Source organism: Polyodon spathula, chromosome 22 (assembly GCF_017654505.1).
Source record: "Polyodon spathula isolate WHYD16114869_AA chromosome 22, ASM1765450v1, whole genome shotgun sequence".
Taxonomy (NCBI): domain Eukaryota; kingdom Metazoa; phylum Chordata; class Actinopteri; order Acipenseriformes; family Polyodontidae; genus Polyodon; species Polyodon spathula.
In genome coordinates, this window is record NC_054555.1 from 5501443 (window position 1) to 5554740 (window position 53298).

General features: G+C 36.5%; 2 protein-coding genes across 5 annotated transcripts; one reads left to right on the forward strand and one right to left on the reverse strand.

The window, feature by feature from the left end:
• Nucleotides 1-896: 896 nt before the first annotated feature.
• On the forward strand, nt 897-19665 carry LOC121297532 (serine/threonine-protein kinase 32A-like). Its single transcript, XM_041223884.1, has 11 exons — nt 897-947; nt 1673-1824; nt 6594-6767; nt 11959-11996; nt 13767-13856; nt 15247-15350; nt 15748-15862; nt 16564-16691; nt 17172-17300; nt 18738-18802; nt 19100-19665. Exons 2-11 carry the CDS (start codon nt 1706-1708, stop codon nt 19215-19217), a joined length of 1080 nt encoding a protein of 359 aa, XP_041079818.1. The 5' UTR covers nt 897-947; nt 1673-1705; the 3' UTR covers nt 19218-19665.
• A 1878-nt stretch (nt 19666-21543) lies between these two features.
• LOC121297136 (dihydropyrimidinase-related protein 3) lies at nt 21544-50127 on the reverse strand. Of its 4 annotated transcripts, none has more exons than XM_041223205.1 (14): nt 49725-50127; nt 35336-35424; nt 34772-34956; nt 33720-33884; nt 32480-32541; nt 32120-32200; nt 31873-31941; nt 31440-31560; nt 30128-30284; nt 29743-29884; nt 29280-29450; nt 27149-27328; nt 24474-24636; nt 21544-22655 (listed from the first exon to the last, which is right to left on the reverse strand). In XM_041223205.1, the coding sequence occupies exons 1-14, from the start codon at nt 50067-50069 to the stop codon at nt 22564-22566; spliced, it is 2022 nt and encodes a 673-aa protein (XP_041079139.1). In that variant the 5' UTR covers nt 50070-50127; the 3' UTR covers nt 21544-22563. The 4 variants fall into 4 exon arrangements, with proteins under 4 accessions (XP_041079139.1, XP_041079138.1, XP_041079142.1 ...); XM_041223204.1 differs by having other exon boundaries at nt 24456-24636; nt 49725-50126; XM_041223208.1 differs by lacking the exon at nt 49725-50127 and adding an exon at nt 43530-43774.
• Nucleotides 50128-53298: the final 3171 nt, after the last annotated feature.

Sequence of the window (53298 nt, forward strand, 5' to 3'; positions counted from 1 at the left end):
GATTTCCACAGTTTTGTCGAAGTTTTGACGACCTGTCTGTTTGGCTGCTAGATCATTGTCTTTGTATAAAAGTAAGTCTAGTGATCTGCCACTTTGTAATAAACTTGAAGTACAAACATCATATCAAGGTAAGGGGACAGCAATAAAGTAAGACATTGGAATTTGAATTGCTTCTTCTTAAATAATTATGCAGCATCTTTATTCTGTACATCTCATTAACAAATTTTTGTCAGGGGCCCACATGGTAGATTGTTGTAAGTTTTTTTTTCGACACCCTTCCAATTCAATGAACAGATACCAAAAAGAATAATCATGATTGTCACATACCCAAACACTTCATGAGATTCGATATGACCTTAAAATAAGGTTTCATGAAGCAATATATAAATAGCAGTGCTGGAGCGTGACTAGGATTGATGTGTAATAGTGCATATCATTGCCTGTCAGTTCCAATACTTAGGGTGGAAGGAAGGTTAGTGTCTGCTATCACTGGAGGTCATCTTCTCTATTTAAAATGAACCTTATGGAATGAAAAACAGCTAGGAGGTCTTCAAAGGGAAGATAAGGTTATTATGTAGTTTATCCTTTCATATATGAATGTGATTGTTACTGTGTCCAATTTACAGTCAATTAATTTGATATCCACACAAAGAGAAAACCTACGAGGGAAAGCCAGGAGGGATATGGACACAATTCTATCTCCGAGGTCTGACAGGGAGCAGGACTGAAATCTACAACACTCTCCAAAGACTTCTGGATTTCCGTTCTTCCAGTTTTCATAGCAGCATCACAAACTGCGATCGGTGGTTCAGTCTTGGTTACAGAGTGTTGTTCTTGTTGTCTAACAATTATAACCATGCTCTCCTTTTCTTTTTCTTTTTTATTTCACAGTCAGCTTTGACCATTTTCAAATATTAAGAGCAATTGGGAAAGGAAGCTTTGGAAAGGTGAGATTTCATACAGAATGTTAAAAAGTGTAAGATATCTTAAGTCTCAAAGAACACAATAAGTATCTCCCTCACTATATATATATATATATATATATATATATATATATATATATATATATATATATATATATATAATATATTGCCATTGCCCTTTTTTTTTTTTTTATATATTTTGTAATGCCTTTACTGAATATTGCCATTGCCCTTTTTAACAATATAGTCTGATGGCATTTGGGAAAAGCAAAGGATGCTTCAAGTTGTTCATCTATCTGTGTTTTGTTAGTAAAAGCAGTTTGTAAAAGTACATGTTGCATAGCAACCTGGAACCATATTGATTCAAGTAGCCTCATCTTTAACTTGGAATCAGTAATGCAGAAGCCGAATCCACTGAGAAAGTAATAAAGGCTAAGTGCTTGTAAGTTTTGAGCCACCACATATAAAAGCATTTTATTCTGTGCATTTCAAAACAAAACAAGCAGTACCGTAACACTGTGAAAAGTCTGGCTGCAAATTCAGAGGATTACATGACAACAGGATTCCCAAAGAAAGTGAATGGCAGAGTGATTCCACTTGCCATTAAGTAAAAAAAATAGCTTGCTTTTAAATGAGTGATACAAAACAAATAGCTTGCTATTAATTATAACAAGAAGAGTGGATATTGGATTTTTATAATGATTTGTAGCAGTGTGTTTTACATTGATATATTCATTTATTTTTGACAGGTCTGCATTGTACAAAAGAAAGACACAAAGAAAATGTATGCCATGAAATACATGAACAAACAGAAATGTGTGGAGCGCAATGAAGTAAGAAATGTATTTAAAGAGCTGCAGATCATGCAGAACCTTGAGCATCCCTTCCTGGTAAACGTATGGTAAGTATTTACAAGATCACATCTCCATTAAGAACATCTTGAGTTTGTAAAGGATATACACACTGATTAGGAGGTAAAAAATACATGTGGGGGTGGTTGCATTTAAATCTAATAGAATACAGCAAAAAAGTAGAAACCCCAGTTTTTGTCTGAAGGGTGACATTTTTTATGGGGTGTTTGCAAGCCACATCCTCACACTAAAGATGCCCTTAATTTAAAGCTCCTGTAATTTACAATCTGGTTACAATTTCTGAAGCCTTGCAAGAAACAAATTCCCATATTCAGTGTAATGCTAATATAATAGAAGGCAGCAGTAGGAAAGATGCAACAAGAAGGATTCTTTGAAAGGTAGTGATGAAGTGCTCCACCGTGTCTGCTTCCTCGATTGACTGCATGGGACCCTTGCTGTGCAGGGATCTATTCAGACTTGTTTACCTGCTGTGAGGCGGAGAGGAGAGGACTTGAGCCATACTCGCTGACATTAAAACACAAGCTGTAATTCACTTGCATTGACAGCAGCCTGAAGTTTTATTGAAGCTAATAAACAAAGGGTTCCCATGGTGTTTATAATACCCGAGGGAATCTTGTTTTATTCTTGTATCTGCATGGTAATTGCATGTGAAAAGCAGTGTTTTATTTGGATACGTAGTGGAGTTGAAAGGTCTAAACACTTCTCTTGTTCTCATTTTACTGGCACTGGTACTTAACAAAGTTTCTTCGAAGAGGGGCAACTCATGCTGGTGAAATAACTAACACTTTTTCTCACTTTAGTACTAAAGTTCTGTTTTCTGAAAATTAAATCGTATTGTAAAAAACACTTGTTTATGTTTACATGACTGGGAACAATTAACCTTATCACAATACTTTGATTGTTTCTGCAAACCATCTTTACATGACTTATCAGAATTATTTTTACATGCTCTGCTCACTTTAATATACCAGGTTTAAACAAGGTAGACAATTGAATAGACAAGGCAAGCTCTTTCAATCCTAAAGAAGAATGCCACAAGCGTGGTTCAATAAAGAAAAAAATCAGATAGAAGCGCTGAAGACAGAAGATATTGATAATGCTGTCGAGGAAAGTCCCTTGGAAAGCACAGTGGATGAAAGATGAGAGATTTGCGGTACATCCAGCTCCTTCTGGATTCTCACTTGTGGCTTGTAACTTTATAACTGGGCCTTCGTGGTATTGGTTCCCTGGAGATATTTCATTAAAATGTATGCCCTGTACTGGACTGACTGGCTAGGGGGAATATGATAAGACTACTGTTTAGAAGATTAAATCTTTAGCAGTCAGCCTGGCTTTCCCATCTATTGATAGTTTAATTTGTGTAGTTACTTGATGAAATTCAATGGCTTTCTTTTTTTTTAATAAGTATATATATGTTTAAGGAAGATGGCTATTTAGTTGAAACAAAGTTTTGTTATGAAAAATACACAGCAAAACATTTTAGTGGCTTACTCTCTAATGTGTTGTGACCCTGTTTTACTTTCAGTTCCATGCCTGACTGTGCAGCAAGAGTGGCCAAAATAAAACAGTAGTGACGAAGAAAAGCTATCAAATGAGAGGGCTATGCAATTTTGTTCAACAGGACCTACTGTATATCTGTAATAATGCAAGAATTGTAATGCTCAGTTGAAAGCTGGAGTTCGGAGCATTTAGAAGTAGAAGCTGCCGTCAGGGCAGATAGATGTATTTTTCTTGCCTTGTTTTTCTTACTTGAATGACTCAGAGGTAGACAATAATTACATGTAAACAGATGTGTCCAAGTTATTTTAGTCTATAGTAAACATTGCATATTATTGCATTCAATCTGGAAGCTGTGTAGGCTTTAGCTTTAAGAATTAAAAATCGAACAGTTAGGCTAAGATTACTTCCCACTTACATTATTGGTGTTGTTTTATTGTGCTTAGTGTATTGGGCTTTATAAACACAAACTATAGTAATTGCTCTACTACTATGTAGTTATTATTGATACTGTACAGAGCAAGACTTGGGTAATGATAGCTAGATAGATGGTAATTATAGATAAAATATGAATTTTAATCTTTATGAATAGTCAACCAACCAGGTTTTATTTGTACATTTGCTGTCTTTCTTTAAATCACTTGATTTATCTGTTATGCAACAAAAAAGATTTCATACTAGGTTAAGCTTTCTTCTGTTGATGTTCCAATCTCTTCCCTGTTGTAGCTAAACGTACTTCCCTAAAAACATAAATTGGTTTAACCAGATCATGCATATTTCATTGGAGGTGCAGGTTTACTGGCATTGGATTGGAATAAGAAAAGAAAAACGTTGTGTTGTCGATTCATAATTCATCCAACAGACAGAAGCTGTTTTCTTTCCTTGAGGGCCAGTACAATTAAAATCACTCCTCTTCCTATTTGCTTTTGATATATATATATATATATATATATATATATATATATATATAAATATATATATATATATATATAATTACGAAAAAAAGCCTATACAACCATCAACTTTAAAGACGCTACTGTACGTAGCAGAGGACACACAGTGTTGGCCTGAAGTATACAAGCAAACATCAAGAGGCTCAGAGGTTTGCATTTTCTGTCCAGTACTATAATGGAGATCTATTCTAACAAAAAGGCCAGGAGACCATAGGGGTAACACAAACAAGTCAGTAAAACAGTAAGTAATTTATATGAGGCCCACCACCATGCGTGAATGTGGTTCCTCCTGCACGGTGGGGATGGCACAACCACATAATAAAGTAGACGCACACTTGTCGTTAACATCCCTGTTGTGTTTGCATTATCCTCAGTCGAAAAAGCATGGTCCAATTAGTTCATTTTAAGAGTTAGTGCTTGTAGTTCATTAACTATTTGATATGCACTGCTGAGCTTCAATAGCCCCTCCAGGGCATTTTCTTTTTATTGCATCATTGTGTTTCCATTGGCTTGTCCTACACCGGTACCAAAATGCTGCTTGATTAGCCACAGCCTGTGTGGAAAAACCCCAAGAGAATGTATTTCTCTTTTGGATTGCATAGAGTGATCCAGAAGACACCTATTGATTTGCATTTGCATTTGTGAAGAGCCCAGTAAGTGTGGTATTTTAGCAGTTTTACAAGTATGGGTGAAATCAAGCTGGCAGGGGTTGGAAAGGTATTGCATTTCATTTGCATTAAGCATGGAAAAGCCTAAAGTGAAAACACTAATACAATAGCAAATAAAATAAATCAAATAGAAAAACACCAAAATCATGACAGATTGCACATATGATAAACAAGTTGTTCAAAAAAAAATAAAACATTCAAATTTCATTTTCACATGAAGGGTTTTTCAGAGCATCATTTCCCAAAGCGATTTTCATTTCTGCTTGGTCTTTTCCTCTTCAACTGCTCTTGTCCTCTGTGCCGGGGGTTGTAATATATAAGATGGGGTTGAAATATCAAAAGCACCATTTAAGATTTGATTTGATTCAACGGATTCCTCTTTTAATGTTTTTTTTCTTTTCTTCAAGCCATACTTATTTTTAACCCTGATTCAACTTGGGATTAGGAGCTGCATAAATCAATTACCTCTTGGAAACCTTAGCTGTATGGCTTGAAACTTCTTAGGTAACTAGGTACAGGTATAACACACATCTTGGGGGAAACGTTACCTTGAAATTAACCATCCACACCCAACATGGGAATTTACCATTGTAAAAAGGGCATATCGTTTATTAAAAAAAAAAAAAAAAAAACTGAACAATTTAAAAGAATACATACACTATTCAAAAACTGAAAGGTTTTTGAACCAGAAATAAGGCAAGGGATATGATGGGTTTGTGATTAGAATACTTTCATGTGTGCTGTATCAGGTTTGATAGTGTACAGTGTAGTGTATTTGTAGAGCAGAGTGTTCAGTAGAAATGTTGGGCCACGGAATTGTTACTCTGCTTTAACGAACTCCTGTGTTTTTAAAGGAGAATATTCTGTGTTAATGTTTCAAACTCAGAGTGCTTAAGTGGAACTGGATTATATTACAATTCAGCAAATATATGTGACTTTAACTGATGAGCAACGAACTGGCTTATCTAGCATTGTAAACATATACAACATAGTGGGTGAATTACAGTTTGTCTTAATTAGAGCCTTGTAATATCTCCAAAGTTATGTCCATACTTTATAATCGAGCCAACATAACATATCCAATGCTGAGTTCTTGGTATACAGTACACACAGGCAGCATGCATATACACACCATTTAATACAATTATTATACATTCTATTTATCTATTTAAATGAGGGAACACAATCACATGTAAATATTTGAAAATAATGTAGATTCCAGGAGCTTAAATCTGCATAATGTTTTAACGCATTGTTAAGGTCTGTAGCAACTTTAACAATGAACACAACTAATGGTTCTGAAAATGTATATATTTAAAGCACACATCAATAGCCTATTCAACACTTTCTTGCTTCACATTGTACTGTAGGCTATACCGCTATCAGTGTATATATTGAAAAATTGGAAAAAAAAGAACTTGAAATACAAATGTACCAGTTTTTGACAGTGTACCGTTTTCTGATTTGCATGGTTGATGCAATCCAGGTACTGTAAATTGTAAGAAAAATAAGTGCAACTGTTGCTTATGCTGGTGGGGTATAGACTGATCAAACCAACCCGTTAATTCTGTATTTTAAACTTGGTGCAGGATGGATGCACAAGGTTTTGCAGATTGAAGACATGCATGTTAAATGTCTGGTAGGATATACAATGGTTAACCCTTGTGTGTGTTCCCACAGGTTCTCGTTCCAGGATGAGGAGGACATGTTCATGGTGGTTGATCTGCTGCTGGGGGGAGATCTGCGTTACCACCTGCAGCAGAATGTCCAGTTCACAGAGACGACAGTGAGGCTGTACATCTGTGAGCTTGCGCTGGCACTCGGCTATCTACAGAGCAAGAGCATCATTCACAGGTGAGCCAGGAGGACTAGTTAGGTAAACTAGACAGAGCCGAGGATTCAAAAAACAAGAAATTGGGATATTTTACTAACGGTGTTTTCAACATATCTGAGTTTATAATTTTATTAACCCATTCAGTACCCAATTATTTTTTCTTTGAAATAAATTAGAACACAAGCCATATTTATGTAATTTGATTCATTACACTTCGACTTAAGTTTTGCTGCAAACAGAATTAGAGTAAGTTATCATAACAATATAGTTAAAGAGAACATTAAAATAACAGGTAGATGCCAGTTAAAAGTGCTCCAAAAATGACAAAGTAGCCTTAAAAAAAGCAGGTATCAATATAAGTTAAACCACAGTTTGGAGGTGTATATCTGCCTGGTTAATTGAAATCCAGGAGCAGATGATGTTTATTTGTAAATAGACAGTAAAGCATGCTATTACATCAGTAACAGTGGTAAAGCTGGAAAAAAAAAAAAAAAAAGAATAGCTTAACTCATTTTTAATATTTTACATAATCAGCACAATATCCCCAACTGGATACTGTCTAGACTTAGAAAAGCAACATTATGGCAACTAATAAGTACAGGGTCTAAATTTAACTTAATTGGTATGCAAATTGAAACTAATTAGCATTCCTACAAATGGAAACGGCACCGTAATTAAAATGGTATTATGACAGAGGTAATTATGAAAAATAAGACCATTGTTGACCCAGTGTGGAACACCATACAGTAATATGTTTAAGGTTACTCTTCCATTAATTCTGCTAATCACGCTTGGCAATATTAATTGCGCTAAGTATACCAGCTGTATATTCATTAGCTTGTGGCTATGAGGCCATTTGGGTGTCAACCAAGTGACCTGCAGGTTTAAAACTCCTTGAATACATTTTGTTGCCTTCTAGCTAAAACCTTCATTGTTATTGTCCAGTACATAGTGTATTAACTGTTTCACTGACACATTGTTTTAACCACTGGCCCTATCAAGAATACAGATGCTTTTCAAATCCGTTTAATGTCACTACTTGAATATAAACTATTCTATCATACCATTTCCCTAGCATTATGTGTCCGGTGGTGTTTTCTAAGATTGGGTTCTACTGTCAATTATTCTAATTTAATTTGGTCAGCAGTTCACGCTGACGATTTATATAAAATAAACAATTAATGCTTCAAAACATCTGGGTATGAAATCAGGCTTTGGTTGCCTGGTCTGAAAATGAATCATTAAAAAGGCCTCTTTCCATTAGTGTCTCAGCGTGACTGAGTGGAGCAATATTTCAGGGCTGTGGGGAGTTGAAAATACTGAATTGCTCGGAGGGATCATCTGTGACCTGATCATGGGGAAAACAATTGATTTCAATTCTAATTAGCAAGCTGTATTCTGAAGAATTACTATTCTGTATTTAAATTGGAAACCATTAAGTAGCCTGTGCCGCTAGTGCTTTACTGACCAACACCAATATAAACGTATTTATTCCGAATTACTGTTATATAACTTACCTGTTCTTGTTTTATGTTTGACTGCATTGTAATTCCAAGTGCTCTATATGTAGGACAATAGGCATATCTGGGTTAATTAATCTTAGACGCTCAATGTAAAAGCTGTTATGATATTGCATAATGCATTAGTTTTACAGTCAATTGCAATAGAGTAGAGCATATTGCAGAAGAATACTAAAAACACTGAAACCTTGTTTTGTGGCCTTTAATTTGGTTAACCATATTAGCAGCATCTCTGTCTTGCATGCATCACACAGTCTTCAGTGCCCACCACATCAGTATTATTTGGAGGTGTTTTATCTTAAGGACAGGTGTGCTGCAGCATTTGAATTTAATCTAACCTGTATTTGGCTATGCACAAAAAAGGCTATTGTATCTTTAGACCCATTGTCATTATCTGACTCCCCCCACCCTTTCCATAATGATCCTGTATGATTCGGTTACACAGAGCTCTTCTCAGTTACGTGGCTCCTTCTAATAAGTGATGTAATTAGGCCATTAGACCCAGGTAATAGCTTGTCAGACCAGTCAAGCATAACAAAAGCCAGTCAGATCAATTGCACCTTTTTTCTGTTTGCCCTGGAATAGATAATGAGTTTTGGCTGTTTCATATAAAAATTAGTATAATGATAAAAGCTGTGGATTACCAGTGATGCTTCTTCATTATCTGGCTTTCACATGGTACAGATGAGACTATATTGGATTGCCCCTTCTAGTTGCCCCTTTTAACAGAATGAAACTATCATTCTGTTCCCCTATCAAGTGAAATTACCATTTATAAAAAATTAAAAAAAATAAAACTATATTTATTTTTATACTTGTTTTTTATTGCACTTATATTTTCTTGAATAATTACTGGGTACATATTAGCAATAATGTTAATACAAAAAAGCAAAAAAGCAAAAAATAAACAGCACACTTTTATAAGCATACTCTGTAAACAGCCAATCTCAGAGCATTCAAAACAAAAGGACAAACCCTTATATTGTATGGCACATGCACATTTAATTATGTAATACATAATCCAAAAAGTAAGTAACAGAAACAAATATGGATCTAAAATAAGGAAACAAGCATTTGTTTAATTTATTCGTTTATTAATTTCTCCTCATTTTAAATGGAAATATACAGCATTGATCATTGAAAATATTGAACTCTTGAGTGAGCCATAATTACAGTACAATAATGGTTCCTAAATCAAGTGTTGCATATATGATTTCCAATTCCTGCATATTATATATTATATATTATAGGTTTGTGACTGAGCCAAGACACTAAACCAGGGTGTCTTGGTCGTAGTCCATTGCTTTAGCCAGCAGACCACACTGCTGTATCATTACATTATAAACATGATGAACTGTCTACTCATTAGATTATGAAGTTGAAATAACATCCAAATAGGCTATTGGATTCAACCCAAGCTTTTTGGGTGAAGCCTGTGGTAAAGGGTAATACACTAAAACCACAATCTTGCTACAACGCGGCAAACCTCAAGCAAAAATATTGAAATCTGCCCAAAAATTACTCCACGAGTCTGCGATCCACCATCTGTTTCATGTTAATTTGCTTGTTCTTCTCTAATGATGAACATGAAATGAATGATGCCTGCTGTGTTAGTAACATGGTGCAAAGAATACTTGAGTAGTTGTTATTGTCTGAACAAATTAAACATCATTATGACTGTGTGACACAGAGGTGCCGGATTGTCATTGTAATTGTTGGATGAATGTATGAAGACGATCTAGAACCGTTTCATTGCTCTGAAACTCTCAGGCTGTTTGAACAAGCTCATGCCCTTTAATGCAAACATGTTTTCCCTTATGCCCCTCTTGAAGGAAATGCCAGTTAATTAAACGCAACAATTGTGACCTTTTATGCCTCAATCTGGCCCCTGCTCTCTGAAGAAAATGCTCTGAGCTCAGCAAGGGACCCGGACTATTTAATCATTTCGCTTTGGATATATGAATTATAGATGCCCGCTCCAATAATATCATAACTAATAAGCACTTCATATTATCCTTTCAATAGAAGTTGCTAAGGTAGACAACTAAAGGACTCTGAAGTTCACTTTTAATGATCACTATCTTGCCTTTTCTTTTTTTCTTTGATTTCATGATGGCTGTTAATCTCAAAGGTCTCAGGTTAATTTGGGAATAACAAGTAATACTGTGCCTTATACCCTATTCACACTACCTAAATAATTCACAAAGGAAGTAAAGACAATCATGTTATTAGGTGATATAGGTTGGTTATTGCTGCTATAATGCTAATTTACGTGTTTAGGCATCTTTTTTTTGCAGCACTATTCTGACTGAGCCCAAAATCAACAGTTATTATAAAAACTTGCTTGGAACAAAAAACTCTTGCTCAGGGTGGGGCACTTGGTTAGACATTTTTGAGCTTTGAATACTGTTTGTCTGTTTACAGACCTGTCAGCTTGCTTTATTACCAATACCCCTGCCTGCAGAGGGAAGAGAGGACATACTAATTGTGCGGTACTACCCGACAGGGGAACTAAGAATTATGAATTGTTTTCTGCAGTAATGCAGCCTCTAATTCTAGTAATTATGGAGGCTGTTACTGCAATTATATAGATACAGAGATTGCACTGTCTTTTTTTTTTTTTAGCCAGTAATTGCATAAGCATCCTCCTGTCAGCTTCTGTTGGTTATCAGAGATTTCTCTCTGGCATTCAATCTCATTGGGATTCCAACACCTAAAATAATGTCGTAGCGTATGGTTTGGATAAACAAACAGAACTGACTTTTTAAATTGAAAAGCAGGACATTAAAACAAGGAAGGACCAAAGACGGTGCCACACAGCAGCTATAACCACTTCACACACGTTGTATCCACTCAGAAGACTGCTAGATGCAAAAAGTCTCATTATATCTAGCCTAGGAAACATCAAATCCCATTATTAAGATTGAAGTGGCGCTCTTGAACAAATGATATTAAGCCAAAGGCTCTGAACCAGAGCAGAATTAAGTGGATATCTCATTGTGCCCACAATGTGTCCTGTAATACAATCGGAGCCACTGCTGAGTACTGGGTGATCCAGACACATTCACAGCTTACCTAATGCAGGATCTTATAAACTCTGGCACCACACCCCTGCTTCATGGGTACTTGCTTATGCATTTCACAGCTTAAAGAAATGTTTAAAAGGCAGCCACTGCATACAATCTTCTGTCACTGATGTGGAACTTGGTTTAATGCACAGGCCAAATGTAAAATAACATGTTATATCATTTTTTGTATGAAAAACTTGAAATGTATAAAGCCCTATGGCTTAGCTGATTAATCCTTGTGAAGTAGCGACCACTTAAAAGTATCCTGCTTATCCTTTTGCACACATACACAGGTGCTATTTATCAATATACTGATTGATGATTCATTTAGCTAAACAGTTCTATGAGAGTCAATATAACATTGCTGAGACAGTTATTTGTAACCATTACTGTTAACCCAAGCAGATACTAAAGGTGTTCCTTTTACTAAACATTACAGCATTTAAAATTTTTTTACAGGTAGCGAAAAATTACAGTTTTGCTGGAAATTAGCCAAATAATCAATTTGATGTAACCGTGGGATACAATGCTAAGGTGCTGGAATCGCGGTATAGATTCAGGGACGATACTTCAATTTTAAATGTAAATAAGTTAATATAAGAAGTGTTTTGTTTTTCTTGTAGGGATATTAAACCGGACAACATTCTTCTTGATGAGCAAGGTAAGTGTGGAGACTTCTAACTTCAGGGAGCACTTTGAAATAAAAAAAAATGTGTGAAAGACGTTAGCCTTTTATTTTTTATGGTTTAGCAGGTTTAGTGGTGTATTGTAAACCTGTAAACTGGTTCTGCTAAAATGAACTCTCTACTACAAGAGATGCATATCTGTCTGCCGTGTGCCTCACATTACCATGGAGTTCAGCCTGCCAGATGAGTATGAATAACATTAATGCTCTGCCAGGGTCCTTCTGACGTTGTCAGGGTAACAGAGAAAGCCTCTCTGTGCATAATATAAAATCAGCAACCCTACCTGAACGTGCACTTCTTCCAACTATGAATGTTAATATGGCATGAATCCATTTCTTTAAATTGCAAATAATGGGTCTCGAGAAAGACCCTTTCTTGTGTACAGTGAACTGAATAATGGGTACGGAGAATAAATAGTGGTGATGGATAAGAAACCAAGAATTCATGAGGACTGGCATTACAGGTCACATCACTCCAGGTTTGCCTTTGTTGACTTCGGCATGAAGAGTAAAGCAAAGATATAGTAAACTTCTGTATGTCTAAAAAACGTCGACAGCTTGCAAGTTAATGACTAGAAAAGATAACAAGTTTGCATGAATATTAGGAGACATTTGACTTGTTTCTTTTGGTACTTCAGGAAGGAGCTAATTATAGAAACAGGTAGCTCTGGGTTCTTTACATACACAATACGTGCTGACATTTACTATAGCTGACAAGCCTGTGTTTAACACCAGTCCAGACTTCAACAGCCCAGGCACCATATCTGATGTTGATGTACTGTGGGTTCAAAAAGAACATAGTCACATTTCTAGGATGATCTATTGCAGAGATGGTTTCACTGCTATTTATTTGTAATAAAGAGACGTCAACAGTAACATCCAATACAGGAGATCACAATGACAATAAAAAGACCTCCTGTGTTTGCGATTGCAGTAGGTCTGGTAAGTTATACTTTAAACTAATCATTTGAGTGTAGTCGTTGTGTCTTTAAGCACACTACATTTTAAACGTGTAACGTACAGTATTTTGAACTGCGTTTTATCAGATGATTCCTCTGATTTTTCTTTTTTTTTATGTGCTTCAATGTGTTGGAAGAGTTGACAGTTAAAAAAATGTTATATGCTTAATGGTACATGAGACACATAGAGACTAATAACTCATTTAAAATATGTGAAGACATGATGTACGCTCACTATCACTGTATTGTGTGGTGTACATGGCTCAGCTGTCCTGTTGCTTGCTTGCGTATATATATATATATATATATATATATATATATATATATATATATATATATATATATATATGTGTGTGTGTGTGTGTGTGTGTGTGTGTGTGTGTGTGTGTGTGTGTGTGTGTGTGTGTGTGTGTGTGTTGAATTTAACATTTGGTATTTAAAGATCATTTGGCAATAGGGGATAATGGGATAATACTTCTTACTAATATTCCAGAGTGAAACAATGGACATACCTGTGAGAGACTGCACCTCTAAGAATATTGATAAGTTTATGTGCTGTTCTAATTGGAACATTAAATCAGATGCTATAGCTGTTCTCTTTCCATGATCTTTCTTGATCTGGGATTAAGAGACAGATTAGTAGCTTTTACCTGGGCCTCTATCAGAGCATATCATAGTTTTTTTTTTTTTTTTTTTTTTATGGAGTGCTAAACAAATGAATAACATTTCGCTGTGGTCAAGCAGAAATGTTAAACCCCTGCTGGCTTTTTCTTTTAATTTTCAACAGGCCATGTACACATTACAGACTTCAATATTGCTGCACAAGTGAAGGAAGAAATGCGAGCTACTTCTGTTGCTGGTACCAAGCCATATATGGGTATATCTTTATAGTTGTTTCTGAATTGAGTGTACTTATGGTTGTGATTTATTACATTTTCAAAATGTACAATTACAGCTGATGCTGTTGAAGTGAGGTGGTATTAAAGAAATCACTTGGCTTTTGCAACTGTAAATCCGGTCCCCTCTGCAGCAGTGGAAACAGAGTTAATTCATGGAAAATCTGTAGACAAAATATTGTTTTAGAGAGGGCAAAAATGATAGCAATACATGCTAATTATCATTTTAAAACCACCTCACTTCAGAAATTTAGCTTTTAGGTGTTTTGAAAACAACTTTTGCAAACTTATTGTTTTAACATGTTAAACATCTCAGAAAATGCAATAAGTTATGACAGTGACCATAACCATGTCCACATAACAGTGTTTTGTTTTGTTTTTTCTAATATAAAGGTTATGCAATTAGTAACAGTTTTAAATGAATTAGTGCAAAGCTGATAAATTAAAGGACACATTTAAAACAGCATAAATGAATCCCATAAAAGCTAACGTTTTTGTGAAGGTTTTCAGAAGTATTTTTAATCTGCACATTGTCAATATGATTATTTTCTCATTGAACATATTCTCTATATCACTTCATAAGCTTCTACAGCTGATTCATTTGCAATCTATGCAATACCAACCTTTAAACTCTTCAAGGCACAGTATTTTCTACAGACTTACCTTGGGTGCTGTTACCTGTCAGAGGGTCAAAACACTGTTACAGATTGTATGACCTCATTCTGCCTTCTTCAACTGCTAATTAGGACAGACACAATCCAATTGAAAGAGGTTTCTATGCAATCACAGAGTGGGCACTGCATGTGGAAATCAGTCTTTTTACAGTTCTTTGCAATCAAACACAACCCAACCAATGTATAAAATATATTATATACTGGAACCCCCCCCCAGTCGGTAATACGTCTAATTCAACATGACTGATATCTCTTTGAAGTGGAGCTGATTGAGGAGAAGCAGCAGTGAACAGAGAAAATAGCATTCTGTTAACATTTGCAGACTGCAGGGGGGTAAAACGACATGATGCTCAGCTTCAGAGCAGAAGCTCATTTAATTGACGCTATTGGTGTTAATAGCATAAGCTCTGTATTTGAATTCAACCAACGGAAGGGAAAAAAATTATGTGAGACTGACAGTAAAAGCATAATTACACATACACGTGTAACTGCTAAATGTATATATCTGGAAGTTTGGAGAGTTGCCCACAAGGACCTCATGACCTCAAAACCTCATCTGAGCACCTCAAAAAATGGGCTGTGTTACTAGTATTATTAGATTGGGTATCTTGAAATGTCATTAATGTGTAAAAGTTGTGATGACTGAATAATTACTGGATGCTGTCATGTTTTTTTTTTGTTTGTTTTTTTGTTTTAGCACCAGAAATGTTCCAGCCATTCGTTGGGGGTTGTGCCAGCTACTCCTTTGCAGTGGACTGGTGGTCTTTAGGAATCACTGCCTATGAGCTACTGAAGGGACAGGTGGGAGAGGGGTTTTATATTATTACTCTGAATCACACCACCGCTGTTTGGAAATATATCTTTAATGACAATCTCATTGTTGTCTGACTCTGTACACACTGGAAGTGGTAATAATGGTATAAATTCAAGCGAGGTCTGGGCATTGGTAAGCTCCCTCTCTATCGCCTGCAGTTTGAATGTTTGATATTCTGGTATCTCCCATTGGGCAAATTTATCAAGAATTGATGCACCGTGGATTAAGTGTCAATCACTGTCATCCAAGCATATCTCATCCAGATGGTGAGGAATGACAGTGATTCTTCTAAAACAGCACAATACATTTATTGAAAGTAAAATCTTTTTTAACCTTATCTATTCATATATATATATATTTTTTTTTTTTTTTTTTTTTTTACAGAGACCATATCACTTCCGATCAAGCACATCAGTCACTGACATCATTCAGTTGTTTTGCACTGTCAATGTCAACTACCCTTCTACTTGGTCTGGTGGCATGGTATCTCTTCTAAGGAAATATATATATATATATATATATATATATATATATATATATATATATATATATATATATATATATATATATATATATATATATATATATATATATCCCTCTCTCTCTCTCTCTCTCTCTCTCTCTCTCTCTCTCTCTCTCTCTCTCTCTCTCTCTCTCTCTCTCTCTATATATATATATATATATATATATATATATATATATATATATATATTATATATATATATATATATATATATATACTGAACTATTAAATCAAAGCAACACCATAGCTATACATAGCTAAAGACTACGGCTCTGCCGTCATTTAGTTTTAATCCAGGACTGTGTACACCATATACAGTTTATGGAAGATTAACTACCACAGAATGCCATGAAAGAGAGGGAGTTACCATGGAAACAGTAATCTTCCATTGTACTAAATGGGAGCAGTTTCTTAAGGTGGAGCCTTATTTAGTTTCATCTTGAAGATGACCAGTACAGTACAGTTATCATATATGGATGTACCACGGAGCTCCTTTACTTGATAGAAAAGGCAATGCAGTGTGTTTCTTGGTTTGCTTTTTTTTGATGAATTAAAAAATGTTTTGTAACAGACTAGAATAGAGTACTGTATATTGGCTTGGGTTGTCTGATGGTTCTGTCCTAACACATTCTATTGTTAGTTCACATCCTGTAAATAATGTATTCCTTGCCGTGCTCAGCTGCTTTCAGTAAAGGCTGAGAATCGTCTCTCGTGCCTCTTGGACCTCCAGGGATTGTACTACTTGTCTGATGTGAACTGGGAGGCAGTGCTGGCGAAAAATCTACCTCCTGGATTCACTCCCAATGCAAGTTGACCCATTTTTTTATTTACACAGTTGGCACAATTGATGATAACACCGTGTAACAATATTTTTTTTTTTTTTTTGTTCCTGGGTAGTAAGTGTTATTTCTTAATTGCTTATGCCTCAAAAGTATAGAAAATGGCTATTATTCCCCACAGACTTTGCTTTTGTGACCAGGACAGTGATATTTCAAAATATCACTATTTCCAATGGGAAAATGGGCAAATGTGTGTCTTTTCGTTCACATAAAGTCAGAAAAAAACAACATATGAATCCAAATTAACATGTATTTATACTAAAGTAATACAAAAATGACTACAAAAGATTTAGAAGTGAGTAGTTTTTCGAGATTTACGATTATACTTGTTCAAGTACTGGTCACCTATACGTTTTCCATATTGGGGATATATATATATATATATATATATATATATATATATATAGTTTGTGTTCTTTTACTTGTGCTTGTTTGCTGTACCGCAGAAAGGCCGGTTGAACTGCGACCCGACCTTTGAACTGGAGGAAATGATTCTGGAATCCAAGCCTCTCCACAAGAAAAAGAAACGACTGGCTAAAAGATTAAAAGAAAACGGAACCGACAACTCCCCTCAGGTGCGAACAAGAAACCAAGCATTGCTTCCAGTGGCTGTTTATCAACTTGCCTGCATGAAATTGCAACGCTTAATTCAATTACTTTGCATTTTGTAGAATAGTAATGAATACATATGGAATCTTTACACCCAGAATCCTATATTCTGTTTTTTTTTTTTTTTTAAAGACAAGACAAATGACGAGGATAATGTAACCTTCCTAATATCAATGTTGGTGTTGGTGAGACACTAAAAGGTAAAAGGCACACAGTGAAGCTCTGATTAAAAAAAAAAAAAAAAGAAAAAGCATATTCAACAATTACATTAATGAGGCGCTGGAGCGAGCACAAGTGGTTTAATTAAAGCAATTTTTAGTCTTGGAAATTTGTCACATTAAGACTCTTCAGCCTGTCATTTACTAGTCCCTGGCAGACTAGCATAGAAACACAGAATACCCATTTCAAATGGACATAATGTAGAGTATTATAGCTCATATGTCCACAAGCAAAAAACTATTAAAAACCAGTATATGTTTTTATACTATGCATGCTTTTATATTCTGTTAATCTTGTTAAGAAAACTTTACTTTTTTATCAGTTGTATTGCTTTAACTCCATTGAACATTGAAAACAAAACTGTCAAAACGTAACATGTTAGTTTTGCATATTTTCTAGTGAGAAAATTCTATGGCTGAAATTGTGACCACTGATACAGGTCAAACTGTGTGCTGCAGTGTTCCCTAGTGGAGGAAAGCTCTGTCACAGGAGCCCTGTAAATTATTCTTATTAAAATGTATGCAATAAAACACTGTTTTAATGTTTTTTACAGCATTTAAATGTTAATTCTTGAAACTATGGAAAGTGACAGTGAAAGAGAAACACAGTATCTATTGCAAAATAATGAAACTTCCTGCAGCATCCAAGTAACGGCGCCCACATGAACCACATCCCAGACTGGAAGCATATAGAACAAAAAGTACAGTGCTTCACATATGTACAGAACACATACCTGTCCCTTTGAAAAATTCAGAACCCACAGCAGCCAATGAACAGCATGCAGGCGAGCAGTGCTTTGGAGCTCTTTTATGGACAACTTGAGATAAACTTTCTTTATGCCCCTAATAATATTGACAATTTCTGGTTGAGACGATGCTGCAGGCTATCAATGGGTCACAATAGGATCTTGTATAAGAAGGACAGACACTGGCAGGCAGTGCAGCGCCCGTTTTATAATCGGTGTCTGTCTTTAACACATCTTAGAAAATGAGAATAATTGTTAGTTGTTTTACTAGTTAAATATTGAAAGTTTAAGAATCCTACAGTTTCTCATTCTGTAATAATTCTGCCCAATGCCTTCCTGATAACCTTGTATGTATTATAGGTTAATCTGATTGCCTCTCTGCATATTTCTGTGTTTTTTTTGTTTTTGTTTTTTGTATATATTGGTTTGGAAACTGAAGACTGGGCAGTTGCAGAAGCGTCTGGAGTGTGTTCAAAGGGAATTTACTGTCTTCAACCGAGAAAAGTAAGTAATTCCTCTACCAAATGACCGCATTATCGTATTCTGGATCAGCTGGTTTGTTGTGTTTGGAGATGGGAGGTTTGTTTCCGGTTTTACTTCGCTGCATGCTTTCTAAATATCTTAAGACACTAAGTAGACAATTATCTCATACCCCTTCTACTGAATATCATGGTACATTGTGCCCCTACTTGAAAAATGATATTGACTGAGTGGCACAATTTGAGAAGTGTACCTAAGTACTGAGTTGTAGCTATTTTTAAGAAAGGTAAATGTATTTCTTTCTTGTGTGTGTTTCAAAAGGGTTAGGAAAGTACAAGAAGAAGCACAAAAAAACATCACCACTGAAAAAGACAAGCGTGAAGAAATTGAAGATGGACAAAATAATAATACAGCTCAGTGCACCTACGTACCCGGGTAATATCATTCCAACACCCTTTATGTCTACAGCTTTTAATAGTAAACTCCTCCTTGGGTAAAGGAACATTCTTACCCCATATGAAACAAAGGCATAGAGCCGGCATGTCTTTGTCTGTCAGTTATGTGCATTATCAGCTGCCGATATCTTTGTATGTGAAGTAATCATGCTGGCAGGCATGGACTAAATGTTCCTTGTATTCACTGAAGAGCAATAATAGCTGTGAACCAGATCATAAAAAAATCCATGTGTTTCATCTTGTCTACATCAAATTTGAAAGCAATATCTGGTTCCTAGGGCCTGATATGACATGAGAATTTAAAAAATGTGCTTTTTGTTTAATTACTGTTAGGTTTGCAGGGTTTGTATATAGATATGTGTACCTCTGAAATGCGGTTTTCATTATTAGTAACCATGTTAAGCTGCTTTGTTTTGTATTTATTGAGCTAGGAATTTGTAATAATACTGGAAACAGTCAAATAATGTAGCAGTCTACTGTGAGCACTATTTAATAAATAATTACAAAAAATGGAAATCATGATCTCTAACATATCTTTTCTGTGAGGGTTAAATTGACTGCTGCATTGAAGATTAATAAACACATGGTAGTAAATTATTAATTTGTACAAACAGAGCCAGAGCAGCCTTGGGTTCGGTCTTTATTCATTTAGTAAAAGTGTGTATTGTTCCATTTTTCCATTTGCTAACATTTTCCTAAGTTACAGATTGTCTATAGGAATAAACAATAGAAATGTTATAGGGGGTCACATTTCTAACTGAAATCATACATCTGGCATTCATCTAGGCAGCATGTTGCCAACTTCTGGCAGATGGAAAACTCCATCTTTTGACAACTGAATTAGTGAAATATGATATAATAAGATGGTAGAGCGATATCAGGGGGTAAGTGTCTAGATTCTTTGCATTCGCTTTGAAATATAGAACCCAGTCTCTACAAGATGTGATCTCTCTTTTAGTGAAACAGTCCTGCAGTTCAGAATCCCTTCATTGGAGTTTCTTTGCTTTGTGGAGTCAAGTCAGTATGGACTTGTCAAACTAGGTCAAACTAATGTCTATATGAAGTTAACACACGCCAGTAATACCATGCATGAGACATCAATCATCATTGCACCCTGTGGGAATATGACCTCGTTTGTGTCCAGGAATCAATCCCTACCCATTTGCTTGACTTCATTAAGACTAAAGAGCTCAGGCTTTATAGATTATTTGTCCTTGTGAACTGGAATGATCTTTATATAGTATTAGTGGACCAGATGTAGAAATTATCTCTAACGTGCTGCTAATACCAAATAAAGGAGTACATTTTCAAGTCATTAACATCAGTTTTTTTTAATGGAGGCAAAACCGTAAATGTTTTTAAAATATGCCCCAAAGTTTTTAGGATAATATGATGCTCAAAAGGATACTGTTTTACAGGTTATTCAATGAAGCAGTTGATACACTAAATTTAAAGTCAGTATTACTGGTCAGTGGAATTACATCACTGATATCGCACCAAGCAAGGGTTCAATTTTTAGATCAGTGCATGAATTGAACATTGGGATAAGAATATGTATAAGGAAGGGCTTAACTACCTTTGAATGCTGAAGCCAAGATCCTATTTTTATATCTCAATACCCCTTTTTTGTAACATTGGCTTGTATTCTTTGTGGGACTGACTGCACAATAGTATGTAAGATGGCAAGTCGTCCAACTCTCCTGTCATTGTCTCATGCTGATGCATACCAGTTTCAAATCATAATCAGTGTCTTCCGTCATTTTGACGATTGCTTCGAGGCATAGTCTTCCTGCCAAAGGCAAACTTCCCAGTTTTTTTCAATGCATATAACTCTAGTTTTCCTGCAAATCCGTCAGTTTCTGCTGACGATGCACTAACTACTAAAGCTTCCGCTATCTTTCAGGATAATCTTCTAAGTTTGAAAACAGTTACGCTGCCGATCCAAGGTTCAGGGAGTAAACAGGGTGAAATCATTGTTGATCTAAATCAGTAATGTTTGAACTAATATACTGTACAGTACAGTGAAGGGTTAATTTGGGTTTCAATTTCATAACGCTCTAATTATACATTGGTGCTACATTCAGCCTCATTCAATGTATGTACATGCATTTGTGTCCCAGTTCACAATGGGTTTAAAATCCTGCAGTAATTGAATGCATTATAATGAGGTTCTTATAGTATATGATATAGTTTCTTCCATCATCCAGGCAGTTTGCTATATATTGAGATCTCTTCAACCCTACTTTAAAATATCAATTTGCAGTAAGTGAACCAGGTGAATACAAGTCATTTCAGAAATGACAACAGCTGTTAAGATTGCAACCAATGTTTATTCAGGAAAATTCGTACAACCACTTACATTTCATTTGTTTACGATCTGTTAGCTTCGGGTGCTTGAAACATAACAATGAGAAAAAACAATAACAAACGATGCAGGTACGGTTAACAGAAATGTATTCAGCACTTTTACAGGTATGGAATGCAGCACTGATATAACCTATTAGGTCTGTTCGGTTAAGAACCTTTGAAACAGGTTATTTTATTGTTTTTAGTGTGTGTTGTGTGTGTGTGTGTGTGTGTGTGGGGGGGGGGGGGGGGGGGGGGGCTTGCATGTTTACAAACTGTGTACCACGTACATTTTTTGTTTTTAATTCGTTAAGCTATCAAACAGTCCTGGTTCAATAACCCAAGGACATGCAACCACAGGATTTACAAGGCTACATTACAACTAACATACTTACAGCTCCACCTACTGATGGTATGGCATGTTAACAATGCTATTGACTACTGCAAACTAGTAACTTAAATTGGGACACTGAAAGCTTAATATAAAAAAAAGATTGAAAGCAACATTCTTAAATATGCAGTATTCCTTTTCTTAAGAAACCAGTGTTCAGAGATTACGAAAGCAACCAGAAACAGCCTGTGATTTCTGTTGCATTTCTTTATCACAGTATGATTTGCAAATGGTAAAATCTTCTACATTTTTTTTTATAAAAATGTTGTCTCCAAGGTAAATCCAAGACAGAAATTGCTAGACAGCTGATGTTCACTTTAATTGGAAACACTTCCCTAAAGTGGCATCACTTAAGCTGTACAGTTACAGAGCTGTTACTGTGTAAGCACATATTTAAAATGATTATTCTTGAACAGGCTTTAAACAGGTTGTTTGCATTACTGACCTGTACTTTCCTAACAAAGGGAATACTGCATTCTTAAAGCTATAGCAGGTGGCATTCGTGACTGATAAGGCATGAGGCTTCTGTTTTTCTGTCAACTTCAACTTAAACCAATCATGTTTTTCTTTCCTGGGGGGTATGTGTTCATGCTTTAGCTAAGGGATGTGATATTGGAGCGGCCGCCGGGAGGAATCACGATGCGTCGGCCTGCTGGGCGAATGGGGGTCTCTTCAGATGGGACACCTGCAGAAAACAATGCAGATTAACAATGCGGCGACTGGCAGGGGCTCAAAAAATAAAAAAAATAAAGGTGAGAAGTGGGGGGACCCCTTAAGCAGTTTAGCCATCCCTTCTGTAAGGATTCAATGCGAGGTTCGTTCAGAGTGCAGATTACTTTCAGACATTTTCTAAATTAATCGGTTGTACAACAGAGTCTCACCTAAGGATTGTTCTTGCAAGAGGATTTCTAAATGGCTGTATCCAAGGCACCATATATAATTCTAGTGGATATATATATATATAAAATATATATATATATTATATATATCGAGACGACACTTTCTTCACATTACTGTATGTGTGAAATGCAGACAATACATATATTGAGAGCTGCATTTAGCTTGAATATTTTGCATTTGGATTTTGTATTTTGCTCCCCAAATATACCAGTTTTTTTTTCCTTTAATTAATTTGGTTTTAGTGCACACTAGGAAGGTGGACTGTTCAGATTAATGACATTTTGTATTGGTGGGTTTGTTGGTTACAGACAGCAGCTGATGGAATACACTGGGAGTGTCAGTTATACTAATTAGTGCTAATTGGGTTTTATGAAACCAGCTGTGATAGTATATTTTTTCTTTTACATTAAAGGTGACATTTGTCTCTTGGAGTAAAACAGTTTCATAAATAGGGGCCATTGGGCTTGATTGTAAAGTGAATAACTCCACCGCACCGGAGAGGCTAATGGCTATAATGTGCTTGTGCCAGCATTAAAGGATTTATTCAGAGTCCATTCCTAAAATAGACAGGACAATGCTACTGACCCATAGTTCAAACAGAAGAGGCAATGGACAGAAATGTAGTTAAACCTGCCAATAATGGCACTTTCACTGCCCTTTTTAATCAGGATATGTGTACTGCATATGCAGGGTATATATGAAGGGTGATTCAAAAGTCACTAGACAAGTGGACTAGTTTAAATCGTGTGAGCAACTTCTGTCTTTCACCATTAATTAATAATTTTTTGTTCAATAACATTCTTGAGAATATCTCTCTACTATGAGAGATTTGTTTAACACCCTAATCAATCTCCACAACTAAATGTTGTAACTTTTCAATTAAATTTTTTTAACACACACACAATTGCATCTCTCTCTCTCTCTCTCTCTCTCTCTCTCTCTCTCTCTCTCTCTCTCTCTCTCTCTCTCTCTCTCTCTCTCTCTCTCTCTCTTCAGCTTTCTTTAATATATTTTTTATATAATGTCACAGTTATTGCAAGCTTCTGTGGTAGCTTCAAGTGAAAAAAAAAAGTCAAATTTCCAACCTTGCTTGTCAATTTGCAAAACCAGTCTGGGATTGAGATCATAATGTAAAGTTACAATGCAGCTAGTGGAGTCAGGTGTGCTGTACCGTATGCTGTACATCATCTGCATGACCTATACAAAATATATCTGGTACTAACCTGTAAAAGACTTCTTCACCATAAAAAAATTAAATAAAATATAAATCATAAGTTATGTCATATGTGACATATAAAAGGATTAATACCCATCACATTAGAAATCACCAGACACTTCACTAGATATAATGGACTCCGACATGAACATGCAGCTTTGGCTTTTGAACCAGATTTTGTTTTAGCTGTTTATTGTACACTGCCTAAAGGTACATTGCACTTTGGAAACTGATTATTGCATTGTGTCCCAGTGGCTGCTGACTTTGCTTTGGGATCCTACGTTTATATCTAAGTAAGTAAATTCTGGTAATGTCCTTATGTTTGGGTCAGGAACATCCAAACGGTTGAAAATAAAGAGATATGCTCACCCCGGTGTGCAGGGTTACCTGCTAGACTGAATCCAGAATGATGAAGGTTCCTGATTGGTGGAGCCTGCTTGGTGGGGGAGGTCCTAGCTGAGGCAGCAGGAGTTCCTCCTCTCGACATGGGCGTGAACTCAGAAACTGGGCCATCGTACATCCCCCTGGGGACAGCCCTCAGTACAGCCAGCTGGAAATTAAACACGGTCCCTTAGTACCAGTCACTGCAGGCTTGAATGCTACATGGAAGTGGACAAATAAAACCCACATTTGGAGGACGCGCTGGTTGAATCTGGTTCACTGAAATCCTGGGGTTGATTCGAGGACTGATCAGTTAGGAGGTTTAGCATGCATCAGCTGTTAAACTTTATAAATCTTGATTGCTGGCATGTCACAGTGTCACGGTTAAACTACCACTACCACTGCAGAAAAGCAGCATTCCTATTTTTACAAAGACGCAGTATAGCAGCCCTTAGCTGTACAAGAAGGCCGGTACTAGAAAGGTTGAGACTACAATTTGACGGGAGTTTAATTTCTCAACTTGCAAGTAGTGTCTGCTCTGCACCACTAGGTGGCAGGCAGACTAGGGGAATGGAATTTCTCATTTTGAGGTTATGGGTTTCATCTGGTCCCCATGCAGATATTATACTGGTCTGTGGAGGGTGATCCAGAGTTTAAACTGGCATCGACGGGCACAGTCACACTGCTGGTTAGTAAGGGTCAGCCGCTAGAGATTCACATATGGTGTGTCTTCACACTGCCACGCAGCAAGCACTGATTTGTTTCCCAGATTAAACCGATTTTACAGGAAAAGGAAATTCACATCTGCACAAGAAGCTTTGGTAATGTTATTGGCGGAACTCCCTTAACATGAATCAATTTAAAAAAGAGCTTTCTTTGGACCGCAATTGGATTGGCTCTCACTGCTGAAGCGATATACTGTGAAACAGTGACATTAATTCATTCTGCATGAAGAATGCCAGCCAATTCTGAAGTGTGCATTTTTAAAAATATGTATCTGTTTATCTATCTAATAAACATCATCTTGCTCTTTGAAATATCTCTGCAAAAACAAACCTTAATTCAGACTTGACAAGTTAATCTATTTAGATTAAGGAGAACCACAACCACATGATGTTATATAAGAGTTCAAAAAGTTGTCATGGAGTCTGTTTTATGCACTGTACATAAAATGCTGTTTTTAATTATGTCTCTGTACATTTTTGTTTAATGTATGTTTGGCTGTGTGTATGCAAATAAAAGGATTAAATTTATGCTGATATCCATCCAAGATCTTCGAGACAGAATCTCTCCCCAGTGACACGGACATAAATCTGCACTCTAACTATTCAAACTTAGCAATGCAAATGCAAATTACAGCAACTTTGCTGCCAAAGGAACCGTTATTGGTTTCCAAAAGCAACGAATCCCATTTGTAAGTATCCTGAACTCTGAAACTGTAAGCCTAATTCTCTAAAAAGCTGCAGGGGTTCTCTGTAATTACCTATCCAGCTGAGGGAGAATCTCCCCGTCTCAGCATCCATTAATACAGTGTATAGAACCTAATGAGGAGAACTGACTTAGGAGATGTGATCCCTAGACCACATTGCCTAGCAAACCACATAATGTCTTTGAGCTCTTTGCTATCTGTTTAATAATATTAAACTTGAAGAGATAAATAATCTGAATGCCCTGATATATATATATATATATATATATATATATATATATATATATATATATATATATAGATTTGAACAGAATTTATCCAGTAATATCACCATTAACCCTTTGTTGTATTAAGTGTTGTCCATATTGCAACTATTTCTTTTTTTACTTTTTCCTGATTGTTTCTGATATATTGTTTTTATTCAAACATTACACATATATAAAACTAGGGAATTACATTTATTTCAACTTGTATTTGGGAACGTTAGCCAGGAGAAAAACTATTGTTTCTTCTAAACATCGAAGTGTATCCAGTTCATGCTCCCTCCTTCAACAGTGCTGGTGCTCTGATTAAAATGGGTGGCCTTTTGTGGGAAGAGAAAACCAGCATTGTTGCAGGAGGGAGCGTAATCTGGATACACTGCAATCCTTAATACATTTTTTTTTTTTTTTCTCCTCGTGGACACTTCTAAGTTGAGAAATGTTTTGCCCAGTGTATTTGTACATGACACATGATTAACAATCTAAAATGAGCCAGCAACATGTTTAAAAATGTAATGCTGAGATAAGGACAACACAAGGTAAAGCACATGTATTGGGAATGCTTTATATTGCGTGGAAAAAATTAATATTAAATAGGTATGCGACTGCATATTAATGTTAAATTCATATTTAACAAATATAAAACAGCTGGTTTCTTGCTAAATGTTAACCAAATGTTGATAGAAAACGTAATTGCATATCACGTCAATTTATATTATGTTTTGTTACCCTTGAAAACATGTAATAATTTCCCATTGTTTACATGTCCTTATTGAAAATGCAGTTAATCTGACTTCAATGTTATTCGAAAGCAGCAAGGAATAATTGAACGTAAAATTAATATGCAATTGCATATCTTACATATTAATTTAACATTAATATGCAATTGCATATCTATTTAATATTAATTTATGCCACAGAATATAAAGCATTACCAGTGTTTCTTCTAAACTTTGCAGTGTTCTGTAACCCTTTAATGAGACACGTCTTACCTGTTTCCTGGCTTTAACACGCTTGTAGGCGTAGTCTGGGAATGGAGTGCAGGCAATGAAGCGCCCACTTCCCTGAGTGGCGTGCAAGGTGCCATCTTCCAGCACGATCTTCCCCTGGCAGATCACCACCAGAGGAGCCCCGCGCAGCTCCATCCCTTCAAACACATTGTATTCAGTAGCCTGGAAGAGAGGGGGCGGGAACAGTGAAACTCACTTTACACCTGTGACCCGCCATCCACACAACATAAAATTAGGATTCTGTGGCCATTTTTGTTTTTTGAACTAGTAGGCCCGGACCCTGTTCTTATTAGCCTTTTTTTTTATTCTCAGTGCATGATATTCCTGGCAATTTACCACCATTGTAAATGCACTACACTGCACTATTATATAAGCTGGCTTTTATAAACTGTTCAAAGGGTCATATTTTAATGATATTTAAACTGGCTTCACATATCTGCCACAGATTAGTACAACTGAACCCAAAGCAGTTCTATTCAAGGACTTATTGTACTCTATGGGTCGATTTCAACCATCTAAACAGCGGCCCATCTCAATACCACCACCTTATCATTTATCAACCCTGCTTTTTCAACACACTGCAGTTCACTGTATTTGTTAAGAAGTGGGTCAATGAATTAATCCAACTGGATTTATATAGGAGTTAAAGTGGTATTTTGGTCCACAGCTGTTTAGATTATTAAAATAGACCCCTCAGGTATTATTATGTACCCAGTTTCAGTAGGATGGCCCAGCTTGTGTACAGTGTGAGTGTTTTTGCATACCAAGTGGAGCCTTGCAACATGGTAACATCAACAGCCCTGGCTTTGTTTTTAGCAACACAAGATGTAAACTGTTCCTTTCAATCCTGTTTTTCTATTCCTCTCTTGGCATAATACAAACGCGTTTGGAAAACACGTCAGTGCTCAAGATAGCTGTCCTGCAATTGTTGTGTCCACTGCTCCACACAGCCAAGTTTGTTCTAGAGTCTCAATCCAGGAAGTACATGCACTGAAGGATAAATTGCCAAATATGATTTCATTATCAGCCCTCGTTTTGCCTCTTGCCATATAATGACTGTGGCATGATGTAAGAGCTATCCCTGGTGGCTTTCTTTCTTTCTTTCTTTTTTTTTTTTTGGCAACTGTACAGCCTTTTGGAACGATATCAAACCTTAAAGATACTTCACTCATGCGGATTACTGTTCCAAAACTTACAAATTATAGATATATATGCACATCCCTAGGAAGTACATGTATATTGCCATTATTATTATTATCAACCAATGTTTGTATTTTCACTTAAATAAAAGTGAGCCCCTGAAAAGGAAGTAAAGCTTATAGAAAATCTGATTTCTCTGCATACGGGGAAGCCTTTGTCCACCCTACCCAGTTCTCCGTCAACATATCCAGGAAATGCTGTAAGCCAGACAGGCACCAGTTAACTGTGTCAAGGTAAGACTGTTTTTTTCTCTCCATTCTAATCTCACTACTGGTAGAGAAAGTCTTTCTTTTTGGCAGAGTGCTCAGAAATAATTGCTTCTACAGACAGGTGAATTCCCCTCAGTGCTGGTACTGATGTTTGTGATTTCCTGCAAGGCTTCCCAAGACCACTTACTGTTTGGTATATGCTGCAAATGTTACAAAAAAGGCTAAACAACACCGACAAGATTAACTGTACTTTTGTAAATACAATTTGGCGTAAACAGTAAAACAACTTGTCTCTGTACAGACACTGACATTAAGGAGATGTGTTATACTTTATGTATATAAATGTTGTTTTCTCTTTGATAGGGTAATAAAGAATATATGAAACATTTTATTCTTGTTCAGATTCCCTAAACATTGCTAAGTTTACTCTTTTATTTCAGCTATCTTGATAACAATGCCTGGGTTACACTGTATAATGCACTTAATAAAAGACAGTACTTATTTTTAAATAAAATCTCTTTAACTTAGCTATATCTTTTTTTTTTTTTTTTTAAATCACTTGTTGTCATTTTTACAGCTGGCTAGATGCTTTGGTCTCTTATCTTGAAATCCCCAAATCTTCATTATTAATGTGTCAGCATTAACACAAATGATCGTAGAGTTTAACACATTGCAATACCTTATCTATAAACAGCTTTTCTTACCGAATGGTGTGTTTTAGCCGAGACGGTCCTCACCGCATCCGAATCCCAGATAACCAGATCACTGTCCGAGCCCACGGCTATTTTACCTTTCCTGGGGTACAGGTTCAGGATTTTGGCAGCATTGGTGCTGGTAACTGCCACAAACATGTTCTCATCCATTTTACCAGTGACCTGAAAAAAGAATATGTAATGATCAACAGTGATCCCATATCAAACCATTTACTTTTTCTAATACCTTGCACTGGTTGCCTGTAATGCTGAAGCAATATTAAGCTGCCTTGAACTGTACCAGTAAGTGATGCCAAACTGATCTCATTAAAGTGTTGATATTATAATCTGATTTTTAACATCATACGCTGGAATATAATAGTAGAAATAAACAAATCTGATTATCTTTCTTTTTATTCAACAAAATGCTGCAATAGCAAACCCCATGACAAGGTTGTCAAAAGCTTGAACTTACCACTGCCTTATCCCAGATGACTGCCATTCTTTCCTCAATGCCATTGACTCCCTCTGGAATCTGAGTGAAGTCATCCTTCCCAATGGCCTTCTGTGCTGTGCTGAAGGTACAGTGGGCACTCCCTGATACATTCAGGTCCCCACTACAACACCACATGAATGGATTTGACAGTATTAGAAAGTGATATGCAATTAAAGAACAACACAGCAACACTTTGAAAAACGATAAAATAAATGGTTTGAAAACTTGAAAGTGATGTTACAAAAAAGTCTTCTGTGCTGTACAACAAATGCTATGAAACATTGTCTTATGATGCTACTTGTGGTTCTATAATTGATGAAGTGTGACCTACACTGTTCTGGTTCTATCATTGGTGAAGTGTTACCTTGCCAGTAGAGAGTTCAGGTAGTCCGGTGTGGTGGGATCAGGACTCAGAGGTGGGGATGTCACAAAGGCAGCTGCCTTGGCCCAGTTTTTACTCCAATAGTGCGTCCCGTCTGTGCCAAGGCTGGCTGTGATTGGCTCTCCAAAGACCACATTGCCTTGGAAAACAGACCAATAGTCATGAAAACCTCAGATAAATACAAACTTAACCGCTGAGAATCAGAAAGACTACTGGAGTTGCTGGCAACAGCAGCATTACAAAACGCAAAACAAACATACAATACAAATTTGTAAACCCAAGCCAAGCCAAGCCAAGTAAAATTCAGGTACCAGCATATTACAGTGTGATTTATTGAAATTAATGTCCATCACAGCTTTAAGGAAGAAAGCCATGTAGATTATATGTCAATAAATAGATAAACATATGTCTTTAAACTGACATATGTAGCCATTAAAAGCTTTCTTCTATTTCATTTACGCAAAAAAAACAAAAGAAAAAAAACATTCAAATTAAAACCTAAAAGCAGCCCAAGGACCAGCACCATTAAGATGCCTATGTCATGATGTTTCAATCATTACATTAGTATCTCCTCCCGCGATCTGTAAATAGAAGCCTACTCTCCTGAGGGCCAACAGGAAAGACTCTTTTCTCATCACGACATGCACAGTGGAATGTCAGGAAATGGAGCACTAAGTGGTGCTGAAACCTGTTCTGTTTCTGAACTATTCCAACCTTGGAAGGGTTCCATTTCTAGAATCTTTCCCTTTGCTCTCATTCGTAAAGCTACACCCCTTTCTCAAACCAAAAATACAGTACAATCAAGAAACAGACTAAAGCAGGGTGCAAGCAGTCTGGTGAAATGATTTGCAATGGTTGTACTGCAAGCCCGAAAACTACTGCAAGTGTCAAGCCTTGCCTGCTTTAAAGGCACAGTGCTGCCAGTTAGGAGCATTTGAAGCCTGAAAACCCCAAATGCCCAACACATTTTGGGACCAAGTGGTAGTCTGTTATTTGACTTTTGGATATTCAACTCTGTATAGATCTACAGTAAATTTAAGCTCATTAAAATCAAGAACCAAAAGTACTAAAGTAGTAACCAAATGCTTCAGCACTATATGAAAACACAAATACACATCAATATTTAGTCAAAACAGTTATAATATATATATCAAAAAGTATAATATATATATATTATATATATAATATATATTATATATATATATATATATATATACATATATGTGTGTGTGTTTATCAGTGTATGTATGTATTACTTTTACATGTATCTTCTTCAATTAAACACAAAACAAACCTTTTTTCCTGGCCTGTGAAATGATGTCCGCTGCACTTTTGCTCATGACTTTGGACACGTACAGAGGACAGTTGGTTTGGCTTGCGATGGTGATGGCTCGGAATACAGCCTCAGCCTCAAGCTGAAGAAAAACGAAAAAAAAAGTGTGTTTTAAGCAGTCACATATCTTCTGAGCCACACAAAGTATCACAGGGACTCAGGAACCTTACTTCAAGGGCCTGCTAGCTCTATACAAACCTTCCTTGATAAGAAGGTATGAATTGAATTACTAGATTGGAAAGAAGCTTTAATATGACTTCTATCAATAAAACAAAGGATACGTTTCATAAATACAGTGCCTACTGAAGCTTAAAAATGACATCATGAAAATGCTGTATTTATCAACATATGCAGTAACATTTTTAGCCAAGTATTAAAAGCAATAAAAATTTACCTCCTCTGGTCGACTCAGTACGTGACCCTCTGGACCTGTAATCCCCATTTCTAACATGCGGACTTGCTCCTATAAAATAATTGACGTATAATATTAAGCTTGGTTTCAATTTTAATGTAGTTCATATCAATGTATCTTGACAGAAAATGAAACATTTGGAAGCAGAACCATACATATCTAATATGCATCTTGTGTTGCAATGCTGGAAGCAACACACAGTAGTTTAAACACATGTATTAACTGATACCTGTGCAATGATCTCTCCGTTTTCAGCATGCACTTGCACTACAGCCCCCAGTTCTCCCAGGAAGGTGAAGATTTCATAAAGCTGAAAGAGAGCCAGTATTCTGTGTGAGCTGATACCAGTGCAATCAATGACATCACAATCTTTCGGTTAATGACAGGGGTGCCGTGGGTTAACACACACTAGAAAGAGAATTTCATCCATTTCATTTATTTTGAATGGCTCTTTGCAGTACAAAACAATTGACATTTTATGGAAACCGTAAAACAAATCATTGGAACATCTAAAGCACCACAAATGTCTTTGGGAATGAAGATTCACAGTTAAACCATTTTTAAAACCAGTCTTGGAATTGCACTGTACCTCGCTGTTGGTCATCTGATACAAATCCTTGTATGCCATGTAGACCAGGAAAGAGTTAACTCCTACAGAAAGAGAGGAGACATACAGGCAGCTGTATGAGGAGGAGCTACAACGTCATCAAGCAAAGTGCACGCACACGGCTAATGGAATGAGAAGATGTTCCAGCAGAAATCTGCTTTCACTCCCCAGTTCATAACCATGAAACCACAGTCATCCTGAGCTACTCTGGGCTCAGATACAATTCGGGTGTAGCTTCTACTGGACACTTACGGTTTTAAACTGTTAAGCGCATCTTTTCTCCCCATAATTGTACAAATTCCTCATAAAACTGATCCCAAGAACACCACACCCTCCTACAAAAGTTTGTTTATTTTTGTTTAACCACAAATGTCCAATAAGTCTAGCGCTCTTTAACCCCTACATTTGTACTAATGCAGTCCCTAAGGGAGAACATTCTTTCTCATTCTGCAGATCAGTTCAATGCATTGTTTAAACCACTTTTAAAGTTCTCTGCTTGCTGCTGAGAAACACACTGTGATTGCTCCCTCAACCACCTGCTTCCTTCTGCGAGCCATTAATGGCAATGCCACTCCCAAACAGGGCTTTCTTACGGGTGTCCGACCTGAAATAGTGCCTGGGTGCCAGTGCTGAATATGAAGGATAAGGAAAAGCCCTTCTCTATAGTGGGCTACAGCAAAAATCAGCCCAGTGGTGGTTACATTGAATAGAAGTAAGAACGGCTTTGTTTGTGTTTCTGGCTTTGTATAAGTTGCGAAGGCCATACACAACAGCACAGAGACGCGGCTCGGCTGGCTTTGTTGTTTTGGAACTCTAAATAGCTGCTGCTTCTGAAGCTAAGCCTCTTTGCTCCTTGGATTATTCTGCAGAGGGCAGGGCTGCTCAGGGAAAGTCTTTAAAGGCAAAAGCCACTTAATAAGCAGACATTACTGCAGGCTGTGGAGACAAACACATGTATACCATGCTTATACTTCAGTCTTTCCTTAACGAATGCCAAGCAGAGTATTTTGTCCTAACTTTCTACAATGCGATTTGTGTCAATTAATAATTAATACAGTATTACATACATTAATAAATTAAACTGTCCCTATATGTAATCAATCCCTATATAAAACAGATAAAACTTAACTTCTCATTCGATACTGTTTGGTGTTAAAATAAGATAATTGGGCATCCAGTGCATTTTAGGTATTTCAGTTGGAAGTATCTAAAATAGAAAGACCTTTTTCCTTGATAAGGGTCTCCACTTCCTGCTTGGTGCTGTCACTCCAGTGAGTGATGTCGACATGCAGGGAGTAATCGCAACAAGTCTTCTCGTCAGCCCATTCTCTCCATCGCTCAAAGGCTTCAATGAGGCTGGCTCCAGGCTCTGGGATAACATGGTCAACTGCAAGAAAAGAAAAAAAGAACAGTATTACAACGCAGGTCCACGGCTGATGAAATACATATGGTAGCACTGTGAAAAGGACTCATTAAGAATTAGCTACCATAGAATGATGTGGGTTTCTGTATCTAGGCCTTTGGTTTTAGTCAGACTGAATGTTCATCAAGAATGTGCTGCATTACGTTTCACTGGATTTAAGGAACAGTTTACCCCTTGTATCTTTTATCAACCAGGACAACTGGACTCCGGGCATTCAGTAATTATTACCCAGGAGTTTGAACCAAAAAATTAAGATGCTGACCAGGAGTTACAATAGCGATCAGGGATTGCCCGCTGCAGAAGGATACACTTAACCCAACAGGTATCCAAGCTGTTTAGTTAGTCCAGGCCCTGCCTGAAAAAGGCATGGGATGATTTGATCTGATTATATTTGGCAATGCCATTCAAACAGCTGTGGTTGTCAGCTTTGGAAGAATCAGCAGCACCGGGTGCTGTGTGAGTTAGGTCAGCTCGGAGTTAAGCAAAATTTTCCTGTTGGGTTTGGCTTCTCTTTACACTTTACACTTCTTTCGCATTTATGAAAGAAAGCTGATTGTAGCTTTTAATACGTGTCAACTGCTTATTTGAACATGCCCATCTTAGTGTTACGAACAGCTACATAGTTGGTCTGATTGGATCGCCATGCTCATGTTTATATGGCTGTAATTTAACTGAGATAGGACGACTGGACCAGCTAAGAAAGGGTATAGTCTCCGCTCTACTATCCAGCCACTAGGCCCTCTGGATTATGGACTGCAAGTCTGTTGTACAGACAATCATGTTTTACATGCTGCCCAGTTCACCTGCATTTTGGCAAAGCCCTCTGACCGCTGGTAGTGTGTTTTTCTTACCGATCATAGTTGTGCCACCAGCCAGTGCTGCCTTTGAACCCTGGAAGAAATCATCCACAGTGGTAGTTCCCCGGTATGGCATCTGTAGGTGAGTGTGGATATCAATCCCTCCAGGTATGACCATTTTCCCATTGGCTTCAATGGTTTTAACACCTCCTGGAACAATTAAGTTATCTCCAAGTTGCCTGTGGAGGAAACAGATTTGTTAGTTACAGCATTCGGTTAATTGACATCTACATACATATACTGCATGCTTGTAAAATCTGTGATTCATGTTGTAAGCAATCAGGCGCACAGTAATAGGGTTGTCCGACATGTGGTAGCCGTATGGTAAACGGCTGTATTTTCCACAGCTGCTGTTGTCCATCAGCATTTCTTCAGTGTAATACAGAGTACATAAAATAATGGATGTAATTGACAAATCTAGTACAGAGCAGACAGCAATCCAATGGAGAAAATAAGCCTTAAGTTTTAAGTGCTCCTTAACCCTGCTTAGGCATTACGCTTTTTGTAACTTTGTAAGTAGAGTATTTAACTGTTAAGCATTCTGTGAATAATGCATACTTAATGTGCCCATCTTCAATGTAAATATCCGCGTAGAATGACTGGTCGTCATTTACAATCCTTCCTCCTTTGATCAGAAGCCTGTCGCTCTGTAAAAACAGAAAGACATCCAGTCAGCATTGGAAATATGCAACATATCTTATTTATAAAGCATTTTCATCTGTATGTAGCTCACAGCCCAACAGTTTTATTCCTAACTAAACTACAACAGTCACTGTACACTAAACTTAGCAGAACGGAGAGAGGCAACTACAAAGCAGAACACTGGTACAGTAGTAGTTAATTTAATTTAGTTTAAGAAACTGTTATACACAACCAAGTGTGCATCTATAAATGTTTATAAAGGAACTTTCAATATTAGACTGTTATTGCTAGTAATAAATGTTAAAAGCACATTTGTCAAAACACTAACCACGAATCGCACACAGAAAGGGGAAAAAATCTAAACACTAAACAAAACTTTTTTTTAAAAAAAGCACGGCTATGCTTGGTGCATTTAGTTTTCAAATAAATTCCTATCAGCTTAATTGCAATGTTAGCATGCAGTACAAACTGCTGTGGTAACAGTGTGCAGAAAGAACCTTAAACTCAGAATCTTAAATCTGTGAATGTGTTGCGTTATGTTAGATGGCGAAAAATCATGACAACTTGGAAACTTAGTAAATAAAAGATCTGCGAATGCATTTGTGAATATTTAATAGATTCAAATCTCATTTGCCCGCATAGTAACTACCGAAAGGGGTTTTAATACTCGGATCACGCATTTGTAGTAAAAATACGCCTACAGAAAACCTACAAGACTAAAATAAAAACTGCGTCCCGGCAGAGCGTGCAATGCAGATGGAAATCTGCCACAATCTACAAATGTGTCATGATTCTTTCTACAGATTCAACCTTTGGAATTATAGTTTATTTAAACAGAGTACAGCAGGCTTATCCTGACAATGTTAGCAATAAATATACAATATACGATTTTAGGCATTCTGAAACAAGTCAAATTTCAAATGATATCTGATATGGGTTCAATACCGGGATGGAAGTAAGACTCCCATTGCATAGCAGTTTGATCCATTCCTGGCTTTACTAGGAGTTTAATAAGATGCACCTGAGCATGTTACCTATACACTGTGGCTAATCAAGCTTGTAGTAAAACCTGGAATGGGAGAAACTGTTATGCAATAGGAGTCTTATTTCCATCTCTTGAGTCCAATATATACTTGGGGTACATGGAAACACAAGCGTACGCACTTTTCAAGATTGTTTTGCCATGTTAACAATATATAAGTGTATGCTCATGATGAATCCATCTTGGGAAGGATTTAATAATAAGTGTTAGCATGAGTTCCGAGGTCCCCGCAGCATGCAAGCAATATTGGAAAATTGCTGTGGAAGTTCAACAAAGCTTGAGCTGCCACAGGAAAAGCAGTCTGAAACTCTACTCATCCATACGACAACAAGAGCCAATTAAAATTAAAACAAATGCTGCTCAAAAGCATTCTACAGGCTCACTCGTTATGCCAATATCGAATGACTAGGTCATTTAAAAAAAAAAAAAAAAAAAAAAGAGTAACGGAGTATGAGCACCACATACTGCTGTGCGGGAACCAATGGTTAAAGTGGCCCAGTGCACCTGTTTCAATCTCGGGAATCACTGTTTCAGTGTTCAGAGGGAACATAATATCACATCTTAATCCAACATAGTGATGTGAGGGTGACTCAGCTCGATACCTTTGTGTGCAGAGAGTGTGCAGAGATTGCAAGCAGTGCACAACTAAGGGGGTTCATTTCCATCATGTTTTGTGACCGGCTGCTGCACAGTCGTTGCATCGAGATGAGCCTATCCCTTGCTCCTTTCCACTGCTGTTTCTTAAGCATTTCATTTCCACTCCGGTACCTTTACACTCGGCAGGAAACATGTCTGGTGTCTTTCAATGCAATTTACTGTTGATTCAGCAGCACAAACCCAGACATTCAAATGCGTCTACATAAGGGCTAGCTGGTGCTGATATTATTATTTTTTTAATTACAAAGCGTCCAGCTGCAGACTAGGAAAAACCGATGCATTTAAGAGGAACTATAAATGTAACAGAAGGTCTTTCTCTTTCATATTCTCTTTCCAGCACTTACTGAGGACGACTGGGTTATAATGAATGTTCTGTTGGAGCTGTCTAATGCTACCACAAAATGTCATTTCTTGATGGGATTTTTTTTTTTTTTGTCCCCCCTCTGTTTTTACCCACTGCTGGTTCTTTACATTAGGAAACATGGCTTTCAAATTAAGTTAGAAAAATCAATATGCTGCCAGTTAAACTTGATATATGCAGTTCAGTAAAAAAAAAAAAAAACATGTTAACCATTTAATTTAATCAATGTCAGGCAACCATTTTAGAATTTGAAATATCTGACAAACCAGCTATTGAGTATTGTAAAAGGACAGGGTCCTTCAACATTAAAATATGTGTTTCGGTGGCGGGCAGCCATCTTGGCTCAAGAGTGGTGAATCAGCCTGGGTCTAAGATGGCCACCGTTTGCACAGCCACATGGTCTTAATTAGTTTGGTGTGGTCTTTCTGGGGAGGTTATTGTCTGATTAATCAGCCAGAGAATGCAAGGCATGCAGTTACTGGCTGGCTGATCAATCAGTCACTTATCTCCTTATAAGTTTAGCTTAGTTCCCCCAGAGGGAGATTGTGTTTTGATTGGTGTGTTCGTTTAAACCTTTTTTTCGTTCGTTATTAAATAAAAGCGCGCAAATATTGCTGAACTGTAATATACTTTTTCTACTGAACGTGACTTAAACTTTATAGCCATATTAACGGTTTGTTTATTAACACGAGTGGGAAGTATATAAACCACTTCACTTTATGGCTTACCATGGCACACACTGCTGCTCTATATCCCAAACTGCAACAGACTGCTCTCTGCACAGTTTATGAGACCAGACTCATCCAATCTTTATCAAGCCACACACTTAGAACAATGTTACAACAATCAGAAAAATATAGGCTATGCACACTGAACCAGACAATTAAGTGATATTAGGAGATGTGTATTGTGTTATAAATTAAAATCCCTGTATAGAATCAATCCAGTCATTTTCAAGGTCTCTACAGAGGCGTTTGTCATTATGTCAATACAATATTTATAATGTACTCTGAATATTCCTTCCTTGTTTCAAGCAGTAGGACCCTTGTGTTTACCTTTCCACTACTGTTTTGGAATTTCTATACTGAAAAGGTGCAGAACAAACATTATTCACAGAGTGAAAATACCAATATTTAAATAAAAAATAAATACCTGAATCAAATAAGCCACGACAGTTCTAACTTCCCTCTGCTGTTTTAACATGCCATTAGGATGTATCTCCAACAGGGAAAAAAACAACTATATAAAACACACTAGGTGTCAGTAAAAGTAGGCCACTGCACATCTGGAGCATTTAAAACCCCTTGTACTGCTTCAGTAAATGAGGACAAGCTTTCCCAAAGACATTGCAAAGTCACTGAGCAGGACACCCTCACCTGCAGTTACAGCAAGTGTTATAAACGTCCAGACTGTAAGGTTCCTGAAGTCAAACTAACTTCGATTCTCCTATCCTCAAGACTTTGACAGCCCATGTCAACCACAATTCTTCATATGTGAGGGAAAAAATTGAAGTGTCAGCTCAAGCTTTAATAAGACTTTAACATGCGCTACATTTTTTACTAGAAGGAGAAACATCATGGCCAATCTTCTAATGCAGAGAGCTTGGTTTAATGAATCAGATTTATTGACTGTTTTTCTCATTACATTAGGCCATATTGTTCCAAACCACCAGAAGAAGAACAAAAAATTGGAAATGTGTCCACTTGTGTAAAATGGATTTGCTATTTATCTGCCCAGTGTATTTTAAACAATCTCACTTTAGATATTTATCAAATGACTGTTATCAGTGCAGCAGATTTCCTTTACAAAGGAAAGCAACAATGCACATGTATTTATTTATTTGAAAGTATTTACCTTATATGAATAATCTAACAGATAAACATACACACAAGTTTCCAATTCACCCTAATTATCAATTTGGTCCGATAAAGGTAGCTTAGTAACTCACTGGTATTATTTGTGCCAATTGCTAACAATTCACTTTTACTCTTAGTAGAATTAGGCTAGACACTCAGATACCCAGGACTGTTATTCCATGTTTTTGAAACTAAGACTAGCTCTGAGATCTGTTGTTTTTAATTGACATTTTCCCATTTAATTAAATAATGGAAATAACCATTGAATTACACACTCCTCTACTGGTGTCCTAACTTAACACACAAACAGAAAGTCACGCGAGCACTTAGGCAACAACTGACAAGCTATAAAAAAAAATAATAAAATCTAAAATGAATACAATCATTATAAGTGGAAAAATATGGCAAACTAGCAATTTGAAAGTACTGAGGGATCTGAAAACATTTTTGTAAACCCTAATCTTTAAAGTCTCACAAGCCCACTACCTCTGCTGTAGAGCGGTGGGATTTCATTACCTGGTTTATATTGGTTTTGGTCTGTCGAATGACCGCCATTCACGCAGGTTTAATACATTACACAAGTCCTGTTTTAAAGTGCAATGGTGCATGCTTGTGAAAGCTCAGACATGCCAGCGAGAGCAGTGCGTGCCACTAGGAGCTTCTGTTTGGTTCAATTGTGAGTTAGGCTTAAACACATACCAATAGAGAGTACTGACACATACCAGCCCTTGAGTAGGCATACCAGTCTGAGCTGTGGCACATGCCTGACATTGCTACAGTCCCCGGTGCATTGACAATACATACTCACTTCACCTGCTCTGTTAAGGGCTTTTTCTCTTCATATGTACTTAAAGAATGGTGGTTTTTAGATCCCTCATCTGTCTATAAAGACTATGTTAGGAGTCAGGTTTGAATGCATGTATAATGTCAATTTTAATTATATTAGTTCACTTATTTACCTTTATACATTGTATTATGATGATGATGATGATGATGATTATTATTATTATTATTATTATTAGTAATTATATTATTCACATTAGTATTCTAAGAAACATTCCCATATACAGTATCATATGCAACATATATAATAACAGAACATTATTTAAGCATTATTCTATTCAGAAATAGATTGCAATGTGAAAGGAGAAACACACAGGGCTTTTACTTTATGTGTGGGAAAATAATGTACAGTTAGTTGTAAACAGAGGTTATAGAAACACGCACACATGTTAGCTGGGTACAGCACAGCACTCTGAAAGTTCAGCTCTGTAGGCTGAATGGCCTCAGTGTTGTCCTGTATTGTTCTGCACACGGAACATTGACAGCCAAAAAACACTGACCTCATTGCCAGGATATTACAAAAGAGAGCAATACGGCAGGGGTCCTCTGTGTATACTCTGCAGATAGCTGTGCAGCTAGAAATGCTTCAGCAAGCCATGGCTTTGGCTTAACAATGTTGCTTAGCAACAAAACACTACATGTTTTTACTGTACCAGTAGACTTTTTTTCTTGACAAAAAGTCAAAACAATAAAACACACCGGTTAGCAGATTTAGGAAAATACATTCTGTTCTAGCTAAAAAAAAAAAAAAAAAAAAAAGTATATGCATTACATTACAGCCTACATTTTGTCATCCATTTTAGAGTAACTTGGGTGATTTTTAATATCCACAGTGCTGTAGAAGCAGCAAATTACATTATCCCATTTTTATTTGGCATTATATGTGAATCGTCCTATTGTGCTCTTGTTTTGCAGTTGTTAAGGAGAAAAGATTAACCCATTTACATTAGACACTGCCAATCAAAATGCCGAATGAGCATCCAGACTCTTCTGAGCCTTGTTATGTTAGTGGAAAAATGTATTCCCTTTTCAGCTGTCGGCAGAATTTTCATGTGTCACTAGTTGTAGATGATTATTAAAGACATCTACTGTACAGCACTGAGCTGCTATGAATAAATGGAAAAGGAAGACCACACCTTGAAATCACAAGGTTTTTCTTTTACTACCTCGTACACCACAAGGAAACCTCTGCATAGTCTCTTAATTAATCATTTATTTCAATGGTCCCCTTAAAGTATTAGGACTTTAAATAATGACAGGTCACTTATGTACTATATAAACACTGACATTTGGAGTATTAGAGTTTTGATTATACTGTGTCCCGGATGCAATGAATGCTCTGGGTCTAGAAAGAGTTTTTAAAGTGGTTCTTCATCAATATTTAATAACCCTAAATGCATCAATTCACAGTCTCCTATTCTTGTGCCTGGCATTGTCAGCTTCAGAGATTTACAAAACTAATCAACCGTTACGGTCTTCAGTAATGGGGTGTAGCTAGCACCAGCAGGTGTCCTCCTAAATATTCTCAACAAATAAATATAAAACACAGCCATCAAGATTTGAACTGTGCTATTTTTCTCTACTGGTCCTAGTGCTTCTTTGTGCTATTTTGCATTTGGGCAGTGTGTGTGTGCCACATTCTACCAAGCTCACTGTCTTACTCAATTCACTGGAGACAAAGGGCAGCTGTACCTTCCTACATCCAACACCCAAAGCAGAGACAATAAATCTACAGCCTGCTCAGAAACTGGAGCTCTGCAGCAGAATATCATGGGTACCACCTTTTCATCAGCAGCCATACACTGCCCTGCATTAAATCACTGTGCGTAAATGGAGTTCTACTGCACTGGTGTAATGCAGAATTTAGAACGCTTAATGCATTACAGATCAACCAGCTGCAGCTACACTATGAATGGGTGGGCGTGGGGTCTCTTTTGTGTCTCCTGGTTTTCCTGCAGAATCGTAGACTATGCTGTTGTCTGATTTGAACTATACAAAAAGATGACGTTTTGTGTACCATATAGATATAATATATATAAATATATTAATATTTCTATAATATCTTGATGCTAGAATCGTAACTTATATGTTTTACCGTGTTAAGAAGACGTATACATGTGATACGGGCACCATCATTCTAATTTATACATATATATATATATATATATATATATATATATATATATATATATATATATATATATATATATATATATATATATATATATATATATATATATATATATATTATATACATTAGTATATATATATTCATATATATATATATATATATATATATAGTCGGTTCAGTGCAACACGTGTAATCATACAGATTTTAAAACTTTCTACATTGATGTCGTAATTATATTAAAATATAAATATACTATATATATATATATATATATATATATATATATATATATATATATATATCATATATATATATATCACATGATGTAACACATTGTGTAGTAAATCATAAATATGCATTTTTAGTATACGCCCGGCAACAATATAAAACGCGGTGAAGATTATTATTATTATTATTATTATTATATTATTATTATATAATAATATATTAGTTGTATAGAAATAATCATGCTTATACGAATTTTAAAAGTCAGTATTTGTTTTTTCGATACAATGTTACAACCCTGAATATGCCTGTTAATGTGTAACACTGACGGTGCGAGGTTTTGCTCTGGGCCCGGGGCTTGTTCTATTTCTCATCTGCTCAGCTCTGGTAGTAGCGAGTACAGTAAAAGCAGCGTATATTTTCAGTTAAATGACCCTAGGCGAGCACCAGCTAAAATATAATTCCCTCCGTGCTTTCATTTTCTTAAACATTATGCACTGAAATGTGTCAATTTCCAAATCTGAAAATAAAATTGACCATTTTGTTCTTCCTAATCGAAAGAAGCCTGCATTAAACAACATGAAATTATCTAAATGAAAAGAACTACAGATAAATACAATGAAAAAAAAAATAACATAAACCACTAAGAATAAAATTAAATACATGGCTACACTCCCCACAACAACAAAGGCGCAGATCACACTTGGAAAACGCCTTCTTTCTTCTCTGCACAGAAACCAACGGCATAAACAGCGATCAATATAAACATGCTAAAATGCATTTCGAATATATTCTATCAGCTACATTAAATTGGTCCATTGCGGCACTATATCAAATATACGGATGCCTCTGGGCTGAGCACAGTAGATACGGTTTGCTTTGTGGTTTGCTTATCAGTTACCCAATTTCAATAACAACAGAAATTACATTGACAGCACACACTGATAATAACAAAAAATAAAAAAAAATAAAAATAAAAACTCAGCAAGACTTACAGTGATCCTTGGGATGTTCTTTTTACCTTGGTAGGACATGGCTGACATAGCTGATGAGGTTTGGTGTTACTGACCCAGACAGAATTCTGTGTATTTTCTGTATTTTTTGTTTCTGCTGGTGCTTGGTTGGAGTATAATGAGGGAATGGTCGTCTTCCTTTTCTGTGCAATGGTAAATCCCCCTTCGCTGTTTGCCTGCTGCGCTCCTCAGCAGCACAGAACTCTTGATCTTTCGGGCTCCTCCCTTCACTGCTCTCGATCAATTTTATCCAGACAGTATTGCAGCACTTTAAAACAACACAAGAGGGCGCCAAAATGACAGCAATCAGGACACCAGACAAAAGACCAGCAGTTCCGCCCTTTATTTTCGCCAAAGGCGTTTAGATTTTGTCTTGGTTTGTTTTCAATATCAGTATTATTCTTGACTCATTCGACATAGCTAGATGAAAATACCACGTTTATATATTTATTGGCCAATTACAGGCAGCACTTTGTGTTTTGTGTACGTTGTGTGTTTTTGTATTTCGAAATCAGTCAGAATACATCTGAAAGACAGTGAACCACTGCTCAACTGACCTAGTCAGCGACAGTGTCAATGCGTGCGTGTTAATTCTGTACCCTAATCTCACACAACTAGACATACGATGATCATATGCTGAATATGCGGCTCCATCCTATATAGGTGTGGTCTAAGAAGACCTACAGAGAATCATGATTGAATTCAGAAATAATATTGCGGGTGCATTTGTGATAAGCACGGGGGTTAATGCTCCCGCTTAGCTAGCAGTTTCACTGCAGCAACACAATCAACATAATGCAAGATGAAGAACGTATTTTGGATGCACAATGGTGACAAAGTCACGCACATCGTTACTGTAGAAATTGCAGTAGACGAGTTTCACCCACCCATAAGAGTCCTAACTACAGGATTGGATTGGTTTTGACTTGATTTGAAAAAAAAAAAAAAACAATCTACTGCAACAAATCTTTTTAGTTTCTACACTGTCACAGTCATTGTGCAGTTTACTGTGTCTTTTTCGTTTATGTTACACACCAAGGGCTTTGCAATGCTGACTCATAGTTAAAGTCTAGCATTGATTGAATCACTATGTTTTACAATACTGTCATGCCTTTACAATACTACACATTTACTTTTATTATGGATAAATTCATGTTATAACTATTGTAGAAATTACATTTTAAACAAGCTATTGAATCTGATTTTTTTTTTTTTTTTTTTTTTTTTTTTTTTTTAACAAATGTACTTGAATATTCCTGGCAGCAAATAAATAAATAAATAAATATTATGATAAATAATATGTAATGTGTGCCTATTGTCTCAGTGATGTCCCCCTGTTTGAACAAATAATGAATACCTTGGATATAGAGAGTGCCACTCCCATGGTTTGCATTGCATCCAAAATAGCTAATGCAGAGAAAACCAAATACAAATAGCATAATCAACACATAATTAAAATAAAATGAAAAATAACTAATATGCATTTTGATGTGAGGGAGCCAATTTAAATTATTTCAATTAACAGATCATTTATTCAATGCTTTCATTTTTGTATCGAGATGTCAAAAGGATTATTGTCAATTTCAAAATTGCAAGCCATGATAGCAAAATGAGACCTTTACCTTAAATGCTTATTAAATTAATTTAAGTTCAGACATATTTATCAATGCCAGCTTAATGGAACAGACATGAACGCCTTCTGTTTAAACTTTTAAAAGGAATCCATAATTGTTTAAAATTTATTGAAAAAATAAAATCTAAAACAGAATATGAAGTTATTGGTGCCATTTTGAAGGTTCAGGGCTATTTCTTTTTGAAGCAGAAATTATAACTCTCTTGGCTTTTAGCAGACCATGCCAGGGACTTCACTTCACCAATGCTTACACAAAATGATGTTAACTTTTCCAGCCTCATGAACTGGTATCATTCATTTGCCTTCGTAGGCTGGAGAAAAAACAGATGTGTGGAACAGTCTAAATACAATATTCCATTGCAGAGGAATGCAGCAACAATAAAGCTTAACAACTGGGTAAAGTCCCTACTGCCTATTAAAGCTGGTAAATAAGTCTATCACTATTATTAACATTAGACGTAGTACTGCTGTAATAGAACTAGTAACCCTCGTATTAATATTAGCAGTATTATGTCCACTAAACAATATTAATCGTGCCAAAACATCTCAAGGAGCTTTTCAAACAAATATATAAACAGATTCAATTACACAGCCAGTAAAGACATGAGATATAGTTCCTTACTATTTGAGCTTAAGCAGAATGGAGAGGCTGCAATATTCATATATATATTTAAAATGTACAGTATGCACACTAAGTCAGCTCCAAAAGAGGCAACTGGACCTCATTTACTTGAATGTCCCAGGAGCCAGAAAGGCTGCAAACGATTGAATTCGATACACCCAACAACTACTTGCTCGAATGGACTGAGTTCCACTTAGTGGATTAGTCTGCAGCCTGCCATCCCATCTCAAGAGAGTCCAAGAGGATGGGAAGTATGAAGGCTGCTTGCACACGACTGAAGCAGCCAGCTGGGTTTGAGACTCACTGTTGGCAGGACAAAGGGACAGTTCCTCCCTGTACAGAGGACAGGCTCTCATCACTGTACTTGGTGTCCAGAACCATCACAGTCTAACCACTGAATGAGCACTGAAGCACAACAGTACAGGAAATGGACAAAGGCACCTTCTCCTACATGTTAACTCTTTATTTACAGGTCTTGTAGACCCTCCTGCCAAACTCAAGAATGAGTAATAATAATAATAATTTATTGTTATAATTAGTATTGTTTATTTAGCAGAATCTAGTAGAGATTGCATGTGATTGCCAAGAAGAATATTATCTATACACACCCATAAAGTACTCAGATCTAACTAATTTGGGGTCTTTTACTTAACTATTAACAATGTAACATAACATGTTAAGAAATGTTTCTTTTGCATCAATAGTTAGTATATTTTAACCCATTTCTAAACTAATACATGATTTCCATTACATGAGAGTAGATGTTGAACTTCAAAGGTATAATAATATAAAACCTGGTCTAATTATCTCAATATTACTATATTATTATCTTTAAATGTGTCTTTAAACAAATGTAGACAAATTTCAATGATCGACTTGGAATGGAAAAACCAAAGGAGATTTTTGCAATACATTTATAAATAGTTTACTGTAAATTGACAGAATTAACAAAAAAACTAAACAAAACAAAAAAAGTCATATGTTAGTAGCGCTTGTTGAAAGTTAATAAAATAAAACGTGGCCCTAATTTGTACTATGTGTGTGTGTGTGTGTGTGTGTGTGTGTGTGTGTGTGTGTGTGTGTGTGTGTGTGTGTGTGTGTATGTGTTTATAAGTGCTGCATTTAGCCAATCAGCATTCAGAAATTCAACAGGCCTGATGTAATCACTGCAACAGCCAATCAAAAACAACTTAGACTATTATATCCCTTGTATATACCAACCTGCAATAAATCTAAACATTTCTAATTCTAACTAATACAGGGCATCAAGAAGCAATCTGATGTCTTTTAACATTCACATATAAAAAATGTAGATTATTGCTTATACATTATACATTGGAAACTAAATGGACAATCAGTTTGCATCTTGACTCACCAGTCCAGTCATTGCTTTAGTGAGTGACTACCTTTTATTGAACAGCAATGTCAGGCTTTTAAAGCTGTTTAATTATAAGCTAATGGAGGTTTGGCGGTCAATCAGATTGATTCACCCACAAACAGCTATATTCAGAAGAGATAACCCTTGAGTGTTAGTGCTCTTTTAAGAGTGCTACTCAATTGCAGCAACTCACTTGGCACACTTAAGTGAGCACTCAGGGTTGATATTCATGAACCCTTCCTCCCCTCTGTCTGGAGCGTTTGGAGTTCTTTCTCTTGTTTCAGAAACTCTCTAACCTCAAGAAAACCAAGAATTGTGAGATAAAAGTTTTGGGAATAGGGCCCACAGCAACATATTAAAAAAAAAAAAAAGCAAGCAGCTAAAATCCTAATAAAATTGGCAGAGGATGTTATTATTTGGAACATTTCTTACCCCCAACAGCAAAACCCCTAATTACCAAATCTAACTGCAACTGTTACAGGCTCTTACTGGTGAAGTCTGATCTGAAAGAAACCTTTTTTAATGATGTTTTCCACCATGCTGAAAGAGAGACATCACTTTGCCTGTTCATCCATCCCTGATTATGGGCTTATATACTGCAACGTTTTACAGCCGCAAAATCTTTTTTTCGCCACAGGAGGGCTCTACAGGGTAACCCTTTAACTGTTTCTGCTAGGCTTTCAGCTGTTGGGGTAGAGAATGATTCTGCATCCAAAGCAATGCAGTTTTCAGGTCAAAATGAACAGATCTGAATTTACAGGTATTGCATTTGTCGCGAGAGGTCATGCATTAAGAAAATTCCCAGTGTCAGTGCTGAGTAATCAGTCATTCTGGGGCACTGGTATTAACCATATAGTATCCCAAGTTTCCTCACATCCTGATAGCTTCTTTCCATCCTGTCATCAATAAATGATATCAGTCTATTAATGGAAAACAAATAATCACTGTATTCCACTGCCATTGGTTATAAGCCAATATGACTTTTAGACGTGTTTAGCTGAAAACACCACAACGCTGGATTAAATAAAACAAAATACAGTACTGCTATAGCTATAGCAACCCCTCAGTGCCATTACATAGCCTCTCTCTCTCTCCCTCTCACTCTCTCTCTCTCTCTCTCTCTCTCTGATCAGTTTTGACACAGTCTAGCTAAGCCAATGTACACAATATACTGTACAACAAAAACAATCAAGTTAGAGGGAAAGTACTTAGTTACAGAATAAAAAAGGCAAAACATTCATACTGTAATACTATTATTTGTCATTTTTACCGGGAAAAAAAAATGGGAGAAAAAAAGTCCTGGAAAACAAAACTACAACAACAACATAGTTAAATGAAGTTGGATGATTAACAGGTTTAGATTTCCACAGTATTGCTAGTTAAGTTAAAATAGCCCCTGTGTCATCTTTAGCTAATTCTGGGAGTGCCACTACGGCACTGTGTCGGTCTAACTAACGCACTATGCCAAGATAAAGGATTTGATTTCTTATTTTTTAAAATAAAACACATAAATCACTATTATGCTATCCATTTCCAAAGCATTACACTCTTTCCAATCTCTTCTCTCCTTTAACAGCCAAGTAAACTGTGGTGATTTATAAACTACACTAGCTGAATTCAGGGTCCAGGAACTGCCCTTAGCATCTCTCCTTTCCATCAGAGGGTACAGTACTGAAATGAATCTCCATTAATCACTCAAACAGTACTTAGTGCCTGGCACTGCCCTCTGCATCCCGCAGTCTTGTGTAACTTGTGTATAATTTCTCATCAGATATTAAGACAAATATTTTACAAAAACGTCCCCTTAGCACCACCATTATATTTCATTATTGGGGTTTGTATTTAGAAGCAGCTAATCTGGATCTGGGTTGTGGTACTAGTGAGGGGTTTGGACGCTACACCTGCAAATTAACGAGGCTTTCAAGGTCCTGCCTAAGACTCACTAAAAGGGGGGTAGTGAATACATGATTTCTGAAAACGGTTTACAAAAACAAAAGAAAAACAAGAGCAACAGTCCTACTCTAAATGAGTTCATAGAGAAACTGTGATTTAAATTAGTTTTAGCTAAATGAATTACATACTTATAATAATGCATAACCACCCCATTTTTTTTTTTGGGGGGGGGGGGGGGGGGGGGGGGGGGGGGGGGGGGGGGGGGGGGGGGGGGGGGGGATTGGTTGTAAAAAAGAAAGAAAGAAAAAAAAAAAAAAAAAACATTGCACACATAGTGCATTACACCATTCACTGAATATGTGTAGCCTATAAGATGGGCCGTTCCAGTCAGCTTGATTTAACAGACAGTTAGTTGTACAGCTTTTGGTTACTGGGAACAGTACTGTATCATATTTCAAACTGTATAGCACTGACAAAAACGCTTATAGCTTTGAGTTGCATTAAATGGCAGTTTATTCTGACATGCGTGCTTTCAACAAACCCGTTAATTGGCAAGTTGTCGTTTCGAGAAACGCATTAAATCTCAAGAAATACAGCGTACTAAGTGCCAACAGCAGCTAAGTTCGCATTGAACAGGAGGAGGGCGCTTACCTCCACCTCATCCAGATTCTGCAGTATTTCTTTCCCTGCTGCAGTTTTTATTTGAATGCCCGGGTCTCCCCCGTCGAGCCCTCCGGACCCAGTTTCTGTGCAGATGCTGCCCTGGTCGCTGTCACTCCTTCCTTCCTGGAATGCATCCCGCTTACTCCCACTCCTCGAACTTCTTTTCCCGACGCTCAGGGCATCAAAATCGATGGTCTTGCTTTCGAACGCTCCCTCTACGTTACAAAACATCCCCCCGTATTTCTGCCGGGGGACCTGATCGGTTGTACCCGGTCTCCCAAAATAGACCGGCAGATCATCTTCTTTGTCCCAGGTTCTTTTGCCTTCAGCCATGATCTTCAAACCAGATGTGCTGAGGGTGAAAGAACTCTGAAAATTGAGTGTTGTTGTAGCCTACCCAGCGGCAGTACTGGACAATTTAAGCGAGAGGTGGCACTGCTGTTCTTGATCCCATGACAGGGAAGTGATACTAGCATCACGCATTGCACACGATTTTTAAATATCGGTTTTTATAACGCCTTGTTATATTACGCATCTTTTGTGCTTTTTTTTTTAGAACAGGAGGCTACTGCATATACACAACATAAAAACCTTAACCCTAAATTCAGGTTTCTAAATTTAATTAAATAAGGTTAATACAAAATAAATAAAGTAGTGATGTATTTCTATCAAATTGACAGTTTGTTTTCAGTTTTCAGTAAAAAAACAAAACAAAACAAAACAAAAAAAGCTTCAGACTATAAACTTTTTAAATCTCTGGGTTTTTTTTTTCAAACGTATACAGCGAATCCCGTTGGTTACAGGTTAAAGGAGAGGCTGTTTCAGTCATTGTGCTGCTATAGTAATTATCATTATTATATATATATAGATATATATATATATATATATATATATATATATAATATATATATATATATATATATATTTCTTACTTTAAATAGTTATTCTTAAATATTATGAAAAAGATTATAAGCTATTATTTATTATTATTATTATTATTATTATTATTATTATTATTATTATTATTATTATTATTATTATTATATTTAGGGGGTACATAAAAGGCCATGCTTTAATATGTATTATTGTGTGTACAACAAGTTACAGTGTCAACAGAGTTATTTAAGACTGGAATCTCCGGTATTCAATGAAACTTTAACAGTCTACAGTATTTACAATATAGTCTACACTGTGTTGCTTTCCCAGTTTCTCAGAACTGTATTTTTCTTCTACCCACAGTTGCTGCAGCTGCCAGTTTGCGTGGGGAGAAAATCAATCAGCAGATGCAGACTGTGATTAATTTAAACCACGTTCTCTGTTTCAGATTAAAATTCTATTTGAAAAACGTCATCACATGTTCCATCATATGGTCGGTATGCTCCTTCATATTATACGGAGCCGTCTTAAACACGCTGCTGTGTTATGCAGATTGCTAGCCAATTTGGGCATAAAGGTTCAGCATAAGGTACAGTATTTGCATCGTCATTGTGTCCCCCAGGCCTCTCACCTAAGTAGCTGTTCTTTCAGCACTCTGGGAGGTGACGTTCCCAGGTGACGTCACAGGAACGCACAGGCAGCTGACAGCATATGGGAATCACTCTGGGATCAATGTGACGTGTTTTCAAAATATATTTAAAAACAAAAACCCTGACAGTGTCACCTTGATTCATTAAACTGAAGTCTTTGCTCAATAGTCTGATTGCTTTTCTCTCTCAGCTTCAAAACAGAGCTCTAACTGCAGTACAGTCAGCTTGATGAAATTTGATGATGACACAGTCCAAGGCTTACCAGCACTGCAGTACAGAAATGTGCTCAGAACACATCCACTACATGCTATGCTTCCATAGTGTTCTCTAAGGCCATTGCTCTGCTTGACTCTGGTAATGATTGTATTGCAGATCAACATCCTCTTGACAAGTCACTGCATTGCAGAGTCATCATTTTATGGACACTAAAAAAGCGGTGAAGATCTTTATGAATAAGTGCTGTTTTGGCCCTCAAAGATGCATTGATCAGGGTCATAATGATTGCAAACAAAATTCGGGTCAAGCTGAGTTTATGGGATTGAGATCAATCGGGATTGGACCTCATTCTAATCTAATTTGATTTATACTTTTCAGCTTTTAGTCATGTCACTTGTTTATCTGTTTTAGATAACATAACATAAAGAGAGAGAGAGAGAGAGAGAGAGAGAGAGAGAGAGAGAGAGAGAGAGAGAGAGAGAGAGAGAAAGAGCAACAGAGAGTTTTGCTTTATACCCAATGACGCTCACATGAAATATGTGTCAGCAGTCTATTCAAGAACACTGTACTGTACAGCATCTTTGTTACAGTCTTTTACATTTGTATGTAGCCCATACAGTTGTTTTTAACAGCTTGATAATAGTTTCTTTATCATTTTATTTCAACTGCTACAAAGGGAACTTCAATTCCAAACCCTTCTTGTGACTGTGCCTGAAATTGACTCTGATGCTGATTAAATGTTAATAATGTGATATCAGGTTGAGAGGTAGTCAGTGCTGCATGAACACAAGAAACTCTTCCAAATTGCATTTTTCTGGTTGTTCTCTCCCTCAAACCGAACTATGGTTACTCAGGGTACTTATACACAGTCGTCAGTATAAGTTTCTTGTGATTACATGGCGTAGAAAAATACAATTTAAAGTTAGTTCTCCCCTGGAATTTAGAGAATGTGTTTTTAATTTAATCATTCCATTTATGTTCTACTTGTTCCAGTGAACCTCTATGCAGGATAAAGTACTTAATAAAACATTACTAAATAACTATTTTCACATTTAATAAAAGATTATAATTGGAATAATTGTATATATATATATATATATATATATATATATATATATATATATATATATATATATACACACACACACACACACACACACACACACACACACACACACACACACACACACACACACACACATACAAACTACAGGCAAATACAAGTTCCAGAGCAGCTTAATCATAGTTCTGTCATGGGGGAGTTAATTAAAAACTCTAATAAATACAGTAATACATATTTCTCGTTTTGCAGAAATGAGAGAAGTGTTGTAATCACTGTCATTTATGTGTTTCTTATGGAAGTTATTTGGCCAGACTTTCTTTATTCACCTTTGACAAGACAATAATTCCAACTAGCTGAATTTCCAAGAACCAAACTGGAATTCTGCCAATTGTCCTGAAGTTTATATGTAACTATGTAAATAAGGTCTGCAAAGTGTACTACCCTGCACCAACGGCTCCAAAACCTGCTAACATAAAAAAATTTGACAGAATGCAGAAAACAAGAATGTAAGAACAAGCATTTGATACAGCTCAGCAATACATGCTTTAATGCAATCAAAAGATTCCCCCAGATACTTGAAAGAGCTGACCTTTTCAGTCCTTTAAATATATATGTAGGTTGTGATCAATTGTTTGTCAGTATGCTAAGTGCTTTCCCCATTAGTTATGGTTGTATTTAATAGTCAAGTCAATTTTGCTGGGGTGATATTGTGTCTATTTGAATTATTTTAATAAAAAAAAGTTATCTGATTATTTTC

What these genes read in the sequence shown, in the direction of transcription:
- LOC121297532 (XM_041223884.1), top strand. Translation starts at nt 1,706, where the DNA reads ATGTATGCCATGAAATACATGAACAAACAGAAATGTGTGGAGCGCAAT. An exon ending in GAACCGACAACTCCCCTCAG is followed by an intron (nt 17,301 to 18,737) that starts GTGCGAACAAGA and finishes TGGAAACTGAAG; the next exon opens with ACTGGGCAGTTGCAGAAGCG. An exon ending in ACTGTCTTCAACCGAGAAAA is followed by an intron (nt 18,803 to 19,099) that starts GTAAGTAATTCC and finishes GTGTTTCAAAAG; the next exon opens with GGTTAGGAAAGTACAAGAAG.
- LOC121297136 (XM_041223204.1), bottom strand. Translation starts at nt 50,069, where the DNA reads ATGGCTGAAGGCAAAAGAACCTGGGACAAAGAAGATGATCTGCCGGTC. An exon ending in ACGGAGAGATCATTGCACAG is followed by an intron (nt 31,942 to 32,119) that starts GTATCAGTTAAT and finishes ATTATTTTATAG; the next exon opens with GAGCAAGTCCGCATGTTAGA. An exon ending in TCATCTGGGATAAGGCAGTG is followed by an intron (nt 29,451 to 29,742) that starts GTAAGTTCAAGC and finishes TTCTTTTTTCAG; the next exon opens with GTCACTGGTAAAATGGATGA.